At 44.6% G+C, this 72,089-nt stretch overlaps 3 protein-coding genes and 1 pseudogene across 3 annotated transcripts; 1 reads left to right on the forward strand and 3 right to left on the reverse strand.

The window, feature by feature from the left end:
- Positions 1 to 27,273: 27,273 nt before the first annotated feature.
- Positions 27,274 to 28,984, reverse strand: LOC101757925 (transcription factor MYBS3). Its single transcript, XM_004960855.2, has 3 exons — positions 28,504 to 28,984; positions 28,184 to 28,380; positions 27,274 to 28,097 (listed from the first exon to the last, which is right to left on the reverse strand). Exons 1-3 carry the CDS (start codon positions 28,877 to 28,879, stop codon positions 27,768 to 27,770), a joined length of 903 nt encoding a protein of 300 aa, XP_004960912.1. The 5' UTR covers positions 28,880 to 28,984; the 3' UTR covers positions 27,274 to 27,767.
- A 13,686-nt stretch (positions 28,985 to 42,670) lies between these two features.
- LOC101758752 (ABC transporter C family member 8) lies at positions 42,671 to 48,732 on the forward strand. The gene is made up of 12 exons (XM_004960856.2): positions 42,671 to 42,899; positions 43,104 to 45,007; positions 45,107 to 45,427; positions 45,501 to 45,587; positions 45,669 to 46,271; positions 46,359 to 46,523; positions 46,599 to 46,893; positions 46,977 to 47,191; positions 47,271 to 47,576; positions 47,725 to 47,788; positions 47,898 to 48,137; positions 48,257 to 48,732. The coding sequence occupies exons 1-12, from the start codon at positions 42,872 to 42,874 to the stop codon at positions 48,352 to 48,354; spliced, it is 4,326 nt and encodes a 1,441-aa protein (XP_004960913.1). The 5' UTR covers positions 42,671 to 42,871; the 3' UTR covers positions 48,355 to 48,732.
- Positions 48,605 to 51,556, reverse strand: LOC101758344 (annotated as a pseudogene).
- A 16,924-nt stretch (positions 51,557 to 68,480) lies between these two features.
- Positions 68,481 to 70,211, reverse strand: LOC101758233 (1-aminocyclopropane-1-carboxylate synthase 7). The gene is made up of 3 exons (XM_004963467.2): positions 69,932 to 70,211; positions 69,562 to 69,842; positions 68,481 to 69,449 (listed from the first exon to the last, which is right to left on the reverse strand). The coding sequence occupies exons 1-3, from the start codon at positions 70,109 to 70,111 to the stop codon at positions 68,573 to 68,575; spliced, it is 1,338 nt and encodes a 445-aa protein (XP_004963524.1). The 5' UTR covers positions 70,112 to 70,211; the 3' UTR covers positions 68,481 to 68,572.
- Positions 70,212 to 72,089: the final 1,878 nt, after the last annotated feature.

Raw genomic sequence — 72,089 nt, forward strand, 5'->3', positions numbered from 1 at the left:
TCTAACCGGAGTTATCCGACGGGCAGCCCCTAGGTAACCGGGGTTAACTTGACCGCGGTTAACTGACGGGAAACGGGGAGAGTGAGGGGGTATGGGCGTGCAGCCGTGCACGGCTGTTTTCACGGATAAAAGTTTAGTTACTATCACAATACTAATTAACAATACTAATTAAAAGCATTAAATATAAATTAATTATAAAATTAATTGTATAAATGAAAGCAAATTTGTAAGATGAATCTATTAAATCTAATTAGTTTATGATTTAATCTTGTGATCCTATGGTAAAAATGTGCTAATTATGAATTAATTAGATTTAATAGATTTGTCTCACGAATTAGCCAGATTTATACAATTAGTTTTATAATTAATTCACATTTAATCCTTCTAATTAATATCAAACATCCCTATCTAAAAATTAGTCGACGGATAAACACGCCATGACTAACTCCTACCCACGCGGGAGCGGCAAACTGACGCCGTCTCGCCTCGGTGGCCTTATCCTCGGGTAGGGGTAGCGGCACTGACACGTGGGGCCGTCTGCACGTGGTCCCACGTGACGGTTCGTGGTGGCGACGTGCAGGCAGGACACGTGGAGCGTGGGGAGGGGCTGGCGGGGGCATGCGCGGGGCGAGGTGGACCGCGGGGCGCGCCGGTCCAGGGACACGTCGTGGGGGGACGGACGGGCCTGCGGATTCGTTCGGAAGGCGTAGAGCCGTAGGGGCAGGCCCAGGTGGGGGAAATGCTACGTGCACCACTGGGCCTTCCATGAGTTGAAGCAACGAGGCAAAAAAAACCGTAGGAGCGGATTTCTTACCAATCTTGCACAAGAATTTAGTTTGCATACCTTTTAGCATTTGAGCTACATGTAGTAGAAAAATTTTGTAATTAAGTAAGGTGCGATGCGTCTTTAAAAAGTGCATGAATTAAAATCCAAAACATTTGCGGAAGGTAATAGTAGGTTAACTACAAGTCAATCCTTATCGCAAATACAGATTTATTTAGGTTCGTCCTACCCAAACTTTTCTAATTTGGAATATTAATGTCAAATTTACACTTCCTTTGTTTCCTTATGTTTATCCATAGTATGGGTGAGGTACCTTGCACAATGTTTGGTTCAAAGTCTCAATGTTTTTTCACTCCCTACCCTTGATTAAAGTTTCGGCATTAGCATTGCTAATGCCTAATGCCAACGCCTGGACGTCCATCAAAACAAAACTAGCCTGTTCGCTTCAGCTTATAAGCCGGCTGAAAAGCTGAAACGGCTGATTTGTTGTGAGAGAAAAATACTGTTTGATGGCTGATAAGCCGGCTGAATAAGCAGAAGCGAACAGGCCGAACATTTGCAACATCAAAAATCTATCGTTGCAACATTGAAAAATATGCGAAAAAATAGCCATGTCGTTCGACTCTAGGATACAAAATTCCCGCCGCAACATGAACACTATGTTTCATGTAACATTCACTGTGAAACATGTATAAACAATAGTTGCAACATCGATACTTAACTATTGCAATGAGACGTCAGGTTTTTTAAAGTTTCTGTAGCATTATCGTTAAAGTTCAAAAGAAGAAGATATTTGTATCATGTTATTTGACGAGAGTATAGTGGACATTTCATATCATTTTTTTCTTAAGACTATATTTTTTCCAATTCGCATGGTGCACTACGGACAAATATAGTGAAAAAGAGAAAGTATAGATTATTTATAACATACTATTAGCACATCTAGATTCAATATTAAAACTATTTCTAATATATGTAAATTTTCATCTAAGAGAATATACATTTTAGAGATATTGCTTGCTGTATTTAGAAAATTTGACTTAAGATAAACCTTAGATATACCTGTATTTGTGATAGGAGGAAATATATCAATATCATTGTACGGTGTCCAGCATATTTCAATTGATTCGTAAGACTTGAAAGTTTTGCTGTCTTTGAAAGAACAGTGTAGTCTACTCCTGAAATAAATCTAGAAAATGTGAGTTTCTAGTGATTATTAACCTTTACCTGATCAAAGCTTTACTCCATTTCTATGTAATGTTCCTATTTTCTATTGTATTAAAATTGAAGAGGAAGGGTCCTATTGTATTAAATTTATTTATAGACTAAATGAGACATTACACAAGAGAAAACTTTCTATTGTATTAAGAATGGGCAGCCGTGTCCACTTCAAGCTGACACTGAAAATGACCCATTCTTTCATTGTCACAGCTTTCCTGACGTGAAATAAATTTATGAAAGAAAAATTTTGGACCAAAATAGAGAACGAAACATAGGATGAGCTGCCCTCCTTTATCGGTTGATAAAGCTGCGGCCTCTCTTTCGCTAAGATTTGAATGGCCATAATAGTCAAACATGTCCAGTATTGTACTGGAGTTGGAGATTGGAGGTCCCAAAACAGACTCAGACAAATATTTCACTGGTTCAAAATAGATTTCTTGCAGTAATAAATGTAATGATGTATAAGTTTTTTGGAACATATGTTAAAATCATTTTGGCGTGACAAATCTGAGTGGTTTTTGCGTACTCCTTCTGTCAAAAAAATTATCTAAAAAATAAACCATTGTTACTCCATTTAGTTGCGGAAATTAATTAGCACAAAATATAGGTAATAAATAGAAGTTCTTATTAATCTATTCTAGAATTTCTAAAATAACTTTTTGGATAGTGGGAACATGTTGTGCGTCTAGGAGTAAACCTGTTACTACTTTTTATGTTGCGTGTAGTTTTTTTTACCCGAACAAGATAGTGCGAGTTTCTATTTATATATAGAAAAAAATACAAGACTACAACCCTGAGAGGCCATAGGCTTTTACTTGTCCAGTTGGATTGGGACATCAACGCGGGCAACTACTCAACTCAAAACTGCCAAATCCACCCGGTTGAATTGGGACATCAACGTGGTCGCATCATTCCACTCAAACAGCGGCAACAAAGCACACAACATCACTCGACGCGCAACAAGGCACCCCCGACAGTCTCACACTCATGCAGTCGCTGAACCTGTAGGCGTGACTCCACGTTGACAGGGAACCGAAAGGAGCATATCGCACCGCATCGAGAAGACCACTACCATACGGGACCTTTCGTAGTGCTGTTGCAACACTCCACGCACTCGAGTCGTCCAGCCAGGACAACACAAACAAAATTGTAAACTAGCTAAATATAGGTGGACGGTTTAGCTAAGAGGGTGTTTGGATCTTTAGTCCGGACTAAAATTCATGTCACATCGAATATTCGGAGGTTAATTAGGAGGACTAAACATGAGCTAATTATAAAACTAATTACACAAATGGAGGCTAATTCTTGAGACAAATCTATTAAGCCTAATTAATCCATCATTAGCACATGTTTACTGTAGCACTACATTGTCAAATCATGGACTAATTAGGCTTAATAGATTCGTCTCGCAAATTAGCCTCCATCTGTACAATTAGTTTTGTAATTAGTCTATGTTTAATATTCTAATTTATCTAAATATTCGATGTGATAAGAATTTTAAGAGTTTCTGGAAACCCGTCTAAACATGGGGAAGTGTACGCTGACGCTCTGTAACCTACCAGGTTACTTGTTTCATTGTTTGAGGTAGTTGCCAACTTCACAAGGATGACGGCGCTGTTTTTCTTCCCACCTGGAATGGAAACGTTTCAAACTCGTCGACTGGCTCAGGTGAATCCAGTTGTATGTCCCATCAGAAGATAATTACTAGAAGCTGCACGTACCTATTTCATGATTGCTGTCTCGTCTTATCCGGAGAGGTTTTACTCCCTCTGTTCCGAGGTCGGTTCGACCATTTTACATAAATCTGGATAACATAACTTTATATTAAAGTGCATAGTTAAATATATAAATATAGAAAAATTAAAATAACCTACATTTTAGAACATAGGTCCTGGATCCTATTAATTATTAACTTTTTTTGAATTGGTAGAGGAGAAATAATTAATTAGTTTATTTTATTTCCTTCGATCACTAACTCCCATTGTTCTTGTGCAAACTAAATAGAAATGCCTGCACACCTCTCACCCATCAGGAGTAGATCAAGCAGCTTGGGAAGTCGTTTTTTATAGTATAGGAAATGGAAAAATCTCGTGATGAAGACTAGACATGATCAAATAAAATTAAATGTGCGCTCCTTCCTTGAAGACACATGATGCAAATTCTCCCTTATAAAAAAAGTAAGTGTTGCCCATGGGCCTTCGGTCTATACTCTATATGGTTATTTGCCCGGGTGGGAGAAAGATATATGGCCTTCGTGTTTTTTATACAAGTTATGCAATTTTGCGCGTACTTGCGTTTTCTGGAGCATCCACTAGTAGAGAATTGACTTTCGATCCGCCCCCTTTTATCCCGGTTTAAAGTTGGCCCGGGACAAAAGGGGGTGCGCCGGGGTGCGGAAATTTGGAGGGGAGCATTACTCCCGGTTGGTAATTGCAACCGGGACTAAAGGCCCCCCTTTAGTCCCGGTTGCAACGGCTAGCTGGGGGGCGTCGGTGGCCGGACCCTTTTATCCCGGTTGGAGGATCCAACCGGGACTAAACTTCCAACCGGGACAAAAGGTGTTTCCTTTTGTCTCGGTTGGAGTTTTTAACCGGGATAAAAACTCATCCCCCACTATGTCCCGAGACAGAGACTTTCTTCTTCCTTCAGCCCGAGCCAGTCCAGCACATTGATAGAGAGCTGAGCTTCACCTACTCTCCGGTGGTGCCAAAGCAAGGGAGGTGCTGCCCGAAGTTTTTTCCCTCATTTTCGTGGGAATTTGACTCAGCCAACACAAGTGTTGCGAAGGTTTGCTACTTCATCCTCGTGTTATGCTTTGATTTATGCTTTGGAGATGGAAAGATTATTTGCTACAATGTGATGATGAAGTAGAAAAATGGTGAGGTATTTTGAGCTAGAATGTGAGGGAGATTGATGTGTCATATATAGTATGCATTATTTCAGTGGTTTAAAAATGATGCTACCTTGTCTAGACGGTTTATCTTATCAAATTCAATATGGTTTTTTAAATCCATATACTTGTTGAACTTGCATACCGTGTTCATTTCGGCGAGAATGTTCTCCGCCGAGTAGCAACGTATGTCAAGAAGGAGGTTCGATTCTACGAGAAGGAGTGGATACGGATATCGTGACCGTGTCCCCTTTTCCGTAGCATCTAACCTCTTTCATGACGAAGTGCGGTGCCGCCCAGCTGAGGACATCCTCGCGAAATGAACACGGTCTTGAAGTTGAACAACTTATGCAGTGTTAAGATGATCACGATCTTTAATCGAGTTTCACGCGTAATCCATTGTCAAGTGTAATCCATTTTCATGCGTAATACGATGCAGATGGACCGGCAATGGATGTATAATGCAGACAGGCGGAGCAAGGTGTTTATTGATGGCTTGCATTATTTTCTCGAAGTGGCAAAAGCGAACAAGCCAGAGAATGGGTTCGTATGTTGTCCATGCTTCCAATGCAATAACAGGAAGGAGTATTCAAAGGATTCCTGGGGGACTATTCACAGCCACTTGTTTAAATACGGTTTCATGCCTAACTATTTGGTTTGGACCAAGCACGGTGAACTAGGGGTTGTAATGGAAGATGGCGAGGAGGAGGAGGAAGATGACACCATTCCGGACTGGGTTGCAGGCCAAGCTTTTGCAGGTACTACAATGGGCGAGGTTGATGAAGATGAGTTTGCAGAAAATGACCCTACTGATGACCTTGGTCAGGTGATACGAGATGCATACAGAGATTGCGAAACTGAGAAGGAAGCAGCAAAGTTGCAGCGCACGATAGATGATCACCAAAAATTGTTGTACCCAGGTTGCCAGCAGGGCCATAAAAAACTAGGTACGACACTAGAATTTGTGCAATGGAAGGCAAAAAATGGTGTGTCCGATAAGGCATTTCAGGGGATGTTGAACATTGTCAAGAAGATTCTCCCCGAGAATAATGAATTACCGTCCACAACATATGAAGCTAAACAGATTATTTGCCCTCTCGGATTGGATGTTCAGAAGATACACGCATGCCCTAATGACTGTATCCTCTATCGTGTTGATGAATACGAGAAATTGGATGCTTGTCCCGTCTGCAAAGCCCTGCGGTATAAGATCAGGCGAGATGATCCTGGTGATGTCGAGGGGCAGTCTCCCAAGAAAAGAGTTACCGCGAAGGTGATGTGGTATTTCCCTATAATACCACGCTTGAAGCGCTTGTTCAGGAACAAGGCGAATGCTAAGTTGATGCGATGGCACAAAGAAGACCGTAAGGAAGATGAGATGCTGAGACACCCCGCAGATGGGGCACAGCGGAGATCAATTGATAGAAATTCCCAGACTTTGAAAGTGAAGCAAGGAACATAAGGTTTGGTTTAAGCACTGATGGATTCAATCCATTCGGTGAGTTGAGTAGTGGTCATAGTACTTGGCCTGTGACCCTTTGTATGTTCAACCTTCCTCCTTGGCTGTGCATGAAGCGGAAGTTCATTATGATGCCGGCGCTTATCCAAGGCCCAAAACAACCCGGCAACGACATTGACGTGTACCTAAGGCCGTTGGTTGATGACCTTTTACAGCTCTGGAAGGAAGAAGGTGTACGTGTGTGGGATGAGGATAGACAAGAGATCTTTAATCTACGAGCACTGTTGTTCGTAACCATCAACGATTGGCCTGCATTGAGTAACCTTTCAGGACAGACAAATAAGGGATATCGGGCATGCACCCACTGTTTAGACGACACAGACAGCATGTACTTGAAGCACTGTAAGAAGGTCGTCTATATGGGTCATCGTCGATTTCTCCCTGCTCACCACCAGCTGAGAAAGAGCGGGATGCATTTCAAAGGGGCGCCAGACCATCGTAAAAAACCTGCACACCGTAATGGAAAGCGTGTGTTCGAGATGATGAAGGATGTATATGTAGTCTTCGGAAAGGGACTTGGTAGCCAACCTGTTCCGAACGACGATAACGGACATGCACCCATGTGGAAGAAAAAGTCAATATTTTGGGAGCTACCTTATTGGGAAATCCTAGAGGTTCGCAACGCAATAGACGTGATGCACCTGACGAAGAATCTTTGCGTGAACGTGCTAGGCTTCATGGGTGTTTATGGAACCTCAAAAGATACATTGGAAGCACGACAGGACCTGAAAGTCATGGGGCAACGAGATGACCTACATCCGGAAAAGAGAGATAATGGACAGCACTACTTACGTCCTGCCAGTTACACTCTCAGCAAGGAAGAGAAGGATAGCATGTTTGAATGCTTGAATAGTATGAAGGTCCCGTCTGGGTACTCCTCGAATATAAAGGGAATAATAAATATGAAACAAAAGAAGTTTACAAATCTCAAGGCTCATGACTGCCACATGTTGATGACCCAGTTGCTTCCGGTTGCACTGAGGGGTGTTCTACCAGAATATGTCCGGTTCCCGCTCGTAAAGCTATGCGCGTTCCTCAATGCGATTTCGCAGAAGGCAATCGATCCATCCAAGCTATCAAAGCTACAGAACGATGTGGTGCAATGTCTTGTCAGTTTTGAGTTGTTATTTCCACCATCCTTCTTCAATATTATGACACACTTATTGGTTCACCTAGTAAAAGAGATTGGTATTCTCGGACCTGTATACCTGCACAATATGTGGCCTTTCGAGAGGTTCATGGCAGTCCTAAAAAATTATGTTCTTAATCGTGCCCGTCCAGAAGGAAGCATCGCCAGGGGATATGGAACAGAGGAGGTGATCGAGTTTTGTGTTGATTTTATTGATTCAATTGACTCGATTGGGGTTCCAACTTCACGCCACGTGGGGAGGCTCCGAGGAATGGGCACCCTTGGAAGGAAATCAAGTTTGAGCAATGATACTGATTTGTTCGACAAGGCACACTACACTGTTCTACAACAGTCATCCTTTGTGTCTCCGTATATCGAGCAGCACAGGCAGATGGTAGCTTCCAAAAACACGACCAAATCCGATGCTTGGCTTACCCGTCATCACATGGAAACTTTTCCCTCCTGGTTGCGCCAACAACTTATGTGTAACTCTAAGATTCACCCACAGCTTGCCTGGTTAGCCAGGGGACCTGCTACCACAATCGTCAAATTCCAAGGCTATGAGATAAATGGTTACACATTTTACACGAGAGCCCAGGACCAGAAAAGCACGAACCAGAATAGTGGTGTCCGCATAGATGCCATGGACAGAAATAATAGCAAGGAGTCGTATTATGGTTTCATACAGGAGATATGGGAACTCGAATACGGACCGCTGTACATCCCTCTATTTCTTTGCAATTGGGTGAAGCTAACTGCCGTCACCAAAGATCAGTACGGAATGACAATAGTAGATCTGAGCAAGACTGGATACAGTGATGACCCATTCGTACTTGCCAATGATGTGCATCAGGTGTTCTATGTGAAGGACATGTGCAGCAAACCCAAGAGGAATCCAGAAGAGACATGGGAGCCAAAGTGCCACATAGTTCTTCCAGGTAAAAGAAAAATCGTGGGAGTCGAGGATAAAACAGACCAATCAGATGATTATGATCAGTTTGATGGCATGCCTCCATTCGCCGTTGAAGTTGATCCAAGCATCCTGCTATCCAAATAAGAGGCTCCGTACTTACGCCGCGATCATGATCAAGGAACTTTCGTGAAGAAGAAATTTTACAACGTTGTATTGTAATGCGTTAAATGTACATGACCTTTGTGTATTAATTGATACAATTTGTAATTTACCCTATGTATGATTTCATGTGTTATTAAATTTGTTAGGTGAAGATTTTTTAGATAAACATGAACATTGTTAACCACATACTAACATGGATTTTTCTGCGCATTCAAATAATTTAATTGAATAATTTCTTGATCACAGCAATGCAGTAAAATAAATATTTACAGGCTAAATGAGTTGGTATAGAATTAATGATTACTTCATACTTATTGTCAATTTACTCGTTAATTAAATATATTTTTGCATGTACAAAATCTGTGAAGGTTTTGTTTTTCATCCTGAAATGCAGTGAAAAGGTAAAATAAAATCCATTTCCAAAAAACAGGCGGGAGAAGAAAAATAGGAAAAAAGACCTTTTGTCTCGGGTGCTAACAGCAACCGGGACAAAAGGCCCCCCTTTTATCCCGGTTGCTAACGGCAACCGGGATAAAAGGGTACGTTTCGTCTCCCGCCCGAACGTACCCTTTTATCCCGCTTGCCAACTGCAGCGGGATAAAAGGCCCCCCCTTTTATCCCCGTTGGTGACGGGACCCGGGATAAAACGGTACGCTCCCAGCCCCACCTGGCGGGGGCACCCTTTTGTCCCGGGTCCTATTACGAACCGGGATAAAGGGGGGGGGGTTAAAAGGCACTGTACTCCCTTCTACCCCTGCCAGTTACACACTTAGCCAAAATTTCGCAAGTCCCGCGCGTTCTCCGCCGTCGCCGCCCGTCTGCCTCCCTCGCCGGCCGCCGCCGTCGTCGTCCCCCATTGCGCCGTCGACGTCCCCCGGCCGGCCCTCCTCGATCCCCTCCTCGTCCGTCGACGCGCCCGGCCCCCGGCCACCTCGTCGCCTCCGGCCACCGGCTCCACATCCTCGTCGCCGGCTCCATCCTCGTCGCCCCTCGTCGCCGTATCGTCGTCGTCCCGCCTACGCCGCCGTCGTCGTCTTCGCCTCGGCCGCCGTCGTCCCGCCGTCGTCGTCTTCGTCCTCGTCGCCGCCCCGGCAGCCGCCGTCCCGCGCGCCGCCCGGCCGCCGCCGTCCCGCCGACCCGGCCGCCGCCGTCCCGCCGCCCCGGCCGCCGGCCCGCGCGCGAGAGGTCCGCTGCCGCGCCGGGAGGGTTTTCTTTTTAAGTTAATTAGAAAATTAAGTTTTATTTTTAGATAGATTTGTAATTTTGTTAAGTTAGATTTTTAGATTTCTAATTTTGTTAAGTTAGATTTTTAGATTTCTAGTTAGTTTGTTAAGTTAGATTTCTAGTTAGTTTGTTAAGTTAGAGTTGATACAGAGATCGCCGAGTAGCCGCCGTGATCGCCGCCATCCCGCCGAGTAGCCGCCGTGATCGCCGCCGTCCCGCCGCCCATCACAACCTAGTAGGCACCGCCCGTGGTTCCGGTGAACCGTCCCCACCGTACCGCCGCCCTGACCGCCGTCGTCCCGCCTCCGCCGCCCTGATCGACGCCGTCACAACCTAGGCACCGCACGTGGATATTGTTACAAATTCGTAGAAATTCGTCAAAATTCGTAGAAATTCATCAAAATTCGTAGAAATTCGTAGAAATTTGTAGAAATTCATAGAAATTTGTAGAAATTCGTAGAAATTCGTAGAAATTCATAGAAATTTGTAGAAATTCGTCAAAATTCATAGAAATTTGTATAAATATTTTGAACTTTGTACGATTCATGTTATTTTATGATTTCATTATATACATGTATGATTCCGGACTTTGTAGGACTTTGTACAAATTTGTATTAAGACGATTTCTATGACTGTCATGTATGATTCCATGTATGTTTCCATCAATAGTTGAAATGGCAGACAATGAGACCGCAAGGTATATCATGGAGTAGATAATCGCTGGTGATGGTAGTGGCGACAACGTTCCACTATCATACACGGATGAAGAGGGCACCCAGGCGGACATGTTCCTCAACATGTCCGCCGATTGGAATGAAGAGCAACAGCCGCAGCAACAACTTGCCGCGGCGGAAGGTTCCGGCGAGGTATATACAACCATTCTTGTATTGTTTCACGCCACCGCTACTACTACGTACTAATTAACGAATCTTGAACTGTTAGCCCTCCGGATCGACACAAGGGCAGAAGACCCGAGGTCGTACAAAGGTGATGGAAGGGAGGCTTGTCATCACCGAAGTTACAGAAGAGGGCAAGCCGGTTACTCCCGGGAAAGTAGCAAAGAAGTACGTGAGTCAAATCGGGGCAATCGTCCGGGACAACGTGCCTATCAGCATCAGAGAATGGAAGGGCAGAAGCGATAATCCGTACGCCCTTCCAGAGACAGAAAACAATATGCTGTGGGAAGACGTGAAGAGACATTTCACATTCCCCGAAGGATATAGCGAGAAGGATGTCAAAGCGTGGACGCTTAAAAAGATGGCTACTCAATTCCAGACATTCAAGAAGATGCTGGACACCCACTACATCAAGAAGGGCAAAACTCCAGACTTCAACGCGTGGCCCAAGTTGAGGGACCACTGGGATGCATTTGTTGAATACAAGAGGAGTGAAAAAGGTGTGAAAAAGATCACGACCAACGTTGCAAATGCTAGTCAGAAGGGCTACCACCATCATTTGGGGCGAGGTGGGTATGGCTCAGCAATTCCCAAGTGGAGGAAGATGGAACAAGATCTGATCGAACGGGGAATTGTACCTGCAACTATTGAATGGCCCGAACGATCAAAGAACTGGTACTACGCTCATGGAGGCTCCCTAAGCCAAGAGGATGGGACGCTGATTTTCAATGACACAATACGTGAGAAGGCCGAACATCTCATGAAGAACATTGAAGATTTCAAGGCTGGGAGGTTGAGGGTGGACCGAGAAAATGATGAGCTCACATTGGCCCTCGGTAATCCAGAGCACCCAGGACGTTGCCGGGGGTTCGGGGTGGTTCCGTGGAAGTTCGCTTTCCGAGGCGACAGCGCCTCTTACAGAAGCCGGAAGCGAAGAAAGGAACAGATGGAGGAGAGCTGGCGGCAGATGCTAGAACAAAGAATGATGGATGAAATCAATCGGCGGGTGGCCGACGCAGTTGCGGAGTTGGCGCAATCTGGAGCAATGCCGAATCCTAACACCGCCAGCCCTTCTCAACGCCTCGGGAGCAGTTGTGCTTCTACAGGGGTCCCCGATGCGCAGACGCCCAGGTTACCCGTGGAGGAGCAACGGTTCCCCGTGGATGCCATCACGCAACGGACCTCATGTGAGCTGCATGCACCGGTCGGCAACCTCACTATTAAGGTATACTTATACATAATATTTATGCAATCTTGTCAATTGATCCAGGCCTCAAGATCGGAGTTCAACTTGTTTACTTCTGCTATATGTACAGGTAGCGTACGGGAGTGCGTTACCAACCTTGGCAGGGCAGAGCAGTCATGGCATGGACATTCCAACAGGCTACGCCAGCGTCTGCGTCGAGCAAATAGTTGATCCCCAGTATGAAGGTCTAGAGCTCGACTTCCCGGGAGGCGACGGGGAAAAGACATTGGCAGATGCGCTTCATGGGATCATTCTATGGAAGAAACGCTACATCATTATTCCCCGCACGGAGCCATCTCCTCAGACCTCAAGACCACTCCCCGTAGATCCCCAGCAGCGACCTTCTCCTCATACCTCGAGACCGGCATCTCCTGCTCCAGGACCGTCTCTTCCATCTATATCAAGGTCTCCATCTCCACCACATCCTGGTGCTGGGAGCGACGACGACAATAACAACACCCCTCCCCGATCACCGTCGCCGGCACCAAGAGCGGCCCCCTCGAAGGAACCTGCAGCACCACTCAAGAAGTCACGAGCACCGCCTCCCAAGCAAAGACAGAGAAAGAAGAAAACAAAGGTCAACCCTGAAGTGGCTCGCAAGGAACGCTTTGAGGCAATGTCTCATGAAGAACAGTGGGCAGAAATCCAACGAGAGGCCAGTGAGTGGTTCAAGAAACAAGCCGAATTAAAAAAGGCAAGGGAGATGGAGCCACCGCCAGTAAGTCGGCGAGATTTAAACTTTTTTATCAGGATGGAGGAAGGAGCCAAGAAAAGGATACCACTCTTGTCAAACTATGAACGGGCTCTAGTAAAGGCTGATGAAAAGGATAAAAGGAAAGGAAAATCATCCTCCAGTGGTCCAGTCCCCGACCTCAGCCATTTATCAAAAAAAGATGCTCAACGGGTAAAAGCAATGCCCTTGGATCAACAAGCAAATATATTGAAGTTCATGGAAGAAACAGGTCTGGGACTTGATGAATGCATAGGGCAAGTCGAGACGCCAACTGCACCGCCCCCTGAGCCGAAGTGGACTTATGAGCTAGGCAAACCTCTAGTAAAGCCTTCATGGTACGGAAGCTATCAACAAAGATGTACGAATTCCATCAATGGTACATGATGGCATCCGCCAACTTGAGGGAGATGATCGGCATGAAGGTAAAACCGATAGATTTTCACGGTGAAGGGGAGAAAGTGCTGTGGCTAGACTTCAAGGATATATACGAAGTGTACCATCATGATGCCCTGGACGTCTCTCTGATCAGTGCTTGGATTCTGTAAGTGTCCGTTTATTATCTCTACATGTAAATTTTGGCGTGCGTCACCGTACTAACTTCATCTTCCATTTCATGTAGGATGCTAATTCAGACATGCCGCCGAGAGGCGTACCTACATGTAGGCTTCATGGATCCATCTGTAGTTAACCAACAACAGATACAATTAGCACCGGAAAAAACCTTTGCGGAAATATACAATTTCCTACACAAACAAACATTCAAGGATTTCATACTACTTCCATACAACTTCAAGTATGTGTGTGTATACCGTCTACTTTCGATGTCTTTTTCCTTATCTCTACATGTTAGTTAGCTCTAATATGCATGAACATTTTACGCACGCAGCTTCCACTGGATCCTTATTATAATTGAGCCTGAAAGAAGCCACGTCACTGTCTTTGATTCGTTAAGGAAAGATCCGGTGGACTACCAAGAATTGCAAGACATGCTAGGCTTGTAATAATTCTGGACCTTTATCTCTATGCAAAAATTTATTTCCTAAATTTTATCCCTGTTACACTATGTCATTCATTATTCTAATCCGCAGCGCATGGAAACAATTCATAAGGACACACAAAGGTCCATTTAAAGAAAATCTTACATGGAACACAGACTTCCCGGTACGTATGCAGTCTGCACATTTATTACATTGTATAACACGAATATTTCATAACTTATTTTTTTCCGCACTGAAGTGCTTAAGACAGGAACCCGGGAATAATCTATGTGGCTACTACATCTGTGAGCACATGCACAGTTTTTTGGGACCCAAGGGACCGAAGATGACGCCGCACAACTTTAAAGTACGTAAAATAAATATATTACTAGTTAATTATTTTCTAGCTCCTTATATGTATTTGTTCATGTAACATTCACAAATTTTCAAATTATAGATGTTAAATATTCAACAAGGACTCTTGAAGGAAGAAAGAGTAGCGGCAATATGTGAAAGTCTCATTGGATTCATAATGGACGAGGTGGTAAATCCAAGAGGAGAATTTTATTACGATGGACGACAATTAGACACTCCGATCAGCAACACCACGACGGGAAGATCGTAGGAAGATACTTTGATTTATTTGTATATATAATACGCGCTAATTATGATCGATTTGTACTAAGCTAGTTGAATTGTGTATATGAATTGTGTATAAGGATTGTGTATATATATAGTAATTGTATAATTACAAATCCCATTCGTTTAAATACTAGTTGATTTCGTTCTAAAAAAATCTCAACTACAAGGTTAACAAATTAAAAGGGCCGCGGTACTACTATACGTATACGTGATGCATGCATGAAAAATTCAGGCGTCACGGCAGTGCCATGCAAGCGCCATTTAGTCCCGGTTGGAATCGAGCCGGGACTAAAGGGGACCCCTTTAGTCCCGGTTGGGAAATCCAACCGGGACTAAAGGGACCCCCTTTAGTCCCGGTTGGTGACACCAACCGGGACCAAAGGGGGACCTTTACTCCCGGTTAAAAAACCCGGGAGTAAAGACCCCCCTTTTGTCCCGGTTGGTTTATCCCGGATGGATATCCGAGAGATATGCACTCTACCAACCGGGACTAAAGGCCAATTCTCTACCAGTGATCCTACCCAACACCAATTACTGATGGCAATGCAATATTTATTCAGTTTGACCCATATTGTTCAGAAACGAGATCAATTTCTATTTTCTATACAGAGAAGACCATGTTCAACACGGACACACGGTGGGCCAAATTTTGAATCGACTGATCAGCAAACATTTCCGTATGATGATAAACATGCAGTCTAGAGTGATGGACATGCTTGGTGCAGGAAGAAATTCATGGTACGAAAGCGCTCTAACCTAAGATCTCCCTGTAGGTTACTCTTGTTTATTTTTAGCACGTGTCACATCGAATGTTTATATACTAATTAGGAATATTAAACGTAGACTATTTACAAAACCTATTACATAAGTGGAGGCTAAATGGTGAGACGAATCTATTAAGCCTAATTAATCTATCATTAGCAAATATTTACTGTAGAACACATTGTCAAATCATGGACTAATTAGGCTTAATAGATTCGTCTCACAGTTTAGCCTTCACATTATGTAATGAGTTTTGTAAATAGTCTACGTTTAATACTCCTAGTATATAAATATTCGATGTGATACGGGCTAAAAATAAGCAAATAACCAAACGTCCTCAGATTAGCGTGGCTGGCTAATGGCGCATCACAGTACGTTGCAGTACGATTTGCAGGTAGCAGAGGCGCGTACCACGCGTGCATGCAGCTAGCTCCCTCCTGACACCGGCCGGGGCGTGCCAATTAGTGGCGACACGTGGAGGTGCCAGGGTGGTTGCGTCCCGTTCGTACGCTCCCGCGCAGGGTACGGTGCACCGAGAGAGAGCCTGCTGGCTGCTGCCCCGGCCCTTGATCGATCGAAAATCTGCCCAAGTTCCGGTGCACCGCACGCAACCCAGTTCCCTCCCCCAACCGATCAATCAATGCTGCGTCCCGGTCCATAGGCCTATCCTACCGGCACCTTTGCTTTGTCGTTTCGCCCTTTCCTCGCTTTTGAGGAACTCCTTTAATTTTCTTGTTTTTCTAGAATACAATATACACTATTATACTGGGTTTGTGAACATTACTCGTACGTTTTTCTTTGTAGTGACTGATCCTCCGGGCGCGGCGGTGGGAGAACACACACACCGGCAGGCCGCCGGCCGGCCGGCCGGCCGGAACCTCAAACCGCACACGCCGCGCGCGAGATAACGATCCAGACGAAGACGACCACCCAGCAGATCGACCCACCATGGCATGGCTTTCGCTGCATGCGGAAGCTTCATCATGGTCAAACAAATACAAAAACCAAAGGTGCCGGATCGAGATGGTGAGAAAGGCCTCTCCTACTATCCCTGCAGCTAGGGAAAGGTCTGGCCTAGCAACGAGAGCCATAGCAGGGGGGTACGGGAGCACTGCACGGAGCGAATAAAAAGCTGGCGCCGCGCGCGACACGTCGTGATGGCAAGGACGGTGCGGTGGCGCGCGGGGCGCGGCCGCTGGCTGGCGGGAAGGATTGGAAAGAATAAGCTAACGGGCGCGGGGGCGGGGCGACCGATCCATCGAGAACTCGGCCGAGGTGGTGCGCGGAGGTACGACGCGGGGCCCCGCGCCGTCCTCGTGCGCCTCCCGGCGACCGCCACGCCGCCCCCTCGCCGCAGGACGCTGCATGCCCCCCAACAGTTGTTGCGCGCGCGCGCTACCGTTCCTTGTCGTCTTGCGTGCCGGCCGGTCCGGCTCCGGCCGGGGATGCCAGCGCATGCCCCCCAGCTCGGCCCCTCCTGGCCCTGCCGATTCGCGCTGTTCCTCGGTCCTGCGCGCCACCGCTCGCCGCTGACTCCACCACCTGCCTGCTTGGGGGCCCTTGCATGGGGGCTTGGCCGCTTGGGGCATCCGTGACAACAACGTGGGACGGACCGGACCAGCAGCGTCGTCGCCGGACGGCTGGCCTGCATGCGGGACGTGGCGTCGGCGCGCGGTGCCGGCCGACGGCCGTCGGGAGCTGGATCTAGGAGACCACCCTCGATCGGCCCTACGTGTGTGTCAGTAGTACGGCTCTGTTTGCATTGCTCCGTTCGCTGCTTGGCTAGGGTTTGTGTTTGACGTGGCCTCGACGCGCTGATTGTTTAAGAACGTTTTAACGAGGTTGTTAGCCTACTTCCTCCACTAAATTATAGACTGTTTAGATTTTTTTATTTATAGACTTTATTATGAACCTTAGATATACCATAAGTCTAAAGAAGATTAATATTTATATATTTAAAAAAATTAAAATGATATGGAATTTGGAACGAAGAAAGTGCTGCAACTCGTGCCAGCCATAGTTACACACGAACATGTTGAGCTCGAAATTCCTCTCCTAAAATATATAAGAACACAGATTGATTTTTCTCTTTCCTTTTATCTTTTGATTTCCTCCTTTTCTCTTATCTTTTGATAGGGAAATTCCCTTTCACAACTATAATTTTTACTAGGAATTTTCACAACTATAATTTACTAGGAAGAGGTGCTACAGCGGATCCCGCTCCCCATGACATATGGGACCCGCTTGTTAATGAGTAAAAAATCTCTTCTTCCTTCTCCCTTTCTCTCCTCTCTCTCCGATCTCCTGCGCCGGGGTACAGGAGGCCAGCCCAGCCGGCGGCGCGCGCGGAGCTCGGGCCAGGGCCGGCCGACGCGGTGGAGCACGGCGCGCGCCCGATGGCAACGGCGTGCTTGCTCGAGCCGGCGTGTAGGCGGACGCGGGCCGCGACGGCAGCCGTGCAGGGGCGGTGAGCGGCAGCGTGGAGGGCGGGGCATGGCAGCCGCCGGAGAAGGGCTGGCCGGCGAGGCATGGCCGGTGGGCGCGCGGGCGGATGGGCACGGCGGCGCCCGGGCTGTGCCGGCCGGCGCATGCGCGGCACCCTGGCGGGCAGTCAGGGACGGCGGCGGCACATCGTGCGGCCAAAAAACCTTGGGGCCAACCAGATCGTACGGTTGTGGTGAGAAAGAAGGAAAGGGAGAGGAAGGGGGAGGGAGGGCTATTCCCCTTTGTAAGAAGGGAAGGGTGAGGAAAAGAAAGGGGATTGAGAAAAAATAAAGAGGAAACGGGGTAGAAAGGAGATTTGCTGGAACTATTTTCTCTCCGCTAACTCTCCGCTAAATTTACTTTATGGCTGAAGAGAGGATAGGGGAAAGGGGAAAATCAATTTGCTGGAGATGCTCTAAGTTGGCATGCACAAGTGTAACGCGCGTAGGCCCTCTCTATGTGATTTGGCGTGCCTCATACTTAGCTACATATAATTAGCTAGTTTTGTCATACGTGAAGAGCGCGACTGTGATAAATACTCTTTATTATGCATCTAGACATAGGGTATATTTAAGTAAATAACAAAGTTTATGGATCTAAAAAAATTAAAATAGCGTATAATTTGGAATGGGGGAAGTACATATAGGCCGACTCACGTGCATTAGGGGGGAGGGTGCCGGCCATAGGTGGTGGGGGGCCCATGGCTATGAATTTTGCACTAAAAGTTTTAAATTTGATGATTTTTTTTAAAAAATAGCTATGTTGGTCCGCAAATAATTTGGGTTGTTCAGCTTATGTTTTCTGCAGCTGATAAGCTGGTTGATGCTGTTTTGTTGTGAAAGAAAAACACTGTACAATAGCTGATAAGTTTAAGCGAATAGGTCTAATAAAAAAATAAATTCCTAACTACGCTCCTGCGTGGATCCCGTTTATGCAAGGTGCATCGCACTGGTAGGCCGACGACCGATCCACGCCCTTCTCTCTCTGCTGGATCCACAAGACCCCAATGCATGCCTCCTACCAACCTAACCAAGCCTAACTTCTTGGAACCAAGAAAGGGACACCATCGTCGTCTAATCAGTTGTTGTTCGTTAAGCAGCTTTTAATAGGCTTCTATAAGCATCTGCTACGGGAACACAGATCCCCACCCCTAACCTCGGCGGCCCTCGTACGTCTTCTTTTCCGGCGTTCTGGTAGCCGTGCTGGACTGAGAACCATGCCGTCAGGCAGCCTCGTACCGGGGAAAATAGGTCATGAGGATTGAGGAGGGTGCTGGACTGAGAACCATGCCCAAACCCCGGTAGTCTTCTTGATCTTCTCTATAGTCACGCGAGCACACGGGACGAGTACTGGATTGTACATTCTCATTGTGCTTTTTTTTAAAAAAAAGAAGCAAACTTAACCATTCTTCCCAAATCAATCGTGGAAATTAATCGAAGAGTTTTGGCCGCATAATAAATGTGAACATCACATGGAAAAGATCAGAGTGCCGGCCAGTGTTTGACGGCCACTTTAGGCAAGGAATGGTACTTTACTTCCAGACGTTTGAAAGTGAGGGGTCCACGTAGAGCATCACAGAGACCTTAAAACTAAGCTCCTTGATTAGCGTAGAAGGTTTGACTAGTAGTTTACGGCTTACGTGGACGAAGGAGAACCTCAATCATCCACACCACAATCTTGTAACCACAAAATAAAAAGACATCGTGATCTAGAGCCTTAATCAACGGCTTTACACCCACTTTGGCCCGCGATAGATCGAGCGTCCATTATTTGTGTCAGTCGGCACGTGACTCCAGCACTACTCCACAACACCCTATCATCATCGGCTCCAAAACCACCTTCACCGCAAGTTTTGGATCCATCATCTAACTTTCGGCAGTGTCCCGTCACCGCCGGTTTCAGAACCGGCGGTGAAGTCTTATTAAAAAACAAAAAAAATCGCTACCTCACCTCGCTCCGCCGCCACGTTGCCACCGCCTGTTGACATCGGTTTTTTGACCAGAGTCAACCAGTATAGATAAGTTTCTAACAGCTGATGAAGGAGAGAAAAGGACCTGTTGATGAAGCCATGTTGACCAAGATTAACCGCAGTTGACCAGGATTCCACAAGCCAATGGAAGACCAGGCGGGCCTGGTCCGAAGTGAAATCGACTCCACCAAATAAGAAAAAGCGTGGAGATTTATCTTTAGTAGTTTTTAGAAATACATGTAATAGTCATGTCGTAATCGACTAGAATTTTAGGTTGCTCCAGGTATAAATAAAAACTCATAAGCCTCGTAATAATAATTAATCAATCAATACAACCTTTCGGCGCCATGCCGCCAAAACCCTATGAATAAGAGTAGAGTAGATTCAACGAGTTCCTTCTAGCGTGCAAGGCTGCATCGGCTTCGATCTCAGGCGAGCTTGTGAATACCGTCACCCGGTCATTACAACCTCTATCAGAACTTTCTAAGTGAAGTCTTATATTCTGATATTGTTGTGTGGCTAGTTATCTTAGATTGCAAGTAGAATGCAAGTAGAACTTTCTAGGCTTTGTCTAATATTTTGCTTGTCTTCGACGTTGCTCACATTTCTCGAGTTTGCTTAGATCTATCTAGATTGTCTTTATCGGCTCCTTGGTTGTTCCTAAGCGCTCATAATTATCAAACGGCTTAGATCTGATCAGGTTGTCTTTATCGACTCTCTTGCCCTGTTTAAACGTTCACGGTTATTAGATCGTATCGGCTGGTAGACTCTGCATGCTTTTATTGCTTTATATATGCTAGGTTTGATATATTTTTACCCCTACCCCTTGTATTGCTAACCGTCAGGCCCCTGATGTCAGCACGCTATTGTTGAGAGCTGATACTTTGGTCGGGTCTTATCCATATCTCACAGAAGCATGATGACGTCATTGAGCCGATAGGGGCGCGTAGAGGCCTTGCTGCTGCGAGCTTGTCTAGTTGAGTTAATGAGCCGAAGTTAATGCCCTCTCACCGTGTTACTTTATCTAAGTTTAATTACACGGTCATGACGTTGATTAGATTTCATTAGTTTAATTAGCTTGTAAACGGTAGGCAAGAGGTCCTTGTTTGCTGTGTTCTAATCGTTTAGGTTAATAGATTGATGTTAATACCCTCCCATTCATGTTATTTTGTCTAAGTTCAATTATACTTATCAAGACATTAACTAGATCTATTTACATATCTGATGTGCGCATAGCTAACAAGGGCTCCCTTCGTCAATGTTGTGTTACAATACTTTATCTTAGCCCGTCGGCTGACATAGCCAATGGCACATGGCATTAATATTTTATTTATTTACACCGCATGCTTACATTAAATATCTATCTGTCGTGGTGTTTATTCCAAGAATGCCTACCCATGAGTTTGAAAGGCTTCACCGCAGACCGGCTCAGGAATTTAATGTTTACCTTGTCAATTTTCAGGTCAAATTGACTGACATGCCTTACCACTCGCGAGCTGATTTGGAGCCAACACTGTATTTAAGCAGATCTCCTAGGTCCTCCGTGTTGTTCAACGCAGAAGACTGAGGTACAAATTTTGCGTCAACACCGCCACCCCACTGCCTCGCCGCCGCCGCTACCCCGCTGGAGCCCAGAGTGCCACAGCAGCGCCGGATTCGGTCGCCGCGCATGGAGAGAGGGAGAGAGAGGGAGGAGGGAGGGAGAGTACCGCCGCCGCTGCACCCACGCTAAACGCCGCCACACGCGCCACGCCGCTACTACATTGTCGCCGTCACCATCAGCCAACCTCGCCCCTACACTTTGTCCCCGTGCACCACCACCACTCGTCGCCCTGCCGCCGCTCCTCACACAGCTACTAATGAGGGGGGCGCGGAAGGGGGACGAGAGGAGCAGTAGAGGGAGAGGAGGCTTAGATCCGGCAAGAGGGAGAGAGGGGCCGGAGTCAGGAGAGAGAAGTGGAGAGGGCCGGGGGAGGAGAGTGGAGGGGCTGCGGGAGGAAGCGAGAAGGAGGAGAAAAGCAACAAGGGAGGAGAGGGTAGCGCCGCAAGAGGGAGCGGATAAGGCTTGGGGGAGGGTCGCGGGTAGGGTGGGAGGTGCGGATGCGTGGACGATTAAATCCAGTAAGTCCAAAATTTCAAGTCCATGATCCAGGCTTAACTGCCTGTTCATATTTTGAGCCGGCGGTGATAACCAATTTAACCCGGCGGTGATGGTATATTATCACCGCTGGCTCCTCTTATCACCGCCGGCTGGCGGTCCGGTGATGAGGAAATCTGCAGTACAAACCCGGTGGTGATAGGTCGGCGGTGACGAGGAAATCTGCAGTAGTGCGGTTGTTGTTAACGAGCGAACCCATGTCTTTGGACACGTATGATGCATGCATATCAGATCGACCACGTTAAACATACTGGTACGAAATTGATTAAAGAGTTGATGCAATCTAAGGCCTCGTCTGGAACGGAGGATTTTCAAAGGAAAATCGTAGGAATCGTGAAACGGAGGAAAGGAAGATGGAGCCAGCGTTTGGAACGGAGAAAACGATGGTTCCTTCCCTCTGGAATACTGTGGCTGGATGCCCGTTTCAAAGGAATGAAAAAATCCACTCCAATCCCTTGTTTTCTCTTCCTTTGCGCTTGCCCGAGGCAAATCGAGTGAAAAGGAGGGAGAATGAGGCAAAGCACCGCTCGAAGAACCTGGTAATCGCTTTCGTTGCCCTCGCCCTGCCATGGCTCCTGTTGCAGCTGCTGCCATTGCTAGCTGCGTTGATCTGCTCCTGCTAAGCTGGTCGGCGTCGATCCGCTCCTGCCAAGCCAGTTCTGCATGCTGCTACCTAGCCCGCACCTGCTAGTTCTTCCACTCGTTGGGACCTGATATGGAGCGATGTAGATCGAACTTGGATGAGAACTATAGGAGGCAAGGGATAACAGTCGGAACGAAGAAGAAAGAAGAAAAGAACAAGGCGTGTTTGGATCCGGATCGTTACATCAAATATTCGGAGGCTAATTAGGAGGACTAAACATGAGCTAATTATAAAATTAATTACACAAGATGAATCTATTAAGCCTAATTAATTCATCATTAGCACATGTTTACTGTAGCATCACATTATCAAATCATGGACTAATTAGGCTCAATAGATTCGAATCTCCCCTTGTTCCTCAGTAGCTCAGTGGTATTCTCTATCTGTGCAATTGATTTTATAATTAATCTATATTTAATACTCTTAATTAGTATTTAAATATTTGATGTGACAGAAAGTTTAGGAGGGCGAAACAAACGTCCCCTAAGAATACCGGAGAAGAAATGGATAAGAGTCTGAGGGGCAACGCGTTTCACCCCTTGTTTGTCTAACACCATCCCTGTTGTTGGGACCCACCGTGCTGTTGGTCTGCATGTCAGTGGCTAGAAGCAACCGACGAAGGGTGAGAATAAAGTGTCCATGCTAAATAGCTACTGCAATTTTTGTGTTGAGGGACCCACTTCAGTCAAGTTTCCTGTGTTTCTATTCTGCATTCCAAACACCTTCTTCGTATATTTTCTAAATTTTTCCATTCCTCTGTATTGCTATAGCATTCCTATCCTATTCCTGTCCCTATGTTTTCTCCAATTCCTCTGTTTTCTAATCACCCGTTCCAAACAGGCCCTAATAAGCTTCCGGGTGCACACGCGGCCGGTTGGTGACGTTGACACAGCAGCTAGCGAAAGTGCTGTTGCTGGAATTGATTAAGTAGCTTGTGGTGGTCGTTAATCTGGGGGAGATTCTCTAGCACAGTGCATGCAACAACGTGCGCTCGCTTACTATCTACGTTCCGTTGCAGACAGATCGCCTGGCTCGATCGTGCATGCTGAGCTAGTAGACAGAGGCATACGCATGCATACGTCTCGGACTCTCGGTAGTAGTATTTGGACTTCTTGTTGTCGGCTGCTCCTTCTGTTGTTACGGCTGCTCCTTCTGTTGTTATTTTAACTTTTATAGATATTTTTAACTTTTATAGATATATAACTTTGTTATGTATCCAGACATAATCTTACACGTAAATATATGTATCTAGATAAGCTAAAACGATCTAAATTTAGAATGGAGGGAGGAGGGAGCGTATAGTACTTCAAATACTTACTCGCAAGCTAATTAAGTTTTTGAACTTCTTTTTGGATAATGTTGTACGTATATCTATAGACCCACTAGTAGGACATTAAGACGTGACTGACATGAGACTACGGTGCAGGATGTCGTAGTTAATCATTGAAAGGATGAACTAGTCGAGAATAAGGAAAGTACTCATTATACTAAAAGTATAGCATAAGGAAGTACTCGCTGTACTAAAAGTATAGCTTTTCAAGTCAGGTCCGACTAACTGCCCCCGAATATATAAGGTGAGATAGAGATCCCACTCCAAAGCAATCCAATACAACCAACGCAATACAAATACATAAGGAGTAGGGTATTACACTATTTAGTGGTCCAAACCTGTCATGTGTCAACGTTTATCTTCGAGTTTCTGATCTCGACGAAACCCACCAACAAATCCAATGCCTCATGATACCCTGGGTAGGTTGATACCCTCGGGAGGTTGATGATCTGAACACCACAGATAATAAATACAATTTTACAGAGCATGCACTGCTGCTAGTCTGCTACGTACGTACGTACGTACCCCTGTGTTGGGAGGCTTTGGACGATTTACATGTTGTCATGATTGGAGGAAACGTGCCGGTGCAGTTTCAGGAGCGCGGCACGCAGCAGACGATAAGTGCCAAGATCGCGAGGCGCCAAAATAGCCGGGATGGAGGACACATGCATGCGGATGCAACACAGGCCACAGGGCCACATGCAGCAGTGTGGTGGCAAGGCGCATACATACGTGTGCTGAGGACGGGCGGCGGCAGCACACGGGCTCGGTCGCATGGGGGAGAGGGGACGACGGGGCCGGGCCCCCGGCGAGGCGCCAGGTCGCCGGGCCGGCACGTGATGCGGGCTGGCCCGGGAGAGAGACACGTCGCCGATCGATCGATCGTTCTCGATATATCCCTTCCGTGCATGGTGGCATGCATGGTGATGCGGGGAGGCATTATCTTGGTCTGGTTGGTGCGAGACCGGGAGAGCCTCATCCTGCGGCTGCAAGCCTGCAACTGCATGCAAACCCCTGTTTACAGCTGGGACCCCGAGCCGCGCATATGTGCAAACCGGAAATGGCCGATGCATTCTCAAGTACATGATGTTCGTAAGATAAGCTAGTTTGGTTTTTGAATGAACTAATCCTTTCCTTGTCGTCTCATAGCCATGAACCATTGCCGTCCACTTTACACTGTATATACCATATATCAGTATGCAGTCTGGCGCATAGGATGTTTTATTTTCTTTTTCTAGAGTTGTTTTACTGTTTAATTTGTTGTTATACATTGGAACTCCCTTTTTAATAAATCGCCAGCTCTCCTACCGGTTCGTTTTAAAAAAATTATCAGTAAGCATTTATATACCTATCATCACCACGTATAGCAGGCTAACCTATATCGCGATGTTACTGCATGCCATATATATAAAATAACTGAGACAGGACAAACTCATCAGTTACACTATACTATAATGTTTCGTGGGCCGCCGCTGTCCCTCACTCTAGGGGAGGAATGATACTCCTACTTCCAAATGTTTCAAAGCTTCCACGTACAAGATCATCTAAACTTGATTAAACCTGCTTGGTTAGCGTACAAGGTTTGACTACAACATAATCACCGCACGAACGTACGGCGTACACGTGGATCAATGAGGGCCTCAATCATCCGCTCCCTTGTACTAAGTTGCAATAACCATAAGTAAACTAAACTAGAGGGCATCGGTAGCTTAATCAACAGCTTTTTACCTACTTTGGCTTCAGGCCTAGCTGCTACAAGTCATTGCCGTCACATGACCGTGCTTGTTAACTAACGTTCGTTCTAGGACACGTATGGGTACTAGCCAGATCTAGGGAACCGCTCTTTATCATGTGTGGTGTACTTTATCCTGAAATTGTCACCAACCATAAAAAATAACTCCGGCGGAACATATTTGTAGACAAAATATTTTGCACTGCCGGTGTTACAAACCATGATATGAAATCTATCTTTCAAGGTGTCAAGCGATCCATGACAAACAAGAGGCCGAATAGCGTTATTCAGCCTGTTCGCTTCAGCTTCAGCTTATTCAGCAAGTTTATCAGCCACCAAACAGTATTTTTCTCTCATAATAAATCAGCCGTTTCGGCTTTTCAGCCGGCTTATAAGCTGAAGCGAACAGGTCCAGGAGTAGTAATAGATCCAATAGTTATTTTTGTTAATGATGATTAGATACAAATCTAAATGATACTTTATATTATTTTTCATAATGGCTACTTTAAATTGTTTCTCATAATTAATAGTAGACAGGTAAACTTTTAAATCCATAACAGATCCAATGTCTATTCAATATAATGATTAGAGTCTATCAAATTGATATTGATGACTGGATGCGAATCTTGAATTTAATGCAAAATTATACTTAAGTACTCAAATCATAACTCATAAGCAAATTTGTGTTTTGGATGCACAACCAATTGCTCATTGGATATTAATCTGTGAGCGGAATAGGTGGATAATTTAGATGCCAATCTAGAGGATTGTTTATATTATTTTTTTTTATAATGCCATAGGTTGGTAGTTAAATAAAACTTAGGTGACGTTTTACCTCTCAAATACTAAAACAAACAATATATAGATAGATAATTCGAAATCAAATTCATAACAGCCAGCCCAATGCTCGATGCTTGAGAGTATGGGCTGACCTAAGAATTTTCAACCGGAACGGTTTAGGCCCAACATCGTCAATGGCCTCTTTGCCGATGTCGATGACCGACCGACCCACTCGTTCTCTGATCTCTGTCCATAGGTAGCTTTGGTCTTTGGTAATGTTTCCTTTCGCGAGCAGGTTAATATCTTCGTCACATGATATATCTCCGTCATCATCGTACTAAGACACTAACCAATGGAAGAACGAGTTCTTCATATCTCCTGCTCCAGTGCTCCCTCGATTCTTCCTGTACCTGACAAGGACACGTCCTAGACGTGTCTGGCCGATCCGTCGCCCAAGCAGTCACTGTCCCTTCCCCTTCAGCCCGTGACTGAATTTAACCACCGCACAACAATACTGCACATAGCAACGACAATTAATGGATCCAGGTTTCAGAGACAGAAATCTCATTCCGCCAGCCAAACTCGATCTTTATAAAGAGCTTAATCCCCTAATTACAAAGGAATGGTCAAGTAATCAGCCCTGACTCTTTCATCCTCAAATTCTACGTCTGCTTTACAGATTATACAAATACAATGCTTCTATCCTAACCCTCTCCTCGATGCTTGCTTTTTCGCCATTTGCTTAGTGTCAAACATGCTTTATTAGGTCAGGGGCCTGATCATGGTCATGGCAAATAAAGAGGAATATGTCCCCTCAACTTGCACCGCATGCATCAATCCAGCGACGAAATGTTTCCTTGCTTCATCACGCAAGTAATCCTTAGCCGCCACCTGTTAATTCATACCTGAAGTGGAACTTTCAGATGTTTCACCCAAATCTCATCCTATCTCGCCGACAACGACTGGCCTGGTTATTCACTAAACACCACAAACTGCTACATCTCCTGACCTCTGCAGCCAGGTAGGTGTACCATGTGTGCGTGCGCGCTAGTGATTGGTTGGTGTCAGAGAGAGATGACAAACCAAAGAGAACAATGATTGATAGATCTTTATTGGCAGTACACAACTGGTAACAAATCACATAAACATGTAGAGCCAATTTGGATGGCTTGCAAATTGGCTCCATGCATGCATGGCTAAGGTAATCTACAAGGACATGATCATGTATCATGTTTGTGTGCTGTGCTGGTGGTTCTGCTGCCTGTCCTTGTCAGCGATGTCTGCAAGTGCAAACTGAATATTGTGGGTTCATCTTTCACCTTCTGCAGGCCCTGGAATATGACTAGCAACAACTTTGCCATGCCTTTGTGTCAACATAAAGCTAAGGTGATAGGAGAAGTATGATAAGAAATAAAATCAACTGTTTCCCTTTGCCTTTTTTTTTTCAGTGTGCGTGTCTGATCCGGAGTAAATTACAGTGCAACTTCTTTCTGCTTGTGTTGCCTAATCTTCTGGACATCCTTTTCTGATTCTTCCCTCCCCCTTTTCTGATGAGAACGAAGATTGAAGAAGATCAGGTAACTCTGACAGTCCCGAAAAAAGGCGTGCTCCGGGATGAACCGGGCTGGTCGGATAACCGGGATGTCGACATCTTCAGCTCCAGATCAGGCATCTGTAGTTGCGCCTGAGGCTTTGCCATCAGGTTCAGGGACGATGGGTGCTGTGACTGTGATGCACCACCACCACCAGCAAATGGTGATTTGCTGCTCATCAGGTTCAGGAATGGAGGCAGCACCACAGCTCCATTCGTCCTTGCATCGACCGACCTCGGCGACAAGCTGGGGAATGGCAGCCCGGATACTGATGCTATCCTCGGCATTGCTACCTTCTTAGCACCTTCAACCTGCAGATTGTGACAGGCTAAAATTACATGGTACACTGCCGTGGAACAAAATGCTATTTGTCAGAGAATTCAGGTCAGTCAGTTACCGCATCAAAGAGGCTGGACCTCCTCTTCTTCTGTGTAAGGCTGTTCTGCCTGAGGAAGTACTTCTGGGCATGGCTGGCCACCTGTGTTGGGGTCCGTGTTGTGACGAAGTGCCGGGAAATGCCTCGCCAGTCGCCCTTCCCGAGCTTGTCGAGGCCGGCGAGGAACATCCGGTGCTCTTCCTCAGTCCATGGAACTCCTGTCAGTTTGATCATTCAGGTGTTAACTGAAGTCATAACCGTTGTGATACAGAAACTCTGGAACAGAAATCGGAGCATAACAAATTAACTGAAGTAAGCGCATTAGTTTGTTCCAGTTTCACCTTTCTTCCTCTCCTGAACCCTGCCCATGAGCCCATCCGACATGTACCCACTGGAGACCCTCTCCGAGTTCTCCTCTATTGACACAAGCGAAGACGAAGACGATGATACGGAAGGCGACAAGCTGGAGGCGGCGGCGGCAGCAGCAGCAGCAGCAGCTCCATAGTAGGCAGCTGGCGATAGGCACTCCATGCTAAGGCACTTCTTCAGAGGATGGGAGCCTACCTGAAGCTGCACCCCAAACAACCTCAAGCCACCACAGCTAGTATTACCGCTGCTGTTACTGCTGGTACTAATGCTGTTCTCATGGCCTCTGTAGCCACTGCAAGTTCTGGAGTTGTGGCCATTGTTTCCACAACTGGAGCACTTCCTAGCCATGCCCAATTGCGATGGCTGGAACAAGGCACAAGAAGTTGCAGTGTAGGAGGAGCCACCAAGAAAGAGAGGCAACTTCTGTGTGGCCAGGTAAGATGGAGTAAGGTGTTGTAGCTAAGGGGCTTAATAAAGGAGGGATAATTGTGGCAAGGGCTATTTGGGCAATAATAAAAAGCTCCTGTATAATAGAAGGGGACATGCCTAGCTTTTTGATGGTTCTGGCATATAGCTGCATTAGAATCCACAGGTATCTGTTGAGTCGTCTCTGCCACTACTACTTGATGTCACTCTCAGAACTCAGTACACAGCATATAAATCTACACTTCCACATATTTTGTTAGATGTTTTTAATATTTTACTGATAAGGATAGATATGTTTAGTTCATTATAAGATTTTTGCAAACTACGTTTCAATCATAGAAGGTCAGATGATTGCAACTGAATATGGTCCTTGGTTACGTGTATCTTGCAGAAATTGACTAAGGATTTTATAAAGCACTCTAGATGCTGATGTGTTTTTCATAATTATTGGAGGTCGATTACAGTATACAAGATTCATAATACTAGAATACTGTCCTGTCCAGGCTATAGTGTATTACTCTTGGAATCTTGGGATAATATAATCAATGTCATCGCCAGAGGATTCAATAGTAATGTTCTAGTCCAGAGAAGTAGCAACCGTCCAGAAAAATTAGAGAGAGCGAGGTGGTGATGCAAGATTATGTCACATTGAGGAAAATTTAAATGAAGGGATGTCATCTGCTGACAACTCATGAGAAAGAAATGTAGATGCCTCCACTCAAACTGACAATAAGAGAATATCAGAGCATGGAGTTGAGTTGAAATGGGTATGATTATTTAACTATTTGGATTTGGCTGAAAGTTCTTTCAGTGATACCTTATTTCCCTTCGCATTAATATCTTTCCATTTGAAAAGACAGAATAGTAGTTAAAACTAGAACCTAATCCAACAAATTAAATTGCTGGAATGATTGCATGCATGAATTCAGTTAACTTTAATTAATTTAACGAACATGTAAAATTTGACAAAATGTCCATCCATGACATTATATTATATCTTGTTTTTTTCTGGAGGATGACAAGATACACTCTAGGTGTTGTGATATGACTCATCCAATCGCTGTGTGGACATTAACAAACCTACTTGATATAAGGCCCAAGCTCATTAATAGTAATGTAGTACAGGTCAAATGTTTCTCAGAGCTGGTAGAAAGATTCATAATTAGCTAGAACTAGAAACCAAATAGATTCCAAACCACTTTGAACAGCATATTCTAATTCCACTATGAAAATGGAATCAGCTAGAAATAAACAGGATTGGATACAACAAGTATAAATGATTCAATTAGCTAGATGCAGTGACGAGTGGAAAATGGCTCATTAACTACTCTATTTTTTGAGAGATTAACTACTCTTCATTGAATCTACACATTGGTCAAATAGCAGAGGAAAGAAAACAGAATGCAACACCAGCCTTTGTTCTGCAAGTTATCAAGGTTAGGTAAGAAAGGTATAGTAGGGCTTGAAAAAAACATGACTACTTTTGTTATATTCCTCTAGCAGAATTATCAAAACAGTCAAATTCTATAACTTTACATATAGCCCAAGACTAAAATGACTGCTGGTTGCCTAAAATGCACAAATAATAATTCAATTAATAAGATCTGAGATACACATTTTTGAAAGTAATTTGTGGGGACCAACAGAAATGTCCTTTTAGTAACTTCGAATGGACACCAAAATAATCTATATGCCCTGGCACATATAATAAAAGGAGACAGCTAAAGGTTGCATAAAAGCAAAACATAGTTATCTGCATAATCCCATGAAGAGCAAACCTAGTCCTTATGCACGCCCTTTTTAGGTCCATACACTCCAGTGGTTGCACTTTCCTGACAAAAGCAATCAGTTAGGCACTCTTTGATGGCCTTGTGTCGACATATCACAAATTTTTTAACTGCTGATGTGATGGTGTGCTACAATACATCACTTAAAGTGGTGCCTACGGATAACTTCAAGAAGAGTGTCATTTCCAAAATAACATCCTTAAGGGATTCATTGGTTGATCAGATGCGCTGAAGCTGTGAAGCATAGTTCTTTTGTGAAACATCCGTTTACGGGAGACAACAAGTTTTTGGGTTCTTCATATGAAGAGCAGTTGATTCGTCCACCGGAGATGAATATCTTGTCGGAGCCAGCCTTGGTTCCTGCAAAAGTGCCAGCTCCAGTTTTTGGAACAGCAACAAATATTTTCTTGACATCCTATTTTTTGTTCCATGTGACTGGAACGAAACAGTGAGAAGAGGGTTGGAGGGATATCCATATCTGAAGTAGATGGCAAGTGGGAGATGTTCTTGGTTCACTGACCAGGAAGGTACAACTGAGCTAGACATCCAACGACATAATTCTGCATCTTTTGGCATCTACTTTCAGTATTCACAGCCCTGAAAGAACAAACCGTGGATGGTTAGGATCCTGCTGGCTAGACTTTTGGGATAGAACTATATACTGGGTGGCAACCACATCTCTTGCCACTGCTGATGGACGGTGTGGCGATTTTCTATTTCTTATATTCAGTCGCCATGCCTGAAACTGGACCGATTACTTCGAGGATTCTTATGCTGTTTCTTTACCGTCAACAAACAATTAATTATCTAATCTCTCTAAATATAGTCATCATAGCACGGTTAAGATAACCATTGCAGCAACAGGAAGGTTATACCTAATATGTCAAGACTCCAGAGTCCAGAGTCAACAAGAGAAAAAAAAAAGAAACTTCATGTTCACTGCTTATCCAGTGGCTTCAGAGAGTCCTTTTGTTCTGAATTCTGATGAGAAACGCATCAAAGGACAGGCAATATCATTATCAAGCCATCAACCAGCTGTCACATGACTACCTTCCAACTACATGTCTGTGCCACAGCCACATTGGATGCCTATTGTTTCAAGCTTAATTTGTTTTCTTCACTCATTCTCCATGTAGATCATGTACTTGTACGTACCAATAATGTTGGATAAGTGGCGAAAATAAAGTCCGCACAATTGTGCATCTAGGACATTTGGGCTTCTTTGTTCAGCTAATCTGGACCAGATTTGAATCGTCAATCCCATCCTGTATGTGCAGTAGATTCCGATAAAGTTCACTACAATACACATAGGACCGATTAGAAAGATATGCAAGGGTTGTAGGCAGGGTTATTGTGGGTTGCTATCTTCAGCTCAGTAAGAGAGATGACCATAGACGTTACAATGTTAGTAGCAGTAAGCATGCCAGGTGCATTTGGTTGGAAGAGCGGATTCATCATGTAGGATATCGTGATCTGTCCCTTAATAAGGATAGGACAAGAAGAGCTAGCTGCCCAGAAGTCAGCCGCCAGCTCTCCATGTACTCGATTATCCATCAAGTATCTTGTGTCGATTTGCTATTTTCATCATGCGAGGGGTCGAATGACGCCACACAAATCGTTTTCCAACACATTTGGCATGTGTCGCCCGCCGGCCGGTCAGATGCAGAAAACGGTGAGCCGAACATCTGATAGTCTTTGGTCCTCCACACGACGCATGCAACTGATGAGTAGACTGCGTGGCTCCCATCACAAGCTTATCGCATAGTTTGCCGTGTGTACATATGAAACACATGCTTTGCACGTAACTGCCACCGACATGATCTTCTTCCTCAAACGATGACGCAGCAGGGACCAAACTTCATGCCGCAAACAACGGCCAGAAGTTAACGGGGATGTCACATTTGCCACGCCTCGGCTCATGAAATACGTACAACCGAACCACGCATCTTCAAATGGACTTGGAAAAAACATGCCACTCATGTTTCGACTAATTCTTCTTCGGTTTCTTTTTTTCCGAACTAATTGTTATTCACTTTAACAGATCCCTAAGGTCAAGTAAGAGGAAGAGAAAGCTGGAATGAAAGAGAGTTGCCATTTGCTGGAAGTCACAGTCATGGAGATTTTCAGCAAGTATGGATGGAACTTCAGAAGCAGGCTTCAGGCTTAGACCTCTCAGTCTGTTCTAGTTTTTTTGTTCTGAAGCTATGTTGGGACTTCTGTGTTGCCCTGTCAGCCTGAGTGCTGCTAGTTTGTTTCGGTCTGGAGTTGTAATTCAATTGGCTATAGACATTCACTTGTGAATGATTGAGGCTGGATACTATTTTTCTTTAATCTAAAAAGGTGTGTGATCTTCTGCGGACAATTTGTCACCGATTACTCCAGGTGAGAGTAGACTGTAGATACAGATTTTGCATGCAGTTCATCCAAAAGGCCAATTAAGTTGATAGGCCTTGGCTTCACACATGTCCTTCAAAGTTGAGAATAGTGATTATCCGCATTGGGCACTCAATTCCTACTACAGCTCCCACACTTTTGATTTCAGTGTGTGCTCAGTAAAGAGGCCCATAAGCTAAGCAATCCATCTCTCTGGGGCTGACCCAAACACTACATAATATCAAAGTCTTTCCTAGCATTATTCTTAAATAGCCAAGGGTTATTGTTATTATTCGTGTTTTCTTATCAAATGCCTGAGAGTTTCCTAGTCTAGCTAATTTGGAGATTTTCCGAGAGGAAAACAAATTAGTAGCAACCACAAAAAAGATATACCACTACACTCATAATAGTTAACTGTAAGCCATTTATTTTTTTATTAAAAGATACACTACCACACTCACGATTCTTTTATAGTGGAATTCAACATCTTGAGTGCTGTGGTGCAAGTTTATGACCTATGATCCATATTTTTAATTAAATACAAAAATAATTTTGAATAAGAGGTACAATAAGCGTTAAATTTTTAAATTAACATGTGAGAAGAAATACAACAACTAATTAGATCAAAATTCGAAAGCCAAAATCTAGATTCATATTAACATATGGGCTTCAACAGTTGTGCAATATGCAAATGAGAAAACCATGAATATAAGGGAATAATATTTTTTTGGTGAGCAAAAAATATGGGAAAACATATAGAATAGTTGTCATAATCAAATAGAGATTAGTGGAGCACTATGGATATTGCAACAGAAAATGAACAAAGAGAGAGTAAAGAAAAGCAATGTTTGTCAGCTGTGTCTTCAATGGACATATGCATGTTTCCATTAATATTTATGTAAAATTTGTGTGTATGGCACTATGACTTGGCCAATTATTCTACTTCCTTCGATCAGACGTCCTCAAAATATTTCAATTTACGAATGTATACGATGATGCCGTTTTATTGGCGTCCTCCGCTGTTGTACAGCAAAGCTCGCATCACCTGGACTACCATGCCTCCTCTCTACTCATGTCGCCTCATTATTTTATTCTTTGGCGTTGATTCTTGGCTCCGGAAGCTCGCGATGAGGAACTAGGAAGTTTATGGCAAGGCAGAGAGGTCAGTGGTTGTCTACGGGAAAGAAGAAATGCAGAGGGAGAGCCGACGGAGAAGGCCGAGGAAGCGCGCTTCTTGTTGTTTGGAGGGCCTAAACAACAAGAAGAAGGGCCTAAGCATTGCAGAAAGCCCACGAAACACAAACAGCCCGTACTAGCCCGCACACAGAACAGGAGCTGCAGCACGCACACAACGAACGAAAATCCGACTGAAATAAGAAAAACAAAATTAGCTAGATGATACAGAAAAACAACCTGAGAGATGCTTAGAAATCTCGTTTAAAAATTCCGTGACAGGATAAGCGCAAAGATTTGAGATCCATTCTTTTGGGCTGAAATTCAACTAGCCCATCGTGTGTGGGACTGTAAACTGATATTGGCCCAGAAGACAAGTGAACAGCTCAACTACCGTGAGTATAAGGCCCATATTATACACTACCGACCCGTGGGTAAGATTACTATTCCAATGTGGTTGTAGTTTTGTAGATTTTGCAATACTGAACTGCATAGCCATAAAAAACATCTGCAATCTGAATCATTTTTCTCCTTAATTTGCACGATGTCCACTTCGACTGATGAAACTACCAAAGAGTTCATTTCTTTTTTTTAAAAAAAAGTTCATGATCACTTCCAGTGACAGGTCAGTCATTTTGCTACCTCACCTGCAGCACTTCATCTTGAAATTCTCACTAGCTTAGCTTACATTAATAACGTTCTGGTGCGGTGTTGCTTTCCTTCTTCAATTGATGTACTGAACCAGTAACGCGCCGTTGGTAGTGGTGCGGATCAGGATTCTCTTCCAAGGCTCCAAGCGTTCCAGAAAATTCCAAGATAGAAGCCACGAGCCACCAATGTTTATATGGCATGCACCCAAGCGTGCATGGTTTTGTTATGCACGGAGTCCAGTGGGATTACGTGTACTACACCGTTCTGTCAAGATGATAGTACTGTACTTAGCTGCTTCAGTTAATTAACACGATCGTGTGCCAGAAACACCCTTCATAAATCTCAACCACCTGCTGCCAGGTTGCAGCGATCAAGTTAAATATACAAAACCTCACGCGCCTGTTGTCGTCTTGCCTGGCTTCTGAACCTGCAGATCGACCATCGCCAGGGGCACTACAACATGCCAATGTCTTCACTTGCTACCTACTACCTCTCAGGACCTCTCAGGACCATCGCCAGTGTGGTTTCGTTTTGTGTGGAGGACAGTCAATGTCTTCACTTGCTACCTACCTCTCAGGACATCTCAGTCTCATGGCATCTATTTGTTACCGCCCAAGATGTATCATATATTATAGTTTTAGGAAATGCTGAGTACTAAAATATAGTACTAAAAAAATTGGAGCTGTTGTCGTAGGGGTGTTTGGTTCTTCGGTCTGGAATAAAGTTCCTATCACATCGAATGTTTAGATACTAATTAGGAGTATTAAATATATACTAATTACAAAACCAATTGCACGGATGGAGGCTAATTTGCGAGACGAATCTATTAAGCCTAATTAGTCCGTGATTTGACAATATGATGCTACAGTAAACATGTGCTAATCATGAATTAATTAGACTTAATAAATTCGTCTCACGAATTAGCCTCCATCTGTGTAATTAGTTTTATAATTAAGTCATGTTTAGTCCTCCTAATTAGCCTCTAAAGATTCGATGTGACGTGGACTAGACTTTAGCTCAAGAATTCAAACACCCCCTTAACATCGGCTTGGTCTTGAACTAAGATTATGTATGGAAGGCGGTCAAGGTAGGTTCTATCAAAACCATGGTATTGTGGTCCCAACCTGATTTCGAGATGCGCACCGTGCTCAGGTGTGCAGGGATTATGTCCCATCCGTATGACCACTTTATGTCACGCTGTACCATATCTTGTATGTATAGCCGTTTTCAATCTGTACGCACGAGGGGGAGTGGGGGACCAGGATTGCGTACAGAACATGTGCAGAATCTCTCTCTCCTTCATGGTAAATATCAATATACCCTGTTTCGAATTCATTTGAAAATCAGGAGCTCTCTCTCCTCCATCCCTCTCTCCCCTCTCAGATCTGGATCTGAGGCGCGCAGTCGTCGGACCAAGGAGCACCAGCGGTGGTGCGGGGAACGGCTAGTCCGTGGCCGCCGTTGCCGTATTCAGGGTGGCATAGCGCGGGGGCGGTGGGGCGCGGGCTGCCGCCAGCCGACGCGACACGGTGCTAGGTCGCCGGATCCAGGCGTGCGCGGGTCCGGCTGCTAGCGCCACAACAGACATGAGTGCAGGGGCTCGGCCATCCACTGGAGGCCCGCAGCAGAGCCCACTGGCCGAGCAGCTGCGCGCTGTCCCGCCCCAACGTCACGCCGAGCTCCAGCGGGGACCGACGTAGGCTTGACCGACGACGACCAGTCATGGCAGCGCGGGCCACGAGCGCCCCCGACCTCGCCACGGCAACGGCACTCGGTACCCGGGACGACACCTAGCGGCGCAGAGACCACGGCGGCCGGATCCTGCGGCGACGGGCGTGAGAGGCCTGGATACGGTGACGCGCGACGACGGCGACACTACCTGGTGTTGGCGCGGCCAGGATCCAGGCGTGGGCTTGCGGGCAGCAGCTCCAGCGCGGCCACGGCAAGCCCCTTGGCTCCCTTCCACATGTGTTGTTCCGCCCGCGTAGGACCATGCTCCCGTCACCGGCCCGGGCGAGCGACGCGGTGAGGGTCATGGCAGGCCTGAACTTGACAGGCACAAGGGGCACTTCGCGCGCGGCGGCCAGAGCTCGACACAGTGCAGGTCCCCCCCCGCCGGGTTGTGCCGGAGCCAGGCCGCGTCGAGTCCGACATGGCGTAGGTCAGCCGCCGCGGTGTGAAGCTAGGGTGCGGCGCGGCACTCGAGGCCACGTCACACGTGGTGCATCACGCGAGGCAAGCATGAGGGTGCGGCCGTCGGTGCCTCCCGCCTCGCACGGCGGAGCGCGGCCCCATGTGACCTGCCCGGCATGGCGGCGGGCCACGACCAGCGCAGCCAATAAGCGCGTGCGGCGACTAGAGGCATGCCGCGACCCGAGATGGCTTTTAGTTTTCTTTTTTTCCCTTCCTTTTTCTTTAGGAGAGACGGTTGGGTTGTCCTTTTAATCTGGCCGATTATTGTTTTCCGTTTTCTCTCTCTTTTTTAGCCTCTTGCCGCCTTTTGTTTCTCATTTTTTGTTCCGATCCAGATCTTGCGTGTTCTTTTTCCCCTCCGTGCTATACAAATTCAAGAGATCTGGGGTGGTGGCGGTATTGCAGTACTTGCATGTTCTTATATTCATGCATTCATCGTATTCGTCTGCTGTTCTTTTTCATCTGTTGTTCATCAAACGTATTCTTCTATTGTCCATCAAATGTTCCATAAGGATTAAAGCTTCCAGTTGTTTTACAATGTAGTTAAATGTGCAAAAAATAATGTACATATGGTGTATATAGGTGAAAGCTTTGTTGCACAGCTGGTGTACTATAAACAAGATGGTTAGAGCATGTGCAGTACACACCATGTACATGCGTAACCTTGTATGTGAACGGAGTTTCAACGGGATAGTAAATGGGTTAAAAAGGATAACTCGTGTAAAATATTATTATATGTCATGTGCAACGGTTACTTTTCAAACTAGCTGGCAGCATCACATGTGGTGTAGGGTTAAAAAGTTGGCCACTTGCTTTTAAAAAATCTGGACACATGCATGTAAAGGTGTACTTTTGTCCTTTGCACCAGTACCCGATGTTACTTTATGGCATATCAATTTGACAAGATTCCTTTACCAGTTCATATACTTTGAAGAAAAAATCGAATACAGTTGAATGGGATAAGAAATCATGCAAGAGCCGATGCAAGATGGATTAGCTAGGATTGAGTCGTCCGGACTACCGGCACAAAGGTATTTCTCCGTGGTCTTCGATAAAGGGGGTGCTTGTTCCCCACCATCATTCGCCACAGCTACAATAGTGGCAGCCACGGTACAGTGCGCCACAGCTTTTCACAGGTATCAGCAGCAGCTTTCTGAGACGCTCTTTTTTCTCATCACAGGTTGTGGTGCCACCTCATCTTGGTGTGGCATCTTAAGGTTGGGAACCAAGCAACCCCACAGATTTCATCAATACATTCTCTAGGCATATGTTTGTAAAAAAATTACTGCAAATTAGAACTTTTAAATTACTTTCAACGATACTAAATATCTGGTAGTATATTATTGATTTAGTGTTTTTTTTGGCAAACTTTGATGCTTTGGTGAACGTGCAGCAATTATCAATGTTTGTAAGAGCGTCTCCAGTGGTATGAGCTAGTACTACCTCTAAGTTGATGAATTTAGAGGAGAGAGAGTATGCAGCAACCAGTCTTGAACATTGTACAGTGAGAGGAAAGTACATTAGGAAATGAGCGAGATTATCTCTACACTTCTAGTTAGTCTCTTATCTTTTGCACTATTCAATGAGTAAAACATTGATTTTGCTAGCTTAGAGCAAGATTGTTGGAGACGCCCTAAAGCTTGACAGCGATTTCTTTTTGGGTTGAAACAGGAGAGCGAGCATTCCCATACAGCCATACTGCATCTATCAAACTGCCCACGGTATTGGAGAAACATCTTTTCATCACGGCATCTTTTGACTTCAATATTCCACCTGTCTTACAAGTTGGTGGTGTATTGGAGCAAAATGATACAGAAGTAATTAATTTTGATGACGGATACAAGAGACGGTACATATAGAAATCATTTTCTTTGTAGTACAGTGGTTAGTATAGCATCCTAAGGTGCCGACATCATTTTTGGTCCAGTTGTAGTTAGTAGTATACTGCCAATTGCCAAATGAGTATAAGTTTCCTACCGCGTTAGGCAAACCACCGAGTCATAATAATGGCTTAACCAAAGATTTCATTTCCAGAATTGTGAAAGTGATGACCTACTCTCCAACCTAGATTTAATTATTCTATGGTGGCCTAAGAAGAAAAAAAAAATGGGATAGAACAACGCCTTTCGATTGGTGTTTGATGTTTTTAATTTTTATGAGAATTTATCTCTTTTTTCTAGCTTGTCTCATGGGAACTAATGGGAGCCTCCAATGGAAAAAAATAAGACTACATTGCTACAAAACTATTACCATAAGCTACCTCTCGTTTGTTAAATATTCGAACACAATACTTATATAGATATATACTTAATATCTTCATCCAATTGTGATAGATTTTAGTTAGTAATTACTCTATAATATTTTCATCCACATTTATAATCTTTAACTTTCCACTTTGCATCGCAGGTATGCGCTTGAATTTTTTTAATGAACCCTAAGTTTGAGATACAATTTTAACATAGAAAACTATATTCACATCACTTTAGATCTTTATAAATGGTGACACACATCATGCGTATAGACCTTAATTATTATATCGTATACCAATAGTGTAAGATATAGATGATTTAGAATCATATATTGATGTATATTTTTAATTAAGGTTATTTGATTTAATTATGTCACCTTCAATTATTCAACTGTATCTTATATATGTACTGAAAATAAAGAATGACACAAAAAGCAGACATGCCAATCTCTCATTCTCTCGTACTGCCAAAAAAACATACTAACCCACCTCCCCTCCCATGGCCCAGGACTCAGGACGAGGTTTGATTGAACACCGCCCCTCCCCCGTTCGTCGTTCGTCATCATTTCTCATTGAATCAAAAACCTATGCGCAGCGACTGCAGGCGCAATGGCGAGTAGATTGCGCAGGCGCCGAGGCATGCTGCACCGCGGCGGAAGGCGGTCGACGACAGCCAAGCGCGCCGGTGCGTGCGCGTGCAAGTGCTCTACATCTCTCCTCAAGTCCATGTTGCTAGCTCCTCCGCCAGCCACCTGTGGGTTCTTGTCTGGCAGGCAAGGTAGGCACCCTCATCGCTTTGGGCCTCAATGAATGCGAGTTTGCTGAGTGGTGCTAAATCTCTTTCGACTGGTGAGGTTCCAAGGCAGTTCTAGTGTGCTACTAATTCCAAAACGACATATGTTGCAAAGTTGAGTGCTTAGATGCCAAATGCTAAAATTTGGTCAAAATTTCATCTTCAGAGCTATGTGAAACTTAATTCTTTGTTGAATTTAGGCTGTCAAAAAAATGTACTTTGAAAATTTTGAATACCCATGTTCGAAATCCTGGGTCCACCCTTGCCCGTGCATATAAAACTCACATGCGCGCATATCCATGGAGAGTCATCTCCAAATTCTGAACTCTTGAGTGTCAATTCAGAACTTGAATCCAGTATGAGCTAAGTCACACCGCCTGACCAGTGATCATTTCAAAGGTGACTAGGATTTGGATGTGTGAACGACATTCAAGAAGAAGTCACGGTGTGGAATATCTTCGCACAAAACCCTAATATGAGGATTAGAACGATAGCACATCGATATACACGTGAAACCAAGGGCATAGCAACATAGAAAGAATGCTTTAGGTCCACACAACCACATCTAGGGTTCATCACTTATCTTCATCTACGCTGCTATGGCCGCATTCCATTTTGCTCAACTCATTTGGTGTAGAGTCAAAATTGCCATTGGCCTAGATACTCCTAGGAATATGGATCGTATTATGGTTGATTTAGGAACACAGGGAGTAAAACAAATGGTCATATCTACTAAGCCACTAGAACCCTTATGTACTAGGCCATAAACTAAACCCCATCCCTCGAAGAGTGTACTACTTCGCTATCTAGATACATGGACATTAGATCAAGAAGCATAGTCTTAATCTAGTGACAGGGCTCACCTCAACAAGACGCCAATTTATGGATTCTGGTGGCAGAGCTTAGGTTTTCTTAGAAACAAGTTTAAAGAAAACCAACCTTTTTTTAAGCATTGCCTTTTGGGCATAAACCAAGACCAAAAGCTGAAACAGACTTGGCGTGCCATCCTACATCATGACAAGTGCTAAAACCCTTCTTTCAAAAAAAGGCAAGTGCTGAAAGGATGCTGCAGTGGACCCACTTGTCACTGGGACCTAGTATTTCCTATGGACAGGTTTTAGGTGGGGTTGATCACCTCTTCCCTGTCCTGATAGTTTTTTTATGAAACAAGATCCCCTACTAGTTATATTATATATTAAGAAAGAGAATGTCAACTTACAAACAAGAATTATGAAATAAAGAATGAAAAGAAAAAGACAAAAAATATTACAATGTTTGCTCTAGCCATGAAGACATTGGAAGTTTCCACTCCTCTTTTACTCTAAGAATAACCTGGGTAAAGATTGATTTGAAACGAATCAAACATGTTTGCACAGAGGGAGAGACCCCTTCGAAGATCAAATCATTTCTAGCCATCCAGATGCTTCAACTCATGATGATGATAATTTCCATAGAGAACTGAACCTGCAACTGTGTTCTAAAACTTTCTAAGGTTGCATATGGCTCATCAGAAAGGTTTAGAAACAGGCCAAGGTGAATCCAGCATTCCTGTGCAAAAAAGCAACTAAGCAGAAGGTGAAATAAGGTTTCCTGACCTCCATTGTGACATAGAACACAATCATATGAAGGAAGGAACATATTCTTCCTCCTTAGAATGTTCCTTGTGCTAAGCCTGTCTTTAAGTACCAACCAGAAAAAGACTTTGTGTTTGTTTTGACAATGTGATTTCCATAGCCACTGGAATACTCGGTGGACTTGTCTATGGCTAGTGAGATGGCGGTAGACTTTTGATGATGAGAAATAAGAGTTCCCCCCATATATATGTCCACACATCTGGATCATTATTTAATGCTAGGTCCTCCAAACTGTGAGCGAGATGAACCAGTTGGTCAAGAGCTTGAGCTGATAGAGGGAGATGGAACAAATGTTGTATATCCACTATTTTCTGAGCTTTCTGAATCGAGATATGTTGCTTTTTGTGAAGGAGAAGAGATGAGGATATGCTTGGGTAGGGACTCGTTCTTTCCCTAAATCATAAAATAGTAGATATGTTTGTCCATCATTAATAGAAACCACTGCCATAGCTTTGAATTTGTCAAGCAACTTTAACACATCGTTCCACCAAAAGAACCCTTCTTTACGTGGTTTGGTAACTTGCCATTAGAATAGTATTTCTCCCATATCAGGTGAACAATGTCCTCTCTATTAAAGAATTTATGCAAAAATTCAGAACCAGAGCCTCATTCTGAGTTTTGATATTTAGAACCCCCAAACCCCCCTCTTTCTTTGGGAGACAAACCATTTCCCAAGCTGCTTTAGGCGGTACTTTGTTGTTAATATCCGATCCTCTTCAAAGGTAATGTTTTCTGTACCTGTCAATTTGTTTGTACACTGATTTGTGTAAGATAAAATTACACATATAGAATATAGGCAGAGTAGTAAATACCGAATTGGTTAATTCCAGATGCTCAGCTTGAGACAGAAAAGATGAGGTGCTGACTAGTCCCCTTTCATATTTAGACACCATCAGAAGAAACTCATTCACTTTTGGCTTTGTGAGAACTAAAGGCAACCCAAGGCTCCCGTAGCACAGCCAAAAAAATCTGAGACAGATTTGTAGCCTTTCATGTTATCCCTGTCCTGATAGTCTCCTAGCAGCCCGAGCCCGACAGAGGAGAAACCCAAGAATCTATGCGATGGCTCCTCATTCGCGGAGCTTGCAAGGTAACCAACCCCTTCCTGCCATCTCCGGTTACCCGCGGGCAATGAAGATATGATCTCCGTCCTGAAACCATTTCAATCCCAAATTTGTTGTACTTGATGAACTTGCGCAGACTCTGTTCTCAATTCTCACTCTGTTTGTCGATTCCATGGCGTCCAGCCTTCTCCCATTTGATCGAAACATTGTTCGATGCTTTGTGGTCACAGGTCCGTTGACGGAATCTCTCTGCTTCCAGAGGAGCTTCATCGATCTCATCAACCTCCTCCTTCTCGGCACCTACATCCTGAGCTTGGTGGCCGCTGCTTGCGCGAGGAGATTCAGGGATCGCACGAGGATCCAGCCATTGCTGTGCTCTGTTACCTCTATCTGCTGCGCCGTTCTTGGTGTTGCCTTCGTCTGCTCCGGCGCATGGGGCTCCTCCTCCTCCTGCTCGTCTCCGGGAGCATGGCTATTCGTCAGAGGGGTGGTTTGGATCGCCGTCTCGATCTCTTTGTTCGTCCGCCCGACCAGGTTCTCCCGAGCTGCGGCCATGGCGTGGTGGGCGGCGCTCGCGGCTATGGTCACCGCGTACAACGTGGAGAAAATCTTGAGGGGGAGCCCGATGCAGGTGCTCGACGTCGCGTCGTGGGTCGCCAGCTCGATGCTTCTCCTTTGCGCGATCAGCGTTTGCAGAGGTGGCACGACAGGCGGCGAGGAGACCCAGCCGCTGCTGACGGCGGGAGGCGGGGATCAGAGGAAGGCGGCGGCATTCGGCGAGGCCGGGTTCTTTAGCCGCCTCACGTTCACGTGGATGGACCCGTTGCTGCGGCTCGGCTACTCTAAACCGCTCGACCTCAGCGACATCCCGCCGCTGGACGCCGACGACGCCGCGGAGGCGGCGCAGCGGACGTTCCTGCAGGAATGGCACCGGCGGAGGCGGACGGACGGCGGGAGGACGACGAGCAACCTGGTGTTCTGGGTGCTCGCCGAGTGCTACAAGAAGGAGCTCCTCCTGACGGCGCTGTACACGCTCCTCCGGACGCTCTCCTTCTCCGCGTCGCCGGCGATCCTGTACTGCTTCGTGTCTTACTCCTACCAGCGGCACCGGGGGATCGCCGCCGGGGCCGCGCTCATCGCCGGCCTTGTCGTCATGAAGGTCGTGGAGTCGCTGTCGCAGCGGCACTGGTTCTTCGGATCAAGGCGGCTCGGCATGCGCATGCGCTCGGCGCTCATGGCGGCCATCTTCGAGAAGCAGCTGAGGCTGTCCGGCGAGGCGAGGAAGCGGCACGGCGCCGGCGAGGTCGCGAACTACATCGCCGTCGACGCGTACCGGCTCGGTGAGTTCCCGTTCTGGCTGCAGTGGGCGTGGTGCATGCCGGTGCAGCTCGCCCTCGCCATCACCATGCTCTTCTGGACCGTCGGCGCCGGCGCGCTCCCGGGCCTGGCCCCCGTCGCCGTCTGCGGTGTGCTCAACGTCCCTCTCGCCAGGATGCTACAGCGCTACCAGTCGAGGTTCATGTCGGCGCAGGACGAGCGGCAGCGCGCCACGGCGGAGGTGCTCAACGCCATGAAGATCGTCAAGCTGCAGTCGTGGGAGGACAGGTTCAGAGAGAACGTGCAGCGGCTGCGCGACGCCGAGGTGCGGTGGCTCGCCGAGACGCAGGTCAAGAAGGCCTACGGCAGCGCGCTGTACTGGATGTCGCCGACGATCATCTCCGCCGTGATCTTCGCCGGGACGGCGGCGCTCCGGAGCGCGCCCCTGGACGCCGGCGTCGTGTTCACCATCCTCGCCACGCTGCGCGTCGTCTCGGAGCCGATGAGGGTGCTGCCGGAGGTCATGTCCATCATGATCCAGGTCAAGGTCTCGCTGGACCGCATCGGCGAGTTCCTAGCCGAGGATGAGTTCCAAGACGACGCGGTGGACAGGACCTGCATGCCAAACTCCACCATGAGCCTGACCGTGCGAAATGGTGTCTTCAGCTGGGATCCTAGCAAGGGCATTGCAACTCTGAAAGGCATCAATGTCACCGCAATGCGGAGTGAGAAGATCGCTGTCTGTGGGCCCGTCGGTGCAGGGAAATCGTCATTGCTGTGCGCAATGCTTGGGGAGATACCAAGAATGTCCGGATCAGTACGTTGCACCCATTGCGCATTTCTTCAAAATGCTATCATGTATCAAGCATATGACATGATGAACTGATTGATCTCCGTCCCCATTTCTGTTGTTCAGGTGTCAGTTTCTGGGTCAATCGCCTATGTTTCACAGACGTCCTGGATCCAGAGCGGCACGGTACGCGACAATGTACTCTTCGGGAAGCCAATGAACAATGAGGAGTACGAGAAGGCCATCAGGTGTTGTGCATTGGACAAGGACATTGAGAATTTCCCGCATGGAGACCTGACTGAGATTGGGCAGAGAGGTCTGAACATGAGTGGAGGACAGAAGCAAAGGATTCAGCTTGCCAGAGCGGTCTACAACGACGCGGACATCTACCTTCTCGACGATCCTTTCAGCGCCGTCGATGCACATACATCTGCTACCCTTTTCAATGTAAGAGTGACTATGACATGGTTAATGTCGCAGCTTCCAATATTTCATTGATGTCTGAAGCTCCTGTATGTAGGATTGTGTGATGGAAGCACTTGAGAACAAGACAGTCATTCTTGTGACACATCAGGTTGAGTTCCTTTCCAAGGTTGACAAGATTCTGGTAAGTGAATTTTGGCACCTGTATATTACTTTGAAAGCAATTACATATCAGAGAACAGAGATAAGCTTAACTTTCCCTCAGGTCATGGAAAATGGGGAAATAACTCAGGAAGGCACCTATCAGGAGCTTCTGCAGTCTGGCACAGCATTTGAACAGCTTGTAAATGCTCATAGGGACTCGAAAACACCACTAGACTCCCAGGATCATGGCAAAGGGGCGAAAGAACCAGGCCCCTTTCAGTGCCAAATACCGATGATACCACGGAACAGTGAGACGGAGATCTCCACCGGTAACCTACAGTCAGTCCAACTGACAGAAGAGGAGAAGAGGGAACTAGGCGAAGCTGGACTGAAACCATACAAGGACTATGTTTCAGTGTCCAAGGGCTGGTTTCTCCTTGTCCTGATAATACTTGCGCAATGTGCGTTCGTTGTCCTGCAATGCTTGGCAACTTATTGGCTTGCAATTGCAGTTCAAAACCACCAGTTTAGTGTCGCAGTTGTTGTTGGTGTCTATGCAGTGATGGCAACTGCAAGCTGCCTCTTTGCCTATATTAGGAGTCTTCTTGCTGCTCACTTTGGCCTGAAAGCATCAAGGAAGTTCTTTTCAGGGCTCATGGATTCAGTGTTCAAGGCCCCAATGCTGTTCTTTGATTCCACTCCAATTGGAAGGATAATGACCCGGGTAAAATATTAATATGTCAACATCTCGGTGATGTTTCGGCAGATGTAAATGCCGTATCTTTTTTTTTTCATTCTCTGAATAATGCAGGCTTCATCAGATTTGAGCACATTAGACTTCGACGTACCATATACGATGACCTTTGTGATATCTGGCACGATTGAAGTGGCAGCAACCTTAGTTATTATGACCTTGGTTACATGGCAAGTAGTACTGGTGGTTGTTCCTGTTGTGATTGTTCTGTTATACATTCAGGTGAACACCGTTTCTGAACTCTAAATTCCTGGCTCTGGCACGGTGCGGCAAATGAAAATAATGGTTTTGTTGCAGAGATACTACATTGCATCCGCGAGGGAGCTAGTAAGGATCAATGGAACTACAAAGGCACCTGTCATGAACTTCGCAGCAGAGTCGATGTTGGGGGTGATCACCATAAGAGCATTTGCATCAACAAAGAGATTTATTCAGACAAACCTTCAGCTCATCGACATAGATGCCACACTGTTCTTCTACACCAGTGCCGCATTGGAATGGGTGCTTCTACGTGTTGAAGTGCTGCAAATCTTGGTCATCATCACATCAGCCATCCTTCTTGTCTCCCTACCGGAGGGAGCTGTTGCTCCAGGTACATAATTTAAAGTTGAGCTGAAAACATGTGCGTGAAGTGATCCTCTAACCAGTAAAGTTTGCTCTTGTTATCTTTTGTAGGATTCCTTGGCCTATGTCTCTCATATGCATTGACACTTTCATCTGCCCAAGTATTCTTGACAAGATTCTACTCATATCTGGAAAATTACATAATATCTGTGGAGAGAATCAAGCAGTTCATGCATCTCCCAGCAGAACCTCCAGCTGTTATCAGTGACAGTAGGCCTCCTCCTTCATGGCCATCTAAAGGAAGAATAGATTTAGAAAATTTAAGAGTAAGAGACTCAAAACGCCCTCAAAACAATCAAATATTTTGTTTGCATTAACCCATGTTTGTACTTTGTCTGTTTGCAGGTCAAGTACAGGCCAAATGCACCTACGGTCCTGCGAGGTATCACCTGCACATTTGCAGCAGGGAACAAGATAGGAGTTGTTGGCAGAACCGGGAGTGGGAAGACGACTCTACTGAGTGCATTGTTCCGCCTTATTGACCCATCCAGCGGGCGAATACTCATTGATGATCTTGACATTTGCACCATTGGACTGAAGGACCTGAGGATGAAACTCAGCATCATTCCTCAGGAGCCAACCCTTTTCAGAGGAAGTGTAAGGAGCAACGTAGATCCTCTAGGTCTGCACACCGATGAGGATATCTGGGAGGTCAGCAAAATTATAAATTTGAACTGGCAAATTGGCAATTAATACCAGTGCATTCTGAAATGTTCATGAACTCTAATATATTTGGTTGATGGCCATGCTATAACATTGTATTTCCTGATCCTGGTCCTGATGCACTATTCTATTTCAGGCTTTAGACAAGTGCCAGTTAAAGAAAACAATCAGTGCACTTCCTGGACTCCTTGAATCACCAGGCGAGTCAAAACTCTAAACTGTGAATATCCTCAGAAACACTCAATAAATTTGTCAGGAATGTATAGCACAGAAAATTCTCTGGTCACTAATCATCCTAACATTTTTCAGTGAGTGATGACGGCGAAAACTGGAGCGCTGGTCAACGGCAGCTCTTCTGCCTTGCACGTGTTCTCCTTCTAAGGAACAAGATACTGGTCCTTGATGAGGCGACGGCGTCCATCGACTCAGCCACCGACGCCATTCTGCAGAGGGTCATCAAGCAGGAGTTTTCAGACTGCACAGTGATCACTATAGCGCACAGGGTTCCTACTGTCACAGACAGTGACATGATCATGGTTCTTTCCTACGGTAAGCAGCTGCTACTGAGCACTTGCAACACTCTGGCTGAGATACAGATTCACCGACAAAATAGAGCTTTTCAGAAGTATATCCAAATTGTTGTGAATAAATTTCTGTTGTAACTGCAGGCAAAATGATCGAGTATGACAGGCCATCAAGTCTGATGGAAAACAAGGAATCTGCTTTTTGTAAGCTTGTCGATGAGTATTGGTCCAACTATAACTGAAGATGCAAGTAAATCAATCGCCACTGTATGACATGAATAGAAGGTTATTCCTGTCGGTTATACATTGCCCATCACTTCAATCGATAATGGAAATTGGCAAAATTGTTCAGAGGACCATCATTCCAGGTAGAGATAAAATAATGATCTGCATTGTGTGTGGATAGTAAATCAAAATAAGGGTGCATATGCAAGTCTTTCCCATCCAGACACAGCAGGTGCAGTGGTCCAACACATGACAATTTTGTCGGTATGAAAGCTGAAAATCTGAAACACTGGAGAGTGATTTTATTGTCTCTGTCAAACTACTTTGAGATGTACATTTGTGCTGACAGCTGACTACAAAACAAATTGAACAAAGAAACGTCCTGGTTATCTCTACTACGGGTTTCCCTTCTGCTCTTTCTTTTCGATGTACATTATATATGTTATCGTCAACAAAAATGGCCATTTGCCATGGTATATAAGCAAGGTGCGACCACCACTCGTGCACTAGAGCGACCAGCTTGTGGCTATCTTCTGTTTTCTGAGATGAAATGTAATGCAGGTAGTCCATTTTCATTCTGACTCCTGAGACTTGTTTGCCAGTGTTAGAAGTCAGATAGCGACCCGAGTCTTTATTGGCTTCAGCTTCACACCCATACTCTCAGGAGATAGCAGCTCAGGCGATATACAACATGGGCTCAGAGGACTGCGTGGGCTGCTGCTCAGCTGATACGGTCTGTAAAGTCCATATCCCATAAGGAAGTACTCCATTGGCATCAGCATGGCATACGGCTGCTCCTCGGTTACAAGCGAGCCACAATCCTGCACCTGCGGTTAACTCACAAAGTAATCTGAGTAAAACGCTTCTGTTCCAGAGGTGCTTCTTTCAGGAGGATGGCAACACATGGATCCTTATATTACCTCAACTAGCGCGCAGTATTTCCTGTCCAGCTTTGCGGTCATATGGATGGCATCCTCATGGAATGCTGAGTTCTCCCCCACAAAAATTAGTGTGCGGCATTGCAACTTCCTCAATGAGTCTGTTAAGTTATGCCTCCTACAGGAAGGGGAGTCCATATGAGCATCCAGATTCCAGAGATTAAGAACTCTAGCTGACTCAACACAAGAAATAAATGACGCACTACATACTCATTTATCGACTGGAGAAACCGCCAAATACTTTCACCCTGCTTCTCATCAAGTAACTGCATACAAAAATTAATAATAAGCAACTGCAAGTTCCTGATTTGTAAGTTGTAACTAAAGGAATGTGCAAGAACTACTGCTATTTCTGATGTAGTATTCAACTAAGAAAAATAATCTAAATCGAAAATAAGAGACTCACACTTTTACAGGCTTGCACGACATCTGACTCAGGATATTGTGCATCCCCACGTACTCTCTGCAGGGTGACATCAGTAAGACAAAAGTGGATGGCAACTAAAATGAGTCCCCAGATGACAAGACGAGAATAGTGGGATCTGAAGCTACCTTGCTAAAGTACCGCTGAAGCAAGCACTCCTTGACCAGGCCTCGAGTCCCGTAATAATAGAGCAAATTCAACAATATCTGTCGCATGAGTTGTCATCATTTATTGATTGGGATTGCCTGGCAGGATAGAAAATGGCCAGTTGTTACCGAAAGATGAAGTTACCTTATTATACAACCACTCACTCCAGGATGGGGCTTTGCACAGAGGGGAAACCAGCATCAGTCCTATTACCCTCTCCTGATATTTCGTCTATGACAGAGTAAAAAATCCTTATTAGCACAGCCTCAAGAGAGACATTTCATATTAACTAACAAGTCTGTACTGATGAAAACATATACCGCAAAGAGTGTGAGACATAGGCACAGCCGTGACACCAAGGCACATCACAGATCCTAAACTGAAAAAAAATTGATCAAAGGTGTGCAACTAAATTAAACACCTGTAATTATCCAGTGAATAATTTCTATACACAAAATTATACAGTGAAAAAATCCATGCACTAGGACTAATGTCACGACACAATACCTGAAGAAATCAAGCACATCTGCAACCTGATCAGCAAGATCATCAACAGATGGCACCGGCACATCAGAAGGGATCGGAGCCGCTCCCAGCTGTAGGACTCTTAACAAAGGCCATGACAAAGATCACGTAAGCAACTGAATCAACACAAGGCCAACATAACGCGTGAGAAAGGTTAAACTGGCATTACTGACCTCATGCCCCTGAGGATTGATGTGGTATATGCAGAAATTGTGGAGCAGCAAAGTCGCAGCTTCCGGGCAGAAGAACAATCCTTGGAAACAGGACATGTCTGGCAAAGCCAAACAGAAAAACAGCAGCATATGAGCAATGTTTGGTTGACGATTGCAGAATCCAGTCATGACAGTTATCAGTAAATTAGAAATATGTGATGACACTTACAATTCAAACCTACATCCGGGTAGGTAATAAGCGCAGGCTTGTCCTCGTCTCCATACACTGCAACTGTTACAGAACCGCATCTCGTCCTCACAAGATGCTCCTGGTAAAGAAAAGGCACGCCCTTTTTAGTTCTTAGCACTAGTCCAGCCAACATGGACCACTCCAAAGTCCAAACAAAAGAAACTTGGAAGTGGAACATGCTAAGTTTGGCAAATGTTGGGCGACTTCCACAACAGATGCACAGGGACCAAATATTAGTATCAGTTGCAAGAAGAAACGTCAGAATTCCAACATTCTTATTGACTAGGCACAAGTAGGAAAAAGAAATTAACTGAGCATAATTCTGTGCAGCCGAGCAGCCGTTGTTTGACAAAGATGATAGAAACAGCAAAACATTGGGTAGAAACACCAAAAATAAAAAGCATTTGACAACGTTGCAGACAAAAACCCATTAGTATAGACTGCATTTCAAGGAATCAAAACATTTCTAAGCAGAAAGAAAGAACAGACGGTAGAGGAATAAAGCGAAGAACTAAAATTTAAAGGTATAGAAAAAACTAGACAGTAGAGGAATAAAGCAAAGAACTAAAATTTAAAACTGAAGACTACAAAAGTGGCCATCGGGAATGGAAGCAAGAAGGCTAATAGGTGGTTGTCGTCGGATCGAATCGGACCTTGCCGCCGAAAGAGATGCGCTCGACGTCCACCGACACGGAGGCCGATCCGCTGGAGTCCCCCATTGCTGCTTCGTTTCCAGAGTCGCCTCTCCCCCTTCCCCTCCTCTGCTCCTGCCGCCTCCGCGCGCGGGCGCCTATATATACGGCGCCGCAGGGTGCTCCTGCTCGGCTGGTCATCCCCTCACCGACGCCCACGGGGGGCGAGGGGTCAAGCTCACCGGGTGGGTCGTCGCACCGCTGCCGAACCGAACCCTCGACTGTTTTGGATTGGATTGGCTGCGGTTGCACCGTTGCGGAGGCACCCGCTCTCATCGGCGTTCTGGTGGGCCCACCTGTCATTGACTAGTGCCAGGAGTCCTGGACGTGTGCCATGGTCTTCACCTGATTGGTCGTACTGTGTGGGGTCACTTGTGTGAGCACAGTAATGGATTCCCATGCTTCACCTTGTGAAACAATAAATGTTTTAATAAAATAGAATAAAGATCAACTAAATTAGGTGTCGACAAACTAATAAATTGGATGAATTCCCATTTTGGTATAAATTTAAATTTATATGTGCTACATGAAAAACAAATCGAAAGTGTAGCCTTGTGGGTTTTGGAGAATTGATGGCAAACAGTTTAAGGGACCAACAAGTTTAATTGAGGTAATGAACAATGGAGAGTTTAGATGACGTCACCGACCCTCAAAATGAAAATAATGCGTGTCATGATTTGTCATGGATTTCAATATTTTGAGTTTCCAAATCAAGTATATATAGGTGTGTCATACTATTTAGAGGGACGCAAGCTGACCAACTTGAGGTGTTTGAATGCTCAAAGGAAATCTACAGAAAAAAAACTTGAGAGAGAAATGGCATGATACGTACATCAAGGGAGATTGAATATGCTAAGGGTCTGTTTGGTAGCACTCATCAGGCCTAATTCTACGTGACAATCGGTGGAGCACATCAAAATGGTGATTTTGCTCCAACAAATCGATCAACTATCATTCCACGTACGCCATGATAAGGTCCAAAATTTCTAGTGATTTCTCCAAAAAATTTGGAGTCTAGGTAAATTCCAACCAATCCTTCTTATTTGGTTTTCGCGAGGAGACCAAACATTTTTTTTGTCATAGTAGTGGTTGCCTGTACCAGTTAGTTATGATAGACTCAACTAAATACCCCATATGAAATAGACCAAATTCCCATTTCCAAGAATCTGAAGCGGTTATCACGTACAATCAAGTACAAATTCAATTTAGTACCATTTGACTTTGAGGGAAGGGGGGGGGGGGGGGCGCAATTTGACTGAGTTCTCTAAAAAAAGAACACGCACTCAAACAAAATGTTTTAAACTTTTTGAGAATACTGGCATAACTAATATTACTCAGAATTGAGGAATATTGCACCCTCGCCCCTCCATTCAATCTTGCTGAAACTCTACAAAAATACACATACTCATAGGCAGCCACTCTCTACCTCTACCGACTCCCTTGGCTTAATTCCTTGTGATTTCGGTAAGCGAGATTGAAGCTGAGTAGGTGACTTGAAATTTTTGTTGTTAAAGATTCTAAATTTTGAAAGCTAAACCAGCAAAATGCTAAATACTGTATATTACATAGCGTACCTACTGAACCACTACTGGAATCAAAACCCGGAAAAGTACACGAATGTCTTGGTCATGTCATTTTCTAGTGACAGTACGGTGAAGGAGAAATGAACGTGTATGGCAATTTCATGTAGTTTTGGGTATACTCCCAAAGGATAAGAATGTGGAGGAGAAGTAGTGAGGCTCTGCTGTTTTTGGTGTTCTGTTGGTCTTTCACCTAACATGGCATGGATGACAGAAAGCAAAGATCTTGGACGAGCATCACGTTTTTGCGAGTGGTGCTGGCATAGTTGCGACACTTTTGCACTATCTGGGAAAAGGTCACTGTTAAGGCATCTTTCTCTCTCTCTCTCTCTCTCTCTCTCTCTCTCTCTGTCTGTCTTCGCCTTTAGTGGTGGTATATCGACCGGATTGGGTTGGGTTGGTGTGCAGTTGGGGAGTGAGAGATAGACTTGCTTTGGCTGCAGTATGGTGTCAAATATCAACATGGTTTCAGCCTAACCAAGGATTTTCTATTACTGACATATGAGCTAAGCTAGTTCATGATGTAATCATGTAAACGGAATGTACAAGCCGTGTGTATGAGCGATGTGGAGTCATGCAACCAAATATTATTCTTCTTCTTTCAGCACCAAATCAAGCTGGAAAAAAGAACACTACATCTGAAAAGCATTTGAGGCCATTTCCAAAGAAGTACAGTATTGCACCATGAAGCTTTCAGCATCGTAAAACTGCATATGAGAAACGCGCACAGCTTCTTGACTCTTATGTGCGGGTTCAGATAAAACGAGGGCATTTACAACGGTGTGTCCGCATATTGAGAAGCTGAGTTTATGATACCAATTACTCCATGTCCGACGGAGAAGCTAAGGTAGCTAGCTAGCTAGGGTTCTTGTTGTTGTTGGGATGTGCACGCACCAGAACGAATGAGGCTTCAACTTGGTCTTATCCTGCCATCTTCAGGGAGGCCTTTCGGATGATGTGAATGCACTGGAGGTCAAACATGGAAGCTCAAACTGCCGGGCAGTTACGGTAGTACTTGTTTGTCCATACATTTGTCCTGGGAGTGGCAGAGCACCAGTTTTGAGTATCAAATGGTTAACTTATCTTCATGGCCCCACAAAACATTTTTACGCACCGATCGAGTGCCCTTGACAATTGTAAAACTAGTGATTGTGTGCAAGTATGTGACATTGCATTGGCCCTACTCTCTAGTGTGTGTGTGGGACAGAGAGAAGTATGAACACGACTTTCCTTAGACTTGAAAAAAGAGGGGACATGTACACATGCCACCCCTAACACACCACGCTTGTAGCCTTGCCGCTTTGACCTGCTGCCAACAAGAAGGGAAGACGGCGATGGTTGACGCGAACCAAACAAAAAATGCGCCTCGCAACGCGTGCCGCGCCACCCCCAACCAATTCGCGCGCTACCCTAGGAACGACCGAACAACGTGCTTCAATTCCTTCTCGTGGAGCCAATCTGTTGTAGTCGTGCATGTGAACAGGCACGACCGGTAACTTGCATGGGCCGGCTACCATCCCTGTACGTAGCGTCGCGGCACAGCACAGGTTCGGTGTAACGCAAGCACCAAATTAGTTTCTGGTGCACGTAGACTTTGCACGTCGATGCACTGTGCGACGACGTACTCGTAACAAATTCTTGTTGGGTTGTCGATGCTCTGTGGATGATGGCGACTTAGCTTCGCCATGACTAGCTTGGGGCCTGTTTGGAGTCGCTTATTTCCCGCTTATTGGTGAAAATAAGCGATAAGCCCACCCAAACGCCTCGCTTATTTCTCGCTTATCACGTAAGCCGCTTAGTGGAAAATCTGAAATTGAACTAGGACTGGGCTTATCTCCTACGCAGGCCGGGAGGCGCTTCTGGGGCAAGCGACCGATTTTTCCCCCGCTACCCTCACCCACCGACGCCACCACCCGTCCGCCCCCGCGCCTCCCGCGACCACCGCCGGCTCCGTCCGCCGCCAGGTCCGGTCCGCCGGCAGCTCCCGTCGCCGGCTCCCGCGGCCTACAGATCCCGCCGCCGCCGCTCGGTCCCGTCCGCCGCCACCGCTCGGTCCCATCCACCGCCGCCGCTCCCGCGCCTCCCGTGACCGCCGCCGGCTCCCGTCCGCCGCCCGGTCCCATCACCAGCTCCCGTAGCATGCAGATCCCGCCGCCGCCGCTCGGTTTCCGTCCGCCGCCGCCGCTCCCGCGCCTCCCGTGACCGCCGCTGGCTCCCGTCCGCCGCCCGATCCCGTCCACCACCTGATCCCATCGCCGGCACCCACCACCGCCGCTCGGTTCCCGTCCGCCGCCGCCGCCCCCGCCCCTGCGCCTCCCACGACCGTCGCCGAGCTTGGCCGCCGCTGGGCTTGCCCCCTGGCGGCTTGGCCCCCGCCGCCCGGGCTCCGCGGCCAGGGCCGTCAAGGAGGAGGAGGAGGCGCGCGCGCTCCTCCCCGCCCCCGCGGCGGCCGGCTACGGCGACGAGGAGGAGGAGGAGGACCTCGAGGAGCGCGCGTACGAGGTGGCGGAGAAGGTCATCGTGTGCATCTCGGATGGGCCGGACTTGGAGAGCAGCGGCTGCGACGACGCGGCCCTCTGCTTCTCGTCAGGGGCGGCGCCGCCCTTCTCATGGCGGAAGCTCTGGCTCTTCACGGGCCCCGGGTTCCTGATGAGCATCGCGTTCCTGGACGGCAACCTCGAAAGTACTCTAAATTTCTATTTCTTGTGAAACCAAAAGAGAGGAGCAATAATGCACCAGCAATGCACTTCCAGATCAACATTCATCTGCATTATAGTCTAGCAGTCAATTGAGCCCTGTAGTCAAAAACTATAGGATATATTGTAAAGTATTTGCTATCATATGAATTTTGTATTATTGTAATGTAATTTCTATTTAACAAACTCCAAAGGTATTAGAAATGTCTTCTCCTCAGATTCACAATAAAAATGAGCTATTATCAGCCTTAGGGGCATTCAGGTCAATTTACCAACCAGGACAGACAATCGACACAAAATAATCAGGATTGCCAAACACCCTGCTTATTCAGACAGCAGATTCTCCAGGCAGCAGGCTTATCAGATAAGCTTGCTTGCCAGATAAGCGAGTTCCAGAAAAGCGTATACAAACAGGACCTTGGTTAGGAGGCGCGTCCGGATCCAGATTAATTGACCTGTCTGCAGCTGGGCCATGCATGCAGCATCGTCAACGTTGTTTGGTACATGCCCAACAGGCCACGAATGGCCCGATGCCGACCTGCTGCACAGGCCTAGGCCTGCCCATATGCGTGCGTGCATCCACCTCGTCGTCGGCGCACGGTAGAGAGAGACTAGCTAGCTCGTGGATATTTCAGTGTGAATCTGCAGGCCGACCGGCCGGCTTTTTTCTTTGCTTTTACCACAGAATCGCTGCACAGGAGCCTGCTCTCGATCGAATTTGGCAGCCGTGATTGGCGTCGATTAGACTGTATAATTGACTAGCTATAGCTATGTTAGGACAACATCAACTTCGCTGATAACAAGTCAACCATTTCTGGTAATAAGTAACGTACACTTTTGTTGTAGCTAGCTAGTATACCCAGCTAGTGTGTTAGCGAGCATCATCTCGAATGTGCGGTCTCCTGTGCAGCTGCAGCAAGACTGAAATGAAAGGTATGGATCCTGCCATCCTAGTGATGTGCGTGCCATAGATTGCGAGACTGATGACACACTGCTGTCGGTGTTAGTAACTCTGATCCACAGGATGGAACCATGCAGGAGCATGAATGCCTGATGCACCCTGTCCATCGCTCCATGCCTCGTTGCTGTCCTTTTCTCCTCCTCCTCCTTCTTCTTCGCTTCAAAGAACACAAAATAAATGCGATCGTTTTCGTCCTAGGCCTATCTATGCTCTCCTCCTCTCTAGCATCATAGTAGGCAGTAGACTGTCGGTGAGTCTAGTGAGAGCAAGTGAAATGGGCCGGACCAACAGTACAAGTGTCCCCCTCGAATGGGCCCAACTCAGTGGGCCGCCTGCATCATCAGTCAGTCCAGGAGTAAACACGAGCAATGAACTGAGTGTAGGGCTGTAGGCAGAAGAACTTTTTGCGATAATTTCATAGGTCCGTTTGCTTTCAGAAAAGAGTAAAACTCTGCATAGAAGTCCCCATGCGGGCACCCACAGTCAGTCCCCATGATGATAGGTCCGTTTGCGGACCGATGCTTTCAGTTGTCTAAAGACATGCTCATAAGACGTACGCGCGTATCGAGCTATTTCGACCAATAATTTGTTATTTTTATAATGTAAGCTTGATTTTTAATTAAATGTACTTTTCCAATAATTATAGGTTTATAGGTTTATAACCGTACACAATATATTATGAGATAAATTAATTATTAAAATATAATTTGGCACGTCTTATAAAAATAAAGAGAGGGTGTACCGACGTACGGAATGGACTTTTGTGACATGTGAGTGCGTGCCTGCACGGTGGACTTGCCCGGTAGCTTTGAATCGAAGGTGGAGTTTGTTTCGTTTGCTTTCAGGGAAACAAAAAAAAGGAGAAATCCGAAATCGTCAAGTGAAATCAGCCCAACTAGAAGGAGCCCAGCCTGCCTGATTGTTTGATGGATCTCCCAAGTCCAAAGAAATGTCAGACGGGGGGCCTGCTTATTACTAGTAGGCCGTCAGAGACCACTTCGCATGTGCAAGCCTAAAACTTTGTAAATTCTTACTGCGGCCCAAAACTAAGCTTAATTGTGCCAACAAGCATTCTGGTAATCAAGAAAATAAATATAAGTCAATATTGTCTCGGAGTTTTTTTTTTCCGATCCAAGTTAGTAGGAAGTCACAACCTATTTTTTTTATATTTCAAACCTATTTAATTCATCTCCACGGGAGTTGAACCCAAGCCTACTCGATACTACTCAGGTGCTCTAACTACTAGGCTAGAGACCCTTTCACATTGTGTCGGAACTTTACCCAGTGGAGAGGTGGAGGTTATCCCAAAAGGAGACACCTCCTGATTTTAAACACAAAACCCACATAGAACGTAGGGTTATATTATGCTCAAGGTGTGGCCCAAACATATAGATACATTATGTGTCTCATGCACTTCATAAAGCATTGCCAATTCACAAATTGTCAACGTCATGGCATATTGGCATAGTGTCTATGATATATCAGAAGTACAGTTTAGGCACTTCATTTTGACTATTTCCACTATGAAATGTGATCTTACGAACACTTTGTTTCCAATCGTACACATATATATGCAATGATATGGACAGGATCTCTTCAGGGCAACAATATCAGACCGGCATTGTTATATACAACTATTCTCTCTTCCAACTAACGCTATCTTTAAGGAAATCTTGCCAATATTTTTAACTCGTTGACTCATCAATGGATGAAATTTTGTACTTCATGTGCATCGGTCGACGATCCAATTGATGTGCAAGTTCATATAGATAACTGATGTCAAAACATGAAGAATACAGACAGGTGTCGAGCCAGTCCCTCTCGAGCGCAAGAAAAAGAGAAAAATGAAGCTGCTAGCTAGAAAGTAGAAACTACTACCAATCTTATCTCTGGCTGTGGTGTTGACTCGTTGATAAGTCCTCATATGGAACATTACTGTGCCTGCTATTTGACTTTAATTTCATAAGGTTTTCCCCATTCGGTATTCTTGTTGCTATATACTCCCTCCGTTCCAAATTATAAGTCATTCTAACTTTCTTGGAGAGTTAAAATAATTTTATATTTGACCAAAATTATAGAGAGGATCACAAAGGTTTATGGCACTAAATAAATATAATATGAAAATATATTTAATGAAGAAACTAATGGTACTTATTTGGTATCATGAATGTTAGTACTTTATTGTATAAATTTGGTCAAACTATGCTTTAACTCTCTAAGAAAATTGAAATGACTTATAATTTAGAACGGAGCTAGAACGGAGCGAGGGAGTATGCATCTGGAGGTCAGCATGATTATTTTATGTCCGTGGAAGGTTAACATCGATCATTTCGATTAGTGTCCCAGTGTTGGTATTTAGAGCTGGCAACCAACTGAGGGGGTGCCCGAGGTAGTGTTTTGGTTAGTGGGGCTCGATGAGATCAAGAACTCGAAGGTAAACGCAGACACACGATTTAGACAGGTTCAGACTGCTGAATAGCGTTCCGAATAGCGTAATACCCTACGTCCTATGTGTTGGTTGGATTAAATTGCCTTGGAGGGGGTTCCTGCCTCGCCTTATATTGTCGGGGGTAGGGTTACAGGTCGGTTGGTTACAAGAAAACTAGTCGGATTCGACTAGATGAGTTCTACTCTTATTGCTACAAGTACTTTTCCTGATCCTCGACTAGTTCCTATCTTTCCACGTAGACTACGCCGTCCTGCGCCATAGTCTCCATGTCAGATGTATTTTGGTGTCCAACCCTATATTTAGGACTGTTCAAACCTTCTGGTGGGCTCATAGATATATATACGATAAGCCCTCGACTACTTTTTAGTCAAATGCAGCAGTTCCGAGTAGTTTTGTAGACTTCACCGACTAGTTTTGGTTCTCTTTGAGTACTTCGTCTAGTTGAATCTTCAAAGGTACCCAAAGACTGCCATGCCGCTAGAATGTACTCAAGCTTCATTTAACTCAGTCTCATATCTTTCAACCTTGAATTTTATATGGAAGTGCGACGAAAGTCGTACTCCATATGGAGTAGCCCCCGAGCTTTAGGTTGAATCGAAGAATCAGGTTGAGGGTCAATCTAAAATTTGCATCACTTTATCCTTAAAAACTAGAGAAAAAACTTTTGTGTCGATGGACACATGGCACACAACCCCGAGCCTTTTACCGACTAGTTTGGTGCGTATAAGGGTCAACCTCTGGTCAATGTGACCATCTCTGAAAGGAAATCTTATCTCTTCCGAAAATAAAGGTAACTGCCAATTCAGGTGTCGTGAAATCTGTGGATCTGTTAAACTGAAAATTCCTTTATTCACGCCGTTGTTATCGCGCCACTGAGATAAATAACAGAGGAAGTTATCCCTTCCATTTTACCTTTGCCAGTTGCCTTTCCAATCTCCATATTATAGCCCTAGCGCTGCTGCTGCCCAATCTCCGAGCACTAGTGCCACCCCCCACCACTCAGCCCTCGAGTGTATGTGACAGAAGAAGCTCGTGACATCAAGGATGGGGAGGAAGGCTACTACTGTCAAGCCTGCCGAGGCGGAAAAGAAGAAGAAAGGATCTGGCAAGGGAAAAGATCTTCAGTTGTTGGCGTCTAAGTACGGAAAAACCGATCAGATTGCGCCGCCAACTCCGCTTGCTCTTGGAAGCAGTTATCCTTGAAAGAGGAGGAAAGAGGAGGAGATCAAGGCACGTGTAGCTCCAAAATCAAGACATCATCCGTTGGAGATCCGCCCATGGCAATCCGTGGCCATTGGAGGAACACTCCAATGAAACGGTAATTTTTGCTCACTTCATCGAGTGCGATCTTGTACTGCCAACTTCTGACTTTTTCCAGGGTCTTCTGGATTACTATAAGTTGGAGCTGATTCATCTGAATCATAACAAAATTCTCTATATTGCCATATTTGTTCATTTCTACGAAGCTTTTTTGGGAATCAGGCCCTACTTCCAGTTATTCCGAAATTTTTTTCATGTAAAGCTGCAACCGATGAGGGATCACACTCAAGTAGTCGGGAAAGTCGGTATCCAGATGTGGGAGAAACTCAGCAGCCTGCATCTAGATTATGAGTTGATAGACTCTAATGCTGGATGGAAGGAAAAATGGTGCTACATTGACAATCATGATTCGAAACTACCCAGCTCACAAGTAATGAAGAGTTCAATCCTGAAGTCGCCATTTATTGGGCAGGCGCAGTGTATGTGATGTTAAAGCGTGACGTGTGATCTTTTACCTGCATCATCAAAGTGTGTGTGTTAGTTCAAAAAGATGGGATTTGTAGCATAAGTCATGCAGTCGGCGCTGGACTATGTCACGCTCCCTCCAAGAAGTAGCCATCATAGAAATATGGCCGGTCCCTGAAGCTCGGAGAAACTCGAGAAGCCATTCTAATTATTACACGAGAATAATGGGTGTTTGGAACTTGAAATGAAGGGATTGTTTACAAAGTTTTCAGCGTTTAGTTTAAATTATGGATTTGAATTCAGATTCCTACTATCCAGCGGCCTCTTCTTTAAACTCATGCATTCCTGCATCACTTTTCTTATGTCAACTGAATCATAGGAAGCAAGGTAGCATGCAATTAAGGACCGAGCTAACTAGATGAACGAGAACTTGAGAGAAGTATACTACTGGCCATTTTTTTCCTCAAAAGTCTTGCAGATGCAAATCTGATCTGTTGATGATAATTTGTTGTTGTGTAAAGGTTTGATAGCAACTCGGAATGGAAATTAAAATAAGGATTTTCTGGGAAATTATCGGATTCTTTTATTCAGCTGCCCTATATATTCCAAAGTATTGAAAACAAAATAAAACAAAACCTATACCGTATAGCTATAAACAAAATGAAAAATATATGAAAAAACCTTCGGATTTGGAGAATCTGTTAATTTGGAGGTTAATATAATTGATTTTCAACCATGAAGTTTTTCTAATGAAAAACTAGCCCCCCACATTTACCTCTGTTGCCTTCTAGGTTAGTGACATCTACACTTCATCATCAAGATTCCACCCACAAGAGAAGTCCTTCCTGAATATCACTATATTCATGCATGGATCACTTAATTTACAGGATATACTAGATAAGTGACCATCATCAGTCCCCAAGAAGAAATAAAAGGAACAAGGATTAGATTTATATACAATAATGCAAATGACCTAACCCCCAGCTAATAAAATGCACGCGCGACCTCCGCGCAGCCCCATGCGCGCATCGTATGAGCTGCTTGCTGGATCGAAATTAAGAATAAGCGCATGCACATGCTCACCACCGGAATATATCTGGACGACGACTCTGGCTATGGATCTATATGTGTTCTGGCGGCGGCTGACTTGACTGAAAACTCTCCTCTTGCCGCCGGAGCCACTCGATGATTCACCAATTTTTATTCGCTAGCTGCCGCATCACACGAAACCGGCTGGCCGGCTGTCTCGTGGACGCTCGATCGCCATGGATGAAATTCATATGGATCAAATGGCATGCAGGATCATCATAGAGTACGTCTTTCCTGATGTCATAAGAACATGCCGAAGAAATTCATATTTGGATCATTAGATGATTGATCTTGACTTGTAAAATGTCTCTGCTTTTGGGTTTTTTTATATCGTCGAGCAAGTGAATTGTCCATCTTTACAATTACCAATGCCGCATACTGCCAACAAAGTTATTACCCACAAGTACAATATTATGTACTAACCACGCAAAAGCAGAGAGGCAAGTTGATTTGTCCAAAAGAAGTGGTTACAGTCGCATAAAAATCCGATGATTATTATCTAGAAATCTTCAGCACCCGCAAAGAAGTCAATAAACTAGCAAACTAGAGGGTTGTGATGATCCAGATCGAATTATTAAGCTCCTATACGCGATACAAATTAATGTTATGCGTATGCATTATAGTCCAAAGACTCCAAAGTTCAGACAAATCCATGGGTCCAGAAGTACGTACATCGCACACAGAAGTCAATCTCTCTCCATTCAAAATTATTAGTAAGTTCCTAAAGATGGATGGCACCCCCCTTTAATTTTCGATCTTGCTTTCTTAGCTTGTTGACTATTGCAAATATCAGCTATTTAATTTTTTAATATTCTCGGCGATAGAACAACTAGAAATGGCGTTGCCTTTTTATGTGATACTACTAGGGTCGTCCTAGTTAGGTGCTATCTCACCCAAGGTCAGATCCTATGTCGACATGCAGAATTTATTTATTGGCCGCACCATCCTTGCTTGAACTTTTGAATGAGCTGCCAACAAAATTTTGCTTGTTTTGAGTGCTGACCTACACAATCATTCGTGAAGGAATATTATATGCATTGAACCCTAATTTGGATGTTCATTTGTATTTTAGTTTTTTCCTAGTACATCCACCGATTTATTATTTTCCCCGAAAAGGACACTAGTACATACCATTTGGCTTGGTCCAGTGTGATTATTTCATTCGCACTAAAGTCTAAATATATTGGATGTTCACTAAAGATAGATATAATGCATGCATGAACGCATTCCCTTCATCCCAGAAACATTTCTATGTTTTATCCTAAGTCAAACCATCTCCAATTTGACTAATTAAGCTTATATAGAAAAGGTATCAATATTCACAGTATCAAATTAGTATTGGTGAATTCATAATGAAATGCATTTTCATATATAATGTACTTTTTTATGAGGTAGATTGATACTCTTCTATATATGAACTTTGGCAGACTTAATATAGTTTTACTTAGGACAAAACAACAAGAAGTGCTTATATTTTGGGACATAGGAAGTACTATAGATTGTTTATCTCAATTTGTCTCTCTGTGTATGTGCGTCTCAAACATCTAATTAAATTAGAATTGTTTAGCCAAATTTCCAAAAAAAAGTGCTGCATGCTGTTTCAGACGTGTAATCTCTTGTTCGCGTCCATTAGGACTAATTTTCACGTCCTAACTGCACATAATTTAATGTTATCCTAGATGCACACATTACGACATGGAATGAAATTATGCATATAGGATACATTTGAGTATACACAACTTGCTCTATGCTTCTACTAGTTGCTAGTATTTTATAGTTAGGTTAACCTGCATGTGCGCGCTGAAGCCACGTTATTAATTCCTTTCGTTCACAGAAACTGTGGCTTACATTATTTTCTTCTCGTCCAGTGAGAGGCCAAAATAATTCCATTTTATTAATCCTTATACTATTATTAGACGTAATTATGTTTTCTTGTGTTGAAGATTAAAAAAGGTTGCAAGCAGGAGAGGAAACTAAATTAAGGGTTCACAGGCTTTTGGTCATTAACTGGAAGCTTATTGTGTCAATAATTCATACTAGATTTGCAGCGGGATGTTGAAATATGAATTTTGAAATTGAAGTGTACTTGTTTTTGGTGTAGCAGTAGTCGTACAAAATCTCTTTATATAACATTTCATTATCAGGATCTCTAGTATGCAAGCATGGATATTTCATGAGCCATTGGCTGCTCAGCTGGAGCTAGCCTGACTGGATTCATGAGTAAGTTACACGCATGCACACACACTCGGTGTCCATTCTCATTGCAAGCACAAGCAATGCATGATCGAGCTGCCAATCTTTCCTTTGTTCACACATAACCAGCAGCGCATGCATATCCAAATATGTGGATACATTGGATGAATAGCTCCATGTCACTCATAACCGACCTGCACTCTAGTACACTCCACGTATCCTTTCTAGATTTGTTCATACCTTGCCCAGCCAAAACCATACATCACTCAAGACCATGCAGGCGTGCATGTTTTCAAACAATCAACGGATTTGTTGGTCGTCGACCTTGCTTTCTCAAGTCCTTTGATAAGTTGTTTCACACAGGGTTAGCATTTAGCAATGCCGCCTGAAGTCAAGCAGCTGATGAATCGAATCGATCATAGAACACACGATGGTACAATGCATGTGGTTGTTGGGCAGACAGGAAGGCTGCTTAATTGTCGCAACCTTAGCTAGCTAGGTTCCTTCAAATGCTGACAAAGAGAGAGAACGGCCAATCAGCTCTAGATGTTTCAGACTTTCTAGCGAGTAGTGCTCTCCAAGGATTTTAATACTGTCAGCGCTATGTCTTTTCTGACCAGACCGCAGACCAATGGAGCATTCTTCTAAAATCATTGACTACCATATATACGGCCGGGGTCCTCGCTCCGTCCATCTCTGCCGAAAGTAGTGTACTTGCAGCTCCAATTCATATCTACTAGTCTTAAAAGAATTGTGAAATATGACGACTATCTCAAGCTCAACCTATAGGGAACACTTGGATTTAACAATGTGAAAATCAAGCTTTGGTCTTTTCTATAACAGCAGCCATTCTCCTTCATTATCAGAACATCTTCGAAATTAGTCCTTACTAGTCTATCAACCCGTGCTCCCGCACGGGCTAATATTTTTAAAAGTTATTGTATTTAAAAATTAGTTAGAAATTAAACTCTTGGCTAATAATCAAAATCGTTTACCTACTACTCTCTCATTTTTTCAATACTTCAACATAATACTTATATGTATCTTTATCCAGTTGTGATTGATTTTTAATTAGTAATTACTCTATATACTTTTTTATTCACATTCACACCTTCTCGTTTTGTATTGCACCTCCATACATTGCGTTTAGCATGAAAATCATATTTTTCATCAATTCCTCACACACATGTATAAATGATCTAAATGGTGACACTCATCATGTGTATATACTTTAACTTACTATTTGTATATTAACTGGCATAAATAGGTAATTTAGAATCATATATTAGTTTACTTTTGGACATTTCTGCATGATGCACATGAAGATAATTAGATTAAAATTTAGGTGTTTACTTTAATTAGGTTATTTTTAATAACGACATACGTGGGTAACTTAGATACAAATTTAGAATGTCATTTTAAGTTATGCTATATACTGATATGTACGAGTAAATTGGATGAAGATTATGGTGTTATTTTAGATTATTTTTATAATTATCGAGCTCTGTAGTTTAGATATAGGTTTAGAGTTTATTTTTGAATATTTACATAATGATAGTGGTGGGTAACTTTTTAGAAAATATAATAGACCAATGACTATGATTATTAGAGTTTATAGGATTGATGTTTGATATTTTTTATTTTTGTGAGAATTTATAGGATTTGTCTTTTTTAGCGTGTGTGGGAACTAATGCGGAGTCTCCAATGGAAAAAAAATAAGACCACATTGCTACAAAACTATTACCACGAGCTACCCCTCACTTGTTAAATATTCGAACACAATATTTATATAGATATATACTTATCTGCATCCAATTGTGATAGATTTTAGTTAGTAATTACTCTATCATATTTTCATCCACATTTATAATGTTTAATTTTTCACTTTGCATCGTATGTATGCGCTTGAATTTGTTTAATGGATCCTAAGTTTGAGCTACAATTTTAACATAGAAATCTATAGTCTCATCACTTCCTCTATATCTTTTTAAATGGTGACACACCGTATATACCTTAATTATTATATCATATACCAATAGTGTAAGAAATATATGACTTGGAATCATATATTGTTGTATATTTTTAATTAAGGTGGTTTGGATTCAAATGTAGGGTTACCTCATGTTATTTTTAATAATGGCATATGTGGATAATATAGATGCAAATTTAAGGGGTCACTTTAAGTTTTTTTAGGTATTAGTGGTGGGCAATTTAGTTGCAAATTTAGGAGGTTATTTTAAATATTATTTATAATGGCATAAGTGAGTAATTTTGATAAAGAATAGGGGGTTACTTTAGTTAATTTTATATAATGTTAGAGGTGCGTAATTTAGATATAGATTTAGGGGATTACTTTAGGCTATTTTTATAATGGCATAGGTAAGTAGTTTTTAACAAAATATAATAGATCCAACGGCTATGATGATTTGAGTCTACCGATTAATGGCTAGATGTTTGCTTTTTTGTGAGAGTTTCTAGAATTTTTCTCTTTTTCTAGAGTGTCCACCTAGGAATCCTAGGTAGTTTCACCTGAAGGTTTCAAAAGGAACCTCCAATTAGTAATAGTAAGATTGTGAATAATCTTAGACAACATTAGTCAACATGGAATAAGGGACCAGTGCATAATGATTTACTTCATAATTGAGCCGTGGATTATAGTTAACTAATTAAATATGATAATGTTTATTAGTACCAATTAGAGTTTGTTGTTATGGATCATAAAAAAGAAGGTTCCACATCTTTCTGTAACCAAAATTAGAAAAAAAACAATCATATTCTAAATACAAGCTGCAGTAGTACCAAAGGAGCAGTCCATGAACTTCCCACTGCCGAAATGGTCTTAGAATGGCGAAATCCACTCTATGAAAGATATGTGGAAGTTCAGAAAAATTCTCAAAAACATCACATGTAGGGGAAGGTAATATTACATATGTAACAAACCTTGCTTGTAAAGTTTCCAAAGAAATAAAATAAAGCACTTCCTTATTAATAAAACCGCTATCACATAAGCATTTTCTGGGTTGTAACTGATTATGTGTCAGAGATGATATCACTGATGATGGTTCTAAAATCAGGTGTGATAGTGTAATAGTTTGTACAGAAGAAAAATATAAGGAAAAAACACATACCGCAGGGTCTAAGAACATGCAGTAACTTGTACTCACTTAAACTCATGGTGTTTAAATCGCGCGGTCTCCAACATACAATTTTGTTGATTACAACTTTATATAAACATGATAATAAACATTCCTAAAAACTGTTATACTATGAAAGCATTTCAGCTAATCCAATGGTATATTAATTATTTTGAAATGATCAATAATCTAAATTATTTTACTTACTCTCTCCGTCCCAAAAAAACAAACCATTCTACAAATTTTTATAACAGATTAATAAGGAAGTAAAATGACCTTACTTACCCTATTTATTAGCTATATTTATGCTAATTGACCGCCACATACACATGTGCATACCGAATAGGATAAAATAACTTGTTTTTTAACAGTTTTTGAATCCCAAAAAATGACTTGTTTCTTTGGACGAAGGGATTAGATCAATGATCAAAGTTAAGATAAGTTCATTGCATAGACTTTAGGATATGTCATACGTGAACAGAACGAGGTTGGTTCCTTTTTCAGCTAGTTATAGAGCTACTTTCTGTAGATTTTGAAGCCCTACCCTCAATCATCCTAAACAGCAAGGCTAATTCTCGTGGAAGTTTCGTAGAGGTTCCATGCACATTAAATACGGTGACACATCAGTATATGTGATGACCTGGTATGGTAATTATAAAGTGAGAGAGCGAGAGAGTTTCATCAGGATGAAACTGTGTATGCACTGTTTTCAAGACTTTGAAACCTGTTGAAACTTGCATTGGGGGCTATAGAATTCCATTTCGTCAGACCATATCCAATTACATGCCTCGCAATTAAATGGTATGGGCAGCATATGAAATCGTAAAATGAAAATGTCCATTTAGGGGTATTGTTTTATTCATCAACTCAAACATGTTTTGATGACATGTCATTCTTGAAAACTGCGAGATGAAACTCGCCACTGGGAATAGTCTAATGGAAGTAGGGAGCCTAATTGAACTTTTGTTTTAGAGACTATACTCGAGAATGATTCATTCTGGGACACTAAGACTTGATTTTAGAACTTTGCAAATAGAAGTGTACATATGTACTCCATGTATGCATTTCATGCAGAATTTAAGAAAACTAGTAAGAGAAGAGACCGAAAACACAAATTATTACAAAAAAATGGTGTTTGATCCACCATCAAATGAATTACTCTTCATCAATCTCTTCTCATCTCCTCACCATGTCCGGCCACACTCATGCACGTCTCCCAATCTTGTCACCCAAAAGGATGGCAAGAGGAAAAAAACATTTTATTTTTGCCAGACTTAATTTTATACGCGCTTGTTCCATCTCTCCGTGAAGCAGCTCAGTCGTTGGAGTGCAACATCGAGAGTCTCCAAGCTCATGTTGGCGAAGCACACCCTGAACCACCCTGGCTCCGAGCAATGGCACGATGACCCCGGCGAGATGTTGAGCTTCGCCTCGGCGACCACCTGCCGCCACAGCCTCAGCTCCCCTTCCACCGTCGCCTCGTCGAGCAGCGGCCGCATGTCCACCCACACGAACAGCCCGGCGTTGCCACGCAGGCACGTGAGCCCAGCGCGCGCGAGCCCGGCGGCCATGTGGTCCCGCCGCTCCCGGAGCCGGGCTCGGTTGGCGCGGACGTACGCCGCCACGAAGGCAGCGTCCGAGAGCATCACGGCGAGCGCGCGCTGCGTCTGCGACGAGACCAGCGTGAAGCTCGACATGCGCCGGGCGGCGGCCACGACGGCGTCGTTGCGCGAGCACACCACGCCGACGCGGAACCCCGGGAGCCCGAGGTCCTTGGAGAGGCTGTACACGACGTGCACGCGCGCCGCGACGTCGACGCCGCCGCCGCCGCGGCGGACGCGGTCCTCGACCACCTCCGCCACGCTGACCAGCTTCGGCGCGGCGAAGACGGAGCCGGAGTAGATCTCGTCGGAGATGAGGTGGACGTCGTTGCGCGCCACGAAGTCGACGATGTCCTCCAGGGCGGCCCTCTCGATCGTCGTGCCCAGCGGGTTGGACGGGTTCGTCAGGACGACGCCGCGGACGCTTGCCCCGGCCGCCACGGCCTCGTCGTACGCGGCCTGGAGCGCGCCGGCGGTGACCTGGAACCCGGTGTCGCTGCCGCAGTGCACGGGCACGATGTTCACGCCGGTCCTCCACCTCAGGTCCCTATCGAACCTGCAACAACCAATCGGCAAGAACATGTATACGCCATGGTTAAGCAGCATGTCGCCACGATGTATACCACTTTGAGATCTTCGGCCATGGCAATGGAACAGTGTTTACTTACCCAGGGTAGTATGGAGTAGGAACGAGGAGGGCGTCGCCGGGGTTGGCCAGGATGAACGTAAGGAGCTCGTTGGCGGCCGTGGCGCCGGCAGTGAGCACCATGCGGTCCGGGTCAAACCTTGCCTTGCCTCCCCTTATCGTCTCCATGAAGCTCGCCATTGCCATCCTGAAAGATTTGAGCCCATGGTAGTCCTGGAACAGGGCGTTCTCTCGGAACCCGGCGCCGCAGTCAGACACCTCAGGGTGCTCCCTGAGGTACGCTTCCAGGAGATCGAAGGACACCTGCACCACACCATGGCTAATAAGTCAGCTTCATGATAGAACAAACATGACGACGATGCATTCTGCGGTGATCCGGTCAGCAATCCTACCTGGTTCTCCGCAAGGCCCATCTGGATGACACCGGAAGGGTTGGTGGCGGGGTCGTAGCGATCCTCGTCGTAGGCTCTCCACCCGGCAAAGTAGGGTGAGTCCTCCCCATGCGCCGCCGAGGTTGCGATATCCGACAGCGAGGGCTCCGGCTGAGAAGAAGCAAGCAGCCTGCCACCCATGGTTGGTCTCTGTGCGATCAGATAGAGACAGCGAGAGGCTAGAGAAGTGTTCAGAGGAAGCTACTGCTCTCTATTTGCTCCGAGAAGGTTGCAGGCTGGGGATGCCAATTGGACAGTGCACAGGCAGGCAACCACTGGCTTGGGTTGGTTGGTATATATACACACACAGATGTGTGTGTGTGTGTATTATATGTGTTGGGTGTGAAAATGTCAGAGGGGTGGTAGTTCATGAGCTGAGGACCTTAATTTTTCAAATGTTTAAAAAATAGTGGAGGGGGCAGTTTGGGGGCTAGACTTTTGGGGTGCCAATGATTGGCTATATCTGGCAGTATTCTTTTGTGTTCAGAGATCATACAGAGAATAAGGTAAGTGGTCTTATATATGCATAGCTGTTTATTACCCACTTAACCACATTTGAAACTGAAGATGTGCCATGGTCCATGGTTACTTTTCAGTGTTTATCTTTTCTCAAAAAAAATATGTTTATGGATTTGATTGACCTTATGCTAGCTTGTGGATTATTCACCATGCATGGTCGTCCAGCCTGAGCCAATAAGGCAGGTTTTCGTGGGTTGCTGTCCAAGAAGGTGTTATTCGTGAAGTCAACCCAGTTGAGAACCTGAGATGAGATTTTTGTTCACATGAGGTTCAATATATATGCTGAAGTGGAGAAGGGAAAGAATATAGCAGTGGTTATTTTTACCTTTCTTATCGTGTGCGCGCCTTCGTCATTACTCATTACTACATCACTTGATATGTTAATCAATAAAATGACGTCATAACCAGACCATGGCGCACTCTCGTAGCACATTATTCTCAACTTGGCACATAGACTGGCCAAAGAGACGCTTTTACGTCCGGTGCGTGGCCACATAGACTCATTCATGGAGTACGCGTTATTAGCCTCAAATTAAGATGCTGTACGCGTTAGCCTCTGCAGTTCGTGCAACCAAACGATATAATACCTCAGATAACCCATCTGTTGGATGGAAACCGCGTCGGATAGGGGTGGTCATGCATTGTTCCCTTGTTTTCTAACATAATTTCTCCTAGTATTCAAAGGGAAATATAAACATTTCTAGTGTGAACATGAGTATACCATCATGGATATGGACATACGCTGGATACATGTTCGATCCAAAACTGATTATGGTTAAACTAATGGGTAGCAGAAAAATAAAAGGAGAGATTATTACTTTACTGGTAAAAGTATCAGTCATATAATATGCGGTAAACATCGAATTACTTATCAGGGCTACATAAATATTTAATTTATGCATTGCGATTTTGCGAAGTAAAACTGAACATGGAAAATCTAACGACGGAAATTGTGAAAGATTCCAACCGACATACTCTTGTTTCTTTCTTTTCAAGTACAATTGATGAATCGTTTGAAAAAGGCATATATAAGTTATAACCATTTTCTAGCAGCTCAGAAATGCATACCGATCAGCGATCGGTATTATACCGATCTGGATCAAACATACATGAGAGCTTGATATGATGTTGATCTGCTTGAAGCAATAATTGTTCATATGTTTGGCAACTGGCATGCTTATGTAATTTTTGCACATTACTGGATTAAGAAATAGAGGTTGGATTGCTGAAATCATACCTAGCCATCGTCCTACAGATATTCTGTATGTCTATGATGTGACTCAGTAAGGATTCTTTTGCATTGAAGTTGATCTACAATTTCCGTAGCATTGCTATCATGAGTGTATACCACGGAGCATTATATTAACTCGCAAAATTTCTTATCCAAAAAGGTGTGCTAAACACGCATGTTGCATGCATATCTTTGGTTGGTTACAAATTGACACTAGTAATTTGCAAGAACATGGGCGTGTATGCAACGTGGAATGCTCCGGTATCATGCATCCATTCCTGCAGACAGCATTTTATACAGCCCCTAGGTCCTAGGTACCTTAGCTATAGAATCAAATCACGCATGCATGATGTTAGGTCATTAGCTTTG

The sequence above is a fragment of the Setaria italica genome, chromosome III (assembly GCF_000263155.2).
Source record: "Setaria italica strain Yugu1 chromosome III, Setaria_italica_v2.0, whole genome shotgun sequence".
Taxonomy (NCBI): domain Eukaryota; kingdom Viridiplantae; phylum Streptophyta; class Magnoliopsida; order Poales; family Poaceae; genus Setaria; species Setaria italica.

Excerpts from the sequence above, each read along its gene's own strand:
- LOC101757925 (XM_004960855.2), bottom strand. The coding sequence starts at position 28,879 with ATGGCTAGGAAGTGCTCCAGTTGTGGAAACAATGGCCACAACTCCAGA. Across the intron at positions 28,381-28,503 it reads GGTTCAGGAGAGGAAGAAAG|GAGTTCCATGGACTGAGGAA; the intron begins GTGAAACTGGAA and ends TCAAACTGACAG. Across the intron at positions 28,098-28,183 it reads GGTCCAGCCTCTTTGATGCG|GTTGAAGGTGCTAAGAAGGT; the intron begins GTAACTGACTGA and ends CACAATCTGCAG.
- LOC101758233 (XM_004963467.2), bottom strand. The coding sequence starts at position 70,111 with ATGGGTGGCAGGCTGCTTGCTTCTTCTCAGCCGGAGCCCTCGCTGTCG. Across the intron at positions 69,843-69,931 it reads TGGGCCTTGCGGAGAACCAG|GTGTCCTTCGATCTCCTGGA; the intron begins GTAGGATTGCTG and ends GGTGTGGTGCAG. Across the intron at positions 69,450-69,561 it reads CCTACTCCATACTACCCTGG|GTTCGATAGGGACCTGAGGT; the intron begins GTAAGTAAACAC and ends TGGTTGTTGCAG.
- LOC101758752 (XM_004960856.2), top strand. The coding sequence starts at position 42,872 with ATGGCTCCTCATTCGCGGAGCTTGCAAG. Across the intron at positions 45,428-45,500 it reads CATCTGCTACCCTTTTCAAT|GATTGTGTGATGGAAGCACT; the intron begins GTAAGAGTGACT and ends TCCTGTATGTAG. Across the intron at positions 46,894-46,976 it reads GGAGGGAGCTGTTGCTCCAG|GATTCCTTGGCCTATGTCTC; the intron begins GTACATAATTTA and ends TATCTTTTGTAG.